The sequence below is a fragment of the Choloepus didactylus genome, chromosome 3 (genome assembly GCF_015220235.1).
Source record: "Choloepus didactylus isolate mChoDid1 chromosome 3, mChoDid1.pri, whole genome shotgun sequence".
Lineage (NCBI taxonomy): Eukaryota > Metazoa > Chordata > Mammalia > Pilosa > Megalonychidae > Choloepus > Choloepus didactylus.
The window spans coordinates 168,037,884-168,109,972 of NC_051309.1; the positions used below are offsets into that span (position 1 = coordinate 168,037,884).

At 39.0% G+C, this 72,089-nt stretch overlaps 1 protein-coding gene across 1 annotated transcript; it reads left to right on the forward strand.

Moving 5' to 3' along the window:
• The first annotated feature begins 501 nt into the window (after positions 1–501).
• LOC119530521 lies at positions 502–45,974 on the forward strand. The gene is made up of 4 exons (XM_037831489.1): positions 502–600; positions 8,155–8,468; positions 45,393–45,562; positions 45,748–45,974. The coding sequence occupies exons 1-4, from the start codon at positions 502–504 to the stop codon at positions 45,849–45,851; spliced, it is 687 nt and encodes a 228-aa protein (XP_037687417.1). The 3' UTR covers positions 45,852–45,974.
• The last annotated feature ends 26,115 nt before the right edge of the window (positions 45,975–72,089 follow it).

Below are 72,089 nucleotides of genomic sequence, written 5' to 3' on the forward strand. Positions count from 1 at the left end.
AAATCTGGGTTTTCATCATTATATGATTAGCTTGTGTTTTCAATCCAATTTCTAGATGGGAGCAGTATTTACAAAGCTGACGACACAATGCGAATTCAATAGGACTTGAAGAATTGAATTCTCCTCAGCAGGTTAAGAGAAGACATTCATGGGACTGGTCCAAGGAAGCTTGAATCAAGGCTGACAGTATGTCTATCTTTTCTAATAAGTAAATCATTTATGGATCTATGCTGAATTTATAGTCTAACTCCTCAGAATTTGATTTCCTCAAAATAGGCAGAAAAAAAAAAGAGCTGTTGGCATTGTTGACAACTAGTCCAACCTAATAGTAAAAATATCCTAGCAAGGGCAACAAAGTTGTCTGTTAGAGTATTTGCTTTGTTTGTGAGAAGAGCTCAGGGAAAGTGAAAATGAAAATGTTTTCTTAGTTGTCTATGAACAATGTGCTTTTAGTTTCACTATGGAAATCAAAAACGAGAAAAACCACATGGGGCAGGTAAGATGGGGTCCCTCAACGGGGGCAGGGCAGCCGCCACAGGACGGGTTTTTGAGCCTGTTTCATCTGATGCATCCATGGAAGAATCTGGCCTAGGGGCAAGGGTGCTCAGACATGCTGTGAACAGGATTTAGGAAATTAAGCAACCAGATGCCTGCAGAAAGAAGGGTTATCTCATCGGGAAGCAAATTCAGAGCCAGAAATGACCAGGAATGAAGCATTTTTGACGCTGGCCTGAAATTAAGAGAAGCTCTGAGACTGCCTCAGTTGAGACAAAACTGGAAGGGAGAGGTGAGATTTGAATGTTTTTCTGTGCCAAATCTGTCTCTGTTATGAGTCCATGGTTGGTTTGTTTCTGTCTTCCTGTAATCTACAATTTGAGATCCCTCACCCTATGAGAGAATTTTTGCCAGTAATTGTGATCAGCAGAAGATTTACAAGATCAGGTGTGCAAAGTAACACAAAGTTGTCAAGCTACTTTCACAAAAATATGTTCTAGAGAGAAGAAATCTTTTAAGCTGCTGTGTGGAGATATTGGCCTGTGATGAAGGTGGACAGCCCTCTGCTTGAGAAAAACTCTGGCCATCTTGTTCTATAAGCTATCTTTGAGAGAAAAAAATCCCCAAGAAAGGGGAAAGCAGGAAGAATGGGAAGTACTATTAGATCAACAAATGGATTCATTGTCTCTCACTCAATGCCCACATTAGCTTTAACATGCGATGTTAAATGTGGTTAAATGAAACATTTAGAAGATTTGGATCTTTGTTTTAAATTGCAAACTACTTGAATTAGTTTATTACGTCAGTGTGATTGAACCTCAGTATTTTCTGAGGAAAATACATGCAGAATATGCTGTTTTACAAAGGCTAAGTTCTTATTGATATTCTGGAATCTTACTTCATCCATGGAGGTCACATGTGTAACCCTTCTTCAAACGTAGATTGCAGTGTATGCTTTACCTTGCATGCTGGAGCAGTGACCCTACTTGGTAAGCAAAGATACGATTTGCAAAATCAGCTAAGTATAAGCCCCAATATTTACTAAATGTTTTGCACAAATAACCACCGTGGCTGTGGGTTACTGAAGAACAGCCTGCCTGCAGGATTATCTAGGACAAGCTCATCCGGAAGGAGACACAGATAAGTCAAAATTCAGAACACCGTGTTTCGTGTTTTATCAACAACACAGAAGAAATTCTATTTACGAAGGTCCAAGAAACCAATTGCTTAATCATGCCTCTTTCTGGGTCAGAAAAGGACCTGCCGTTCTCACATCGAAACTTACAGATTTCACTGAATACGCACTTCATCAAGTAATACTGCATCGCCTCATTATGGATAATGCCCCTCCTCATATATATCCAATACTGTAAACTGCCTCTAGCTCTGATGCAGGAAATGTACATAATTATCTTAGGAAAATTCCTGAAATAATGCTTATTCAAATATGCACCCCCAAATCTGGTTGCTGGGTAATCACACAGAGTCCCATGGCATTCCTCTGCTGAATGCTCATCTCAGAGTGGTTAGTCACTCAATAAACATTTATTGAGCAACTACTATATGCCAGACCTCATTCAATACAATGAACAAACAAGTCCCTGTGGTCATGAAGGTTACATTCCAGTGGAGAGGGAGAGGCAATCAATAAAATATTTTATAATGTTGTTTAGTGACAAGGGCTATGAACAAAAATAAAGAAGGGTTAAGGGAATGAGAGCAACCTGAGTTGGTGCTATATCAGTTATGGTGGTCAGGGCAGCACTCTACGATAGGGTGACATTTACAGGGTCGGGGAAGCGGGGCTGGTTACAAAGCTCATGCCTGGCTCACCATTGCCACCTACAGGCTTCCACAGAATCTGCAGGGTGGGGGATTGAAGCCACCATGTATTTTTGGACTTGGGGCTATCAGAGATTTGACAAGGTTTAGGTAGGTGACAGAATGAGAAGAACATATGTTAAGACAGGAATCCCATATAAGTCAGTCAAAAACACAATAGTGTCCATCTACAGACTACTGCCGTGTCTGGTACCCTACAATGGAGCTCAAGTGATGTCATTCTCGAAGGACTCCCTATTTCAGATTCCATTAAATGCAGATCTCTCAGCCTTTGTTTAAGCTTCTCCATAAAATATTCCCCAAATAATTTCTTAACCATATCTTCTCCTAAACTTGACTGAGATATCATGATCCCATGAAATTTCTAAACATTATAATATTGTAATAATTACTTATAAAATCTGTGTAAGCTCCATGAAAGCAAGGTTTTTTAGCTGCTGTTATCTGAGGCACCTAAAACAGTGCAATCAATAAATACTTAGGAATGAATAAAATGTATGTTACTAAAATATTCATTTAAGCACAATAAAACATTAAAATGCAGTTTGAGGCAGAACACATGACCATTCATCATCTTACAAGATCAGATGAGAAAAAGAAAGCCAAGGTACACCTGCTTCAAAAGCATCTGTCTTATGGTTGTATAACAATGTAGCTTACAAGGGGTGACTGTGATTGTGAAAACCTTGTGGATCGCACTCCCTTTATCCAGTGTATGTATGGATGAATAGAAAAATGAGGGCAAAAAACTAAATGAAAAATAGGGTGGGATGGGGGATGATTTGGGTGTTCTTTTTTACTTTTATCTTTTATTCTTATTCTGTTTCTTTCTGGTGTAAGGAAAATGTTCAAAAATAGATTGGAGTGATGAATGCACAACTAAGATGGTACTGTGAACAGTTGATTGTACATCATGGATGATTGTATGGTATGTGAACATATCCCAATAAAACTGAATTTAATAAAAAAAAAGGCATTACAAAATTCCACACTCATAAAAATAAAAAAATAAAAGCATCTGTCTTAGAAAAATCTGCTCGCAGATGTAGCAAGGTAATGAGGTACCACAAGGCAGGCCAGTTATAAAACTCGTGGAGAGCAGCTGCCAATGAGGAAAGCACAGTGATTCTCCTGTGACTCCATTTGGGTGGCTGTGGGAGAGGAGAGAGACAGTCACTGTGACTTTTTAACTGAAGGAGACCTCACATGTATTTAATATTTAAAAAACAAAAGTGAAACTATGGAACACTTGAAAACAAGCCAAAGTTTGGATGATGACATCCATAAAATAGGCTAGACAAGTCCCAGAATGGTGCAATACTAGGAATAATTTCCAAAAGTTGTTGGTCTTTGCTTCTCCCAGTCTACTCTGTGGAGAGGTCCAAGGAGAGAAGGGTACACAGAGGCCTCTCAGCTACACTCGTTTGCCTGGACCAGGTGTAACTGAACCAAACAACTGTCCCACAGCTAACTGTGATCATAGATGACAGGGGAAATGAGGGAGTTTATAGCGTTGTGCTTTGGAGCTCTGTCAGCGGTTTGCACTAATCTAAGAAAAAGTTTTGGAACATGCAAGACTAGAACTAGTGGATACGGTAAAGCAACCCAAGTTGTCTTCAGCTGCCCCTTTCCTTTGGCTCATCTGTCCTGGTCCCATGCTTTAACCCCCATCACTCAGCTATGCCCAAGTCAGCATCAATTATTGTGGCCACAGCCTACATTCGGAGCACTATTGTAGGTTGTGGGGTTACTCCACTTCTCACCTCCACCCCACCCCAATCCACTCCTCAACTACAATTTGCAACTGAGCCTCACAGGCTGTGCCTGCCACTCTCCATTTACTATAAGGAAACATAACAGCCTACCCAAGCCTGGCTCCAGCACTCTATCCTAGATGGGTGTGTTTACCCAAATTCCAAACTCCAAGATGGGAAAAGAGAAAGATGGTGCCCTCCTTCTCCAAAATCCCTACCTACTTCCTTCTCTTCCAACCACAGGATCTGATAAACTCAGATGCAATAAGGTATGAATGACTGATCTAGCCTAAGTGAAATTTAAACTACAGATAAAACCAGAAACCAAAGAAATTAATGTCTAAAGACAGACTCTTAGGAAATAGCTATTGGGAAAGATTTACAGACCCAAATAATGCAATTTAGGTGACTAACAAGAGCAACTTAAGGATTTAAGAACAATATTTATTTCTATACTAACTACTTAGTATTTCTTCTACATGACTGTTTCTCAAGAATGCTCTTTAGATCACTTGGTTTTCATTTGATTAAAAAATATTATTCCTCCATCCCTTTACAGATCTACTGAATCAGAGTGTCTGTGAGTAGGCCCCAGAAACCTGCATTTTTTTTAACAAGCTCCCCAAAGTGATTACATGCACAGTAAGGTATGAGAAACACAGCCTTACGCAGCACTGAAGAGTAATCACACCTGCTTTATATAAGAAGGACTGATTTCCACTTAGCAGTTTCAAAGCTCAGATAATTCCTCTGTTATATTTTATACTGAAGGCACACTGAGATTACATCTTGTTACAAAAAGAATAAAGAACAATATATATCAGTTCCTTTAAATTAAGTAAGAAATTAGATTTTGGATAATTCAATGTATTGATCTGTACTGCTTTATTTATGAGTATGGCTTCAATGCTGCCAAAAAGAATGAAAACAGACTGGCAGCGGGTCCCAAAGCCTTACCACATTGCAGAAGCCCTTGACCATAACAGGTGCTCAGCACTTGGCAGAAATGGAACAGAAAGGACTGAGGGAAGAACTGACTGAATTAGGAGAGTGGGGAAACAAGGGAAGAGTCATAAATAAGAACTCTGAGAATAGAAAAGATGGAGGGCTGTTAACATAAATGGGAAATTGAGGAGGAGAACATGGATTGGGGGAGAGACAAAATGACAAGTGCAACTTACCACATTTGAAGTCTGAGGCGCAGCGAGACCTCTAAGAGGTGATGGGCTGGAATGCTGGAGGCAGAGCTTTAAGAATGACAACTGATGGTAAGTCAGTGGTGGGGAGAAGAGTTTCCAAGGAAAAAAATATAGTATGAAAAAAAAAGATCCCAAGGATAGAACTTGGGCCTGAACGTAAGAGCTACTAGAACAGACAGAGAAACGAAGAATGGCTCTGTCCCTGCCTCACGCCCCTCTGCCTACAACATGCCAAAGCCTTTCAGATCTCCCAAATGAAATCCCTTGGATATGATTCTACCTGTTTATTTGTGCTTTAGAATGCTTTCAAATAAAAGGGTAATAAACAAGATTATTATGTTATTATAGATATAAACAACTATGCCTGTATACATGTATGAAGCTTTGCTGTTGGATAATATGTCTGATAATACAGAATGCCTGGTACTCACCCGTGTTCTATGGAGCCAGAATAGGGTGAGATTTCTAGTAAACAAATTTGTTGATTTTGTATTTTGTGAAATTAATCTGCTAATTTTATTGAATTTCCTGAGGGTCTCAGAGGAATCTTTTGGATTGCAAATGGGTTTTACTTAGCATATGTCATTATAAATATCTATAAATCTATAATTAAATAGGACTTACTAGAACTAGTAGACGTAATAACAACATAGGGAACTTAGAAATAGGCTTTATTTTAAGGACCTGTAGACAGACTCTCTCTAATCTTTAATGTCATAGCGCCACCTACTGGTAATTTTACCGTTAGCCGAGAACAGACACTGACGCTACTGCATAGATTTTTCTAAGTGAAATATCCTCCCATCGTATCCTTTTGTACGTGTACAATTTCTTGTCTGAATATTAGGTTTCTCTGCTTTTTTTCGATGAAGGGATGGTGAGGTAGGAATTACTCCCAGTGTCAATCAACTTTAAAGTGGGGCCTCAGAGCAGAACCCGGAACTTAGACTTCAAGTGTGCGACACGCGCGACACACGCAACACGCACGGGAGAGTCTTGGGATTCGGTCTGGGTCTGGTGGACTTGTGGATTCATGGTGGGTTTGGGGGCACTTCTGAGTCGTTAGGCTGAGATAGGCCTCATCTCAGCAGGGAGAAAAATGTGAATGTCATAAACTTAGATAACCCAAATCGATTGTTCCTGTGGTCGTGGCCTCAGGGGCTTTGTGCCACCGTTTGATTGCTGCTGTTCCCCTCTGAAAAGCAACACTTTCCCAAAAAGGCAGAGAGGACTTGGTGCCGCTGGTTGTCCCTTTCCAAAGTGTTCCGGAGGCCTAGTTACAAAAGGGATGAGATCTCACCAGATGCCACGGTGTCCAGGTACTTTATGCTGTCTTACCCAGAGTTGTCCCAGCTGTAGGCTATGTGGTTGGACCTCAGTCCTGGCTCTGAGCTACCTCCAGGACCCCTTATGTTCTGGGCATCGTCAGTGGGATGCATTGGAGAGACGGTCAGCCCAGTATTAGGCCCCAGAAAGGAGACTGGACTGAACCTGAAAGGCTCAGTATTTGAATGTTATGAAAGCTTCACACACTTTCTAGATAATTCCTTCTCCCTCTGTATGGTTGAATATAGGAAAGCAACACCACACCCTGCCCTGCCTTGAACTCATGGTACATTAAGGATCGGATAGTTCTATTCTTGCCTGCGTCACTTACTAGCCCTGTGATCCTGCACAATTATTTAACCTCTCTGTGCCTGTTTCCTTGACTGTAAAATGGAGACAAAAACAGTACTTACTTCATAGGTTTGTTTTAGGATTAATCGAGATCAGGTTAATTTTTTTCTTTTTTTGGACTGAGGCAGGATAATGTGGAAACCAAGAGTATGGACACTGAAGCCAGACTGCTTGGGTTTAATTCCCAGCTTTGTAACTTATAGCTGTGTGACCTTGGGAAAGGTACTTACTTCACTGTGCCTCAGTTTCCTTAGCTGGAAAATGGAGGCAATATTATCCACATCATAGGGTTGTTTTATTTAATGTATTAATATTTAATGTATTAATAAATGTAAACATTTAAAATGTCATATAAGAGCTTACTTTTTTTTGTTTTTATAAATAAAGCTCTTAGATGAGTGCCTGGTAAATAGTAAGAGCTCAATGAATGTTAACTGTTGTTTACATAACTGACCACCTAATCCATAATCTTTATTAGTCATCCAGTAAGTAAATAAGTCCTGTTTTTCATTTTCTTCCTCTTACTATAAAATTGTACAGCATTTAACTTAAATTCTTCCCTCACTAAATTCAATCTAGGTAGAGTGCCAGCACCAAGGGACTGAAACAAAGATGAATGCATTACAGGAAACTGAAATACTTAAATAGTAGGTGTACAAAAGGATACTAGCTCCCTTTTCTTTGTTAACTATAAATTAACTAACTTGTAAGTGCTGTCAGCATACTTCTTTTGCATCCCTCTGAGTGCCTAGAATGCAGAGGTTCTCCGTGTCCCCAGCAGGCCTTGCTAGAATGGTATTTATAACTAGAAGGGTTGACCTCTTAGGAGAAAAGAAAGCCAGGTTCTCCAGGGACTTGGCTGGAGAAAAGAGCTCTTCCAGTTACAATCCTCTGGCTCCTTGGGAGAAAACTTGAGATCTCCCACATCTTTATCTTGTTGGATTTTCCCTTCTCAAATTCAGATTATGGAAAGGGAGGTGGATGCAGGGAGACTCCTTAGATTGTTTGGCTCAGTACAATTCCAGAAATCAGTGGAGAGACGGTGAGCCATCAACCCTTCCTTCAACTTCGTGGTGATGGTTGTTTAAATCACTTAAAGGCTGGATAGGAGCTTGGACCTCAGGGCAGGTGAGCCCGCTGGGGCCCAGGTCCCCGGCTCAGGCGCGCAGGCGGGGTCTGATCAGTAGAAGCCCTGCGCGGCGGGGCGGTTCCGGGGTGCCACCACGTATAGGAGCCGCCCACGGAGCGCGCGCGATCGGTCCGGCTCTCGATTGTCAGCGCGCGGCCATGAACCGCGCCCGGGCACTGCGCTTGCTGCGGGGGTCCATTCGGCCCCGGCTGGGGCTCCCCGCAGCGGCCGATCCGGAGGCAGCGCCCCGAAGGTTGTGAAATCGGGTCGGGAGCGGCAGGGGTGGCGGGCCGGGATTCTAAAGCCGCGGGTGCAAGCGCTCAGTGCGCCTCGGCTGCGCCTCCGCCTTCTGGGGAGACCTGGCGGCCTCAGGTAACAGAGCAGCAGCCGGAGCCTCACGCCCACTCCCACCCTGTGTTCCGGCACCGTTGACCCCTGTAGTCCCTTTCTGTCTGGGGTTCCTGCCCTAGGGGAGAGGGACAGGTGTAGGGCCCGAAGTCCGAGCGATGGCACTTGGAGCTCCCAAACTGCTCTTTTCCCCGCCACGCGTGCCAGTTTTGCACCGACCTTTTCCTTCCCTTCCAGAGGTAGAGTTGGCCGGAGGTCTGCTCGTTGCTCTAACTCTTCCCGGAAAAGTAGCTTCTTTCCTCCCTTTCCTTGCTTGGTGACAGCCAGCCCCCACATCCCCCCAACCCCATCCCATCTCCGCCTCGGCCTTGAGTAACTTTTCTAAGCCTTGTTTCTGTGCTTGCTTGTCTCATTTCTTTCCCTCCCCTCGCCCTTCCTACCTTTGGAAATCTCGAAATTTAGTCGGCAAAATTATACCGCAGAAGATTCGCAGTAGAGTGAATTTGTTAAATGGACGATGAGCCCGTTTGGTTGTTGGTGGTTGCGGATTGAGAGGAGTAGGAGCTATTAAAACAATGGCTTTAGTGCTTGAATGGTTTAGGATTTCTTGTGTTTTCGACCTCATAAAAATTTGTTTGATTTATTAAAATCGAAGTAAAAATATATTCTCCCTCTCCTGATATCCTTTTTTTTTTTTTTTTTTTTTGGCACCTTGATATAGAAATCAAGCAAATTAAAGAGGATGGGGGAATCAGAGATTACTTTTATTCACCCTTCACCCCTTGACTGTACATGGTAGTGGTAATATATGGTAATCAGGCCTTGGGATTTTTTTTTTTTTAATTGGGTAAAATAGAATGAACAGAAAATTCGTTTTGAGGAGATATAAACATCCCTGTGTATTGAGGTGTGTTTTGGCACTTTGGCAAGCCTGGTTGCAGTGGCTGCCTATTTCATTTGATGTGAGGGGCATTGACTTTGTCATGAAATACCAAATTATTGTCTGTCATTCAGGCCTGAAGTCCTACCTTTGAAATTTGTTCCTTTTTTTTTTTTAAGCTTTAATGTTCTTTTAGAATCCCCCTAGTGACTCTCAGTTACACTGGCAAGGTAACATCCGAAGATGTTACTGAAGAAGAGTGAACTTGGTTTGGGATTCAAGAAGCATGATTAACATCAGAAGGCCTTTGTTCTGGACCCACTTCTGCTGCTAATTGACTATTTGATCTGGTTATTCAATTTATTTAATCCCTCTTAGAGCCTTGGTTTTCTCATTTCAGAGAAGCTGGGACCAATGATACGCGTTCATTGGCCAATGTTTGATAAATACAGTGGTCAGTTCTTGGCCCTTGTCTTCCTTGACTTATCAGTGATGTTTGAACAAATTTGATCGCTCTCTCCTCCTTTAAATGCCATCTTGAAGTCTAAGGAAGTTTTCCTCCTCCCTCACTGCCCACTCCTTCCCAGACTCCTTGGCTCATTCCTCATCTCTCTAAACTCTAGAAAGAATTTCTAATGTACCATGCCTCAGCTATTGTACCTATCCTCGGACTCACTCGCAGTCTTAGTGCTTTCATCTACTGTATTTAACATCTGTACTTTGATAGACTCCCACATGTATGTCTCCTGTAAAATCCAGATCCAAGTGTCCAGCTGCTTTCTTCACATCTTTTATAACAGGCATCTCAGAGGTAACACGTCCAAATCGGAACTCCTGCTCTTCACCAACAAATCTGCTTCTCTGCCAGTCTTCTCAGTCTTAGTAAATGATACCCTTATCTTTCCATGCTCAGACTGAAACCCTTGCAGTCAAACTTGTCTTCCACCACCACCCTAAACCAAGTCACCTTCTCTCTTACTTGGACTGTAGCAATAGCTTCTTACCTAGTCTCCCTGGCTCTAAACTTGCTCTCCAGGAGTTTATTCTCCACATAGCTTCGAGAATAATCATGCAGGTTAATCATGGCCTGCATTAGCTGAAAACCGTCCAATGGTTTATCTCATTCAGTGTATATCTACACTCCTTACAGTGACCTAAAGGACTATGTGATTTAGTCTCAGCTTCCTCTCTGGCCTCATCTCTTTCTACTCTCCCCCTTGCTCACCGACAGTGTGCTGGCCTCCCAGCTTTTACTCCAGTATACAAAGCACCTTCCTGTCTAGAGACTTTGCACTTACTACTCCCTCTATCTGGAACTCTCTTTCCCAGACAGCCCATGTCTGGCTCCTTCACTTCCTTTGGATCTCTGCTTGCTCAAGTATTTAATCAAAGACACCTTCCCTTGACCACTCTATATCCAGTAGCTCCAGTTTTACCCCATCCCTCTTGTTACTTCCTTGCCCTATTGCCCTGCTTTATTTGTCTCTACAGCACTTGCCAGCTGAAAGATAGTTATTGGGTTTTGCCAGTTTTGATCATTGTTGTTTCTCCAATGCTTAGAACAGTGCCTGGCATGTAAGGTTATCAACACATCTTTATTGAATCTATAAATGGTAATCGTCCTACTTATATCACAGGGCTCAAGTGAATATCGCACTGTGAGGCTGCCTGTGTACTGCAAGGAACTCTAGCTTTATAGTCAGACAAACCTGGTTTTGAATCCTGGTTGCACAGTCACTAGTAGACAGTACACATTTGTTGGCTGGCTGTAATACAATGCCTCAGAGAGTTATTGTGAGCATGATGTGAAAGTGCAAAAATGTGTATAAAGCATTTAGCACTGAGGAGGCTAAAAATGAGTGGTTTTGATGATTTGCATGTGAATGTGTTTTGTAAACTATAAAGCCACATATAGAATTAATATTACTGAAGGCTTATACTGTGCTAAGCATTTCAGAGTGATTGGTTCCAGTGCTTACAGCATACTGCAAATTAGAAGATGATTAATTGGTGGCATCTATACATCATTACTATAGGTTCTAATGGAATTGACACCCCATTATTCCTACATAGTTTTTCTTCATTCTGTGTCCAGGCTATGTCTAAGAAGGAAATGTATGTTCTTATTATCTCAGACTCTCAAAATAAACCTGTGTACAAACTCAGCCCTTTAACTCAGTCCCACTTAACCCAAGTAACTAGCTGGTGAATAGCTATCTGTTGCCATTTCCTCAGCGTGATCCTGCTGGGTGAGTTCTAACTATTTAGTTTATTTTAGTTCAACACACTGTGCTAAGCCCTGGAAATTTAAAGTGGGAATATAACATGTCCAATCCTCAGAGGACTCACAGTCTTCTGCTATATATAGGTTAGGCTAGTTTTAATTATGAACCTGATGGAAGCCAGCTGGAAGCCAGATGGTACCTTGATACTTTTTTCACCTTGAGTTAGTTTTTCCTTGAAACTTCAGGGTATAGGCTGTTGTTTTAGTTTGCTAATGCTGCCGGAATAAAAAACACCAGAAATGGATTGGCTTTTATAAAAGGGGGTTTATTTGGATACACAGTTACAGTGTTAAGGCCATAAAGTGTCCAAGTTAAGGCCATAGCACATCAGCACTCGGGTACCTTCACTGGAGGGTAGCCAATGGCATCAGGAAAACCTCTGTTAGCTGGGAAGGCACGTGTCCGGCATCTGCTCCAAAGTTCTGGTTTCAAAATGGCTTTCCCCCAGGATGTTCCTCTCTAGGCTTCAGCTTCTCAAAAATGTCACTCTTAGTTGCTCTTGGGCCGTTTGTCCTCTCTTAGCTTCTCCGGAGCAAAAGTCTGCTTTCAAAGGCCGTCTCCAAAATGTCTCTGAAGTCCTCTCTCAGTTCCAGTGCGTTCTTCCAAGTGTCCTTTTTGGCTATAGCTCCTCTTCAAAATGTCAGTCTCAACTGCACTGTATTCCTTCTGTTTGTCAGCTCATTTATGTGGCTCCAGTGATTTAATTATGCCCACTCTGAATGGGTGGGGTAACACCTCCATGGAAATTATCCAATCAGAGTCATCACCCACGGTTGGGTGGGGCGCATTTCCATGCAAACAACCTAATCCGAACATTCCAACTTAATCCCCACTAGTATGTCTGCCCCACAAGATTGCATCAAAGAATATGGCTTTTTCTGGGGGACATAATACATTCAAACTGGCACAGCTATATTCTGGAGACTCAGGTTTTTTTATTTTTTAATCCTCCCTCCTTCCCTCTTTCCTCTCCCTTCCTTACCTCCCTCCCTCCATCCTCCCTCCCTCCCTTCTTCCCTTCCTTCCTTCCTTCCTTTTCCCCTCTCTCTTTCTTTCTTTCTTTCTAGCAGTTGTAGGTTTACAGAAAAATCATAGACAGATAACAGAGTTCCCATATTACCTCCCCCAGTTCTCCCTATTATTTACATTTTGCATTAGTGTGGTATCTTTGTTGTAATTGATGAACCAATATTATTATAATTATATTATTAACTATAGTCTATAGTTTACATTAGGACTCACTCTTTGTGTTGTACAATTGTATAGTTTTTTAAAAATTTTTTTTATTCTGGTAACATATAATTTTCCATTTTAACCACTTTCAAATATACAATTCAATGGTATTAATTACATTCATAATGTTGTGCTGCCAATCACCAAAATGTTTTCACCACCCCAAACAGAAACTCTATACCCATTAAGCATTAACTCCCCATTCCCCTGCCCCTAGTAACCTATATTCTAATTTTGGACTCTATGAACTTGCATATTCTTACTGTTTTATCTAAGTTTTCAGTTATTTTTGAAGCCTGTAGGGCACAAAGGGTTGTGAGGTAGAGTGTTGATACCCAGGTCCAATTCTGTATTCTGGTAGGTTGAGGTACAACAATCCTAGCTACAGAATGGCCAGTTAAATGGGGACAACTTCAGAACCTCCCTGGGGTTCCCAAGCAGTGGTGTTTGGGTTGTGATGCAGCAGTGCCTTGGTTGTGATGTACTCCTCGGATTTGCAGCCCGTTGCCCAGAACTCATGCAGGCCCAGAACATGACTTCAAGAAACCAGGGAATGTACTGAGCTTTCCCTCAGTCCCACTCTGGCCCTGCTAGCAGCCCTGCCTCCCCAGCCTTACATCGGACCCTGAGGGAAGAGGAGAGCACACCAACCCTGGTGACGAGATGATCTGATATATGAGGCTCGAATGGGATACAGTTGTCATTAGACCTGGAGAGCAGGAGCACAGGTGTCCTGTCCGTGGGGCGTTACACTCCAAGTTTAGAAGGGACTCTTTCAATGAAGCTGTGGGCTATGGCTTGTCAATGCCTTTATTTCTAACAAATAAAACCACCTTGTAAGCACTCTTAGGAGAGGGATCATGTTTTATTCACCTTTACCTGGCACAGAACCCTGACATACACCATTACAGTTATTTAACAATTGCTCTTATACTTATTCTTCAGGAGTAAATATTGGACTCTCTCTGTCTTTGTTTGCCAAGGCTGCTGTGACAAACACCACACACTGGGTTGGCTCAAACAACAGAAATTTATTGTCTCACAATTTGGGGGGCTATAAGTCCAACATCAAGGTTTTGGCAGGGCTAGCTTTTTCTGGAGTCTGAAGTGTTCGGGCTGTCCTCTGTCACATGGCGATTCTCTCTCTCTCTCTCTACTCCTCTAGTTTTTGCTGACTTCTGGTGCCTGTTTCCATGTCCAGTTTCCTTTACGTATAAAGTCTTCACCCATATGGGTTAAGGCCCACCCTAATTCAGTTTGGCCTCATCTAAATAGGGTCTTTGAAAATCCTATACACGAATGAGTCTGCACCTTAACTAATAACATCTGCAAGGATTCTGTTTACAAATAGTTCACACCAATGGAACCCGCATTAAGACTCCAACATGTCTTTTGTGGGATACAAGATTGAGTTCCCAACAGTCTCTTTATTTATTCATCAGAATTTTGGAATATCTACATAATTGTAATTGTTTTAGTTTAGCACTCACTCATCAATAATTATTTCTTGAGACTGTGCTGGGCCTTGGAAATACAAACAGAGTACAGTCTATTTCTTTGTCCCTAGATACCTTCTCTTGGTCTTTGTTTTTATCTCCAGATTTATGCTAAGTTCAGCAATTTGTTTGCCTTTTAAAAACTCCATTCACTTAGAAAAGAGTGCATGTTTCTATGTTTCTAAATCCCAGAGAAATACTTTAAGATGATTCTCTCTGTTATCTTCCATCTTAGTTTCCTAGGGCTCTCTAACAAATCACCACAAACTGGGTGGCTCGACACAGGAGCAATGTGTTATCTCACAGTTCTGGAAGCTAGAAGTCTGAAATCGAGATCTCGGAAGGGCCATGCTTCCTCTGAAGTCTGTAGGGAAGAGTCTGTTCCTTGCCTCTCTTTCTCGTGGCTTCTGGCAGTGGCTGGCAATCTTGGTGTTCTTTGGCTTGCTGCACTTCAGTCTCTGTCCAGTGACCACATCGTGGCCCTCTGTCTTTCTCTGCCTGTGCCACCACCCCCCTTCTGCTAAGAATGTCAGTCATAGTGGATTAGGGCACACCCTAACCCAGTTTGGCTTCATTTTAACTAATAACATTTTCAAAGACCCTATTTCCAAATCGGGTCACCTCCACAGACCAGGCGTTAGGAGGTGACCATGTCCTTTTGGAGGGCACAGTGTAACCCATAACACCTCTCATCTCTACCGCTTACCTTTTTAAAAGTTCTAAGTAACACAGTATACAAGCACATTTGTTCACTTAATTCTCCAATAACCCTCGAGAGATATTACCACTCTGGTTTAGAAAGGAGGAAATGGAGCCTTGGGGAAGTGATGGAGTGTGTTTAGAGTGAGACAGAGTCAGCCATCTGGAGTTCTGTGCCTTGGACTCCATCCCTCAGAAGGTAGCTTGAGAGAGGACAAAGTGCAGCCTTGGGCACAGGTCACGGAACTCTGCTTCTGCTGCACCTGTCTCCTTGAACCATCCCCTCTTGGCTTTGGGCTGCTTGCCAATCTACACGCTGAAGGGAAGGCAGGCAGGCAGCCAGCCTTGCTCCTTCTGGAAAATTTCCCCTATGTCTTCTATTGGTTAAAATGCCTTTCCTCAAGAAAGCAGATTTTATGGGCCACTCCATTTGTTTCCAGACTCTTGAACACTGACAGATGTGATTTCAGAATCTGAACATGCAAACGTTTAAAAAATACATGACACCAATTAATTCACACTGCAGTTTACGTCTCTGTCTTGGATTGTATTTTACATTGTCTTTGAAGCCTATGGTGGTCATTTGAATTATCCACCAGCCACAATGCTGGCTTTGTCTGATTTTTGTGGCATCCATTTGTTCTTGTCTTCCTTTTCTTCCTTTCCACAATATTCCCACGATTGCTGACACAGCCGCTCGTTGTGCCCTGTTTGAATTTCACACTTGAATCCCTTTTGCTGAACATTTTTACTTGAAATTCCAAAGTGAGATTTTTTTCATCCTTTGCTGAAATCTAATGAAAAGATTCCATTGGGTATGTAGCTTGTAGAATTACTTATTTGGAGATTAATGGACAAAGTTTCGTCGGATGGTACTTACTACTTCTTGTCTCAATGTATTTTCTGTTGACCTTTCTGATTTCAAATGTCCTGGAGAAATATCATGTAGTAGAAATAGTATCCATTTCTAGGACTATTTATCTCAACAATTTCTTCTCCTATGTTTTAATGGTCTTTCCATACATGTATCACATCATGTCTGAGTTTACTCTTTCATGATGTGAAAGCCATGCATCTGTCTTATTGTAGTTACATTATACAGAAAAAAATTGTGTTAATCTTTATCTCAGCAGTTATGGAATTATTCTAATGTTGCATTTATTTTAGTTATTTACGTAAGACTTTGCCATGCTAACATCTCTGACCTAGTGAAAAATGTTTCTGTCTTTGGAAATCTTTACATATCAAATTTATGATTTTAGGAATTTAAAATAAGGGATACTATGGCATTTAGTAAAAAATCAGAAGCTTAATTAATCCTTGGGTATGACATGATAGTTTAGGAAAAATGAGAGATGAAGAAGCCTTAAAGAGAAGGGCTATTTTGAAATGTACTCACCTATTCATTCAGCTATTCCACCAACTTTTACCAAGTATTCAGTGAGTACAGTGCTAGAGAGTAGGGATATACATGTTAAGACAAAGCTCCTACTTTTAAACATATCACTGTTTAGGAGGGGAAAATATCTTATATATTTTTCTTTAAATTCTTACATCTTTTTTTTTATTCCTTGGGAGCCGGCTTTGCAAGAGGTTTTTTTTTTAATGAATTCATTTTTATTGAGATATATTCACATACCATGCAGTCATACAAAGTGTATATTCAGTTGTTTACAGCACCATTATATAGTTGTGCATTCATCACAAAAATTAATTTTTGACATTTTCATTACCACACACACACAAATAATAAGAATAAAAATTAAAGTGAAAAACAACAATTAAAGTAAAAAAGAACACTGCTCCCCCCCCCCCCCCATTTTTCTACTCATTCATCCATACACTGGACAAAGAGGAGTGTGGGCCATATGGCTTTCCCAATCACGTTGTCACCCCTCATAAGCTATATTTTTATACAATCGTCTTCAAGATTCATGGGTTCTGGGTTGTAGTTTGATAGTTTCAGGTATCCACCACCAGCTACCCCAATTCATTAGAACCTAAAAAGGGTTGTCTATATTGTGCGTAAGAGTGCCCACCAGAGTGACCTCTTGGCTCCCCTTGGAATCTCTCTGCCACTGAAGCTTATTTCATTTCCTTTCACATCCCCCTCTTGGTCAACAAGATGTTCTCCATCCCATGATGCTGGGTCTAGATTCCTCCCCGGGAGTCATATTCCACGTGCAAGAGGTTTCAAAGTAAGGTGGTAACTTGAAGAAAACCAGTTATTTTAGAGTAATGGAAGGAGAAAACTGGGGGCTTGGTAAGGGCAGAACTTCTCTGTAGGGCTTTTATTTTGAGGACTTGTACCTCTGACCTCTCTTATTTATATCACATTGAGAGCTCTGAAGGGCAGGATTGATTCTGCCTGATTTTGCTTGATTATGAGCTTGGAATAGCAAAGGAGATTATTTACTTGACAAATTGGAAATATATATCATATGTTTTTACAAATCCTTGCCATTTGAAGGGAATTATTTCTGGAGAGCACTCTGGACTAGGGATGTTTTTCTCTTTTCCTTTTTTCTGTTAACCCTGTAATAATTTACTTGCCCCTCAGTAATCATAATTAAGTATAGGGATTGTCACTGAAATACAGCAATGTTTAGATGTAAAAAGTACAGTAACAAAAAACACAGGAAATTAGATTATGTTGCCAGGGCATCCCCCCAAGTTCCTTAGGTGGATATCCACAACTTCTATGTGGATAAAGGAAATAAGATTTTAAATACTAATATAGTTTTCAATTTTTATTAAAATATTATTAATATCAAATTGTTATTATATATTATAATATAGATATATAATTATGTTTTATTACTAATAATGAATTTATTTTATTAAATTTAAAAAGTAAAATTATACTTTTATAAGTATGATTATACAAAACAATGTTTATGTAACTGACTTACAGTAAAACTTAAAATGTTAGGCATTTTTATTATTAGAAAAAAGTTTGTTGTTTGGTTATTTAGCATCATTTAAGACAGCAGAATGAACTGCTGTAATCATCTTAAGAAAATACAGCTAACTACAGCTTTGTTCACCCTTATTTATGATAGGAAAAAAAAAAAAGGAGAGGTGTAAATGCCCAACACTAAGGAGATTGTTAGATAAAAGACAAAAAATGCAGGCAATGAAATCTTATGCAGCCATTAAAATTATATTTATGAAGACCTTTATTAATGTGGAAAATTGCTTGTACTTTCATAAACAGTATGTGATAAATATCTTAACCTTAACTTTAAAATATTTCAGTTGATTCCAGTGTATTAATTTTCCTTATTTTAATATTTAAGACCAAGAAACTTGGCCTGAGGCATGGAATATCCAAGCAAACAAGAGTACCATTCAAATTATTTAATCTGTTAGAATAAATGAAAATGTTTTAATATAGCTATGTGGAGCAAGTTGCTACAGTGGTGCATCGTGAGAACAAAGGTTCAGGGCACAACAGAAACTTTCAGCATACGATCCCTTTATTGTACAGAATAAAGGGTCCAGAAAAGGCAAATCTCCTTATCCCTTACATAGTATAAAACACCCAAAAGAGTAGGGGAGGAAGTCCCTGAAAACTGGATTGGGTCAGGGTCGACAGAAGGCAGCTCGTCACACCCCACTTTGTGCCAGAGAAGAGAGACGATTCTAGACCGTTTGAGTATCGCTGTTATGCACCTTGGAGGGAGGCAGCCCTGCCGCCGAGAATACCTGTTCTGATGAGCATTTGGGACTGCTTGTTCCCAGGTTCTGGTTCTGAGGTCTGGCAGTGCCTTTTTATTATACTTAACATCTCGCCTAGGTTGTGGAAGGTCACACAATGGAAAAGGAGGGGGCGGGTAGCAGAAGGCCAGACGATGGCCTCTTAGTGTGCGTTCGTGACTTTCCTAGAGAAGGAGGTGGGGTAGGTGTCGTCTGGGCGATGGCCGCTTGACATCTAAGTCCAGCCCTCAGCGTTTCTTCCAGGCCTAGCCTACCCCGCGCAATGTCTTCTACAGTATAAGCCCACCTCCTTCCTATCGTGGACACAAAGTGGGAGATGGGTTGAGCCTGCTGGCACCCCTGCTACAGCACATTGGGAAAGCTTCACTTCTCATACCATTACTCCAAGCAGGATGATCAGACCTGTCTGAAGTAATTATTGAATCCATACTCTCTTGCCTCCTGGAAGACAGCTGAAGAGGTCCCACATAGAATCTGTTTTTATACTTTGCGGCTAGTGAGCTTGCCATTGGATATTAGATCCTTCTGTTCCACCTCCCCTGAGGCAGGAGAAATCATGTTGGCAGGAGGTGTTAGCGATAGCACAGATGCCTCCTTGTTGGGCTAGGAGGAAGCTGAAGGCAATGTGATTATCAGACACTACTTTGGCTGTAGAGTCCAATGGTTTTTGTTGAGCCTGAAGGGCTCGTGCTGTGAACTCAGCAATGCCAATCAAGTTGGCTGACAGAGTGCATGTCCTGTGTTCACTGGTGAACAAATTGGGAGGATGACTGAGCCATTCACCAGTTTCATTGCCTCAAGAGTTGTTGCATCTTGACAGGTTACAGAAGAAGAATGCACAGCCAGTGGTTGTGCTGTTATCCTTGTCACTGGGACTTTCTGGTCTCACTCCATACACGAGACAGGGAAGATCAGCTCCTCACATATCAGCCAGGGCTTGGCAAAGAGGACAGAGAGAGTGAGGGATTAGATGGCAGATCCAGCTGCTGGTCAGGTTCCCTGCCACCATGGTGGTCAGGGTCAACTGGACGAAGGTGTCTTTCTTCCAGTTTGTCGTTGGGTTAAACCTGTAGAAAAACAACAGAAGGGAGCAGTCCTAGCAGGGTGGTCATACAACCACTTCCTGTGGGAGACACTTCTTTCAGGCTATTTGCAATAACGTGTTTTTTCCTTCTAAGGCCACCCCGTCTGTCTGTCCCTTTCCCTGAGCTTTAAACCTTAGCCCTTTCCCTTTGAGAGCCTTACCCATCCCTCCTGGCTGCCTGATAGATGGGAGATGTCAGGACTCCTAGAAGGTATCCCATGACCATTCCCAAGAGGGTTGCTAACTCAACCAGGCACCCACTAACCTCCAGCATGTGTGGAGTGGGCAGGGACCTTGGCCCCACTACTAGACTACTTTTAATTTAGTCAGAGCTGGGTAGAGAAGCCACTCCCAGAGGCCGGACTCCTCAGCTGGGGCTGAAGGGAGAGGCGGGAGATCTGCAAATTCCCCCTCTTCCTCCTCCATCATCTGGAGCTGAGTTACACAGGTGGGGACCCTGAGCGGCACAGGCGCACCTGGCCTGTCCCTGCATCCTAGAGCCTGCTGTGTTATTGGGTTTGTGCCCACCACCCGCCAGCCCAGCTCCCCTGCCAGTCACCACGGAGACCACTCCCTTAGCATGGGAGCCTTCCCCAAGGTGGGAGAGGACAACAAACTCACTCAGTCGCTTCACCCCGTGGAAGCCCAAGGGTCAGGAGCAAAATAAGCTTGTTGTCCCACTCAGGTGGCTTCTTTCTAATAAAATTATCTATGGCCCACATCAAAATAGGAAGTGAATGAGGGGCTAAATCCCTCCAGTGAGAGTGGAATATTCGTGTACCAATACCTAATTATTGTAGTGTAACTACAGCTTCCGCCTCCTGACTCCAAGGCTTAATTGGAATTGGTGGGGTGGGGGTGGGGGTCAGTGGGGGGGGTTAGGTGTCACCCAGGGTTGGTATGCTCACCTGATTCCTTTTAGGACAAACAAAGGTTGGGGCTGTGCCGTGCTTAGCTGTGGCTCAGCCCAGGAGGCAGCCCCAGGCCATAGCTCCTTCCCTGTTCTCTGCTTCCTCTTCAGTTCCAGCTGGCTAAGAGTCTGTTGAAGGGCTGAGTTGGAGGTTTCAGAAACTGCCCCACTCAGCCTGGTTAATCAGCACACTCATTGCCCCTTCATCATAAAGTGGGGACAGCCACGACAGGAGGCCCTCTCCTGTCTTCTGCACATATCTTTCATATCTTTCATATCCCATATCTCCTTCTCCGTGAAAGCTTGCACCTTCATTTTCAACTCTGGTTCCCCATTTTCATTTCTATCAGTCTCCTGAATTGCAACTATCTCCCACTAACTTCAGAATCAGTCTGAGTAAACCAATTAGCCAACTCCTTGGCATTCATGGAGTGAATCCCGTTTGTCTGCACCTCTTCCCCAGAGAGTGGGCACAGCTCTCCCTAGGGCCCCCAGCTGTGGGTAGGCACCTCTAGCCTGGCTTTAGCCCATAAAGCCTTGAGTCCTGTATTGTCCAAGACACTCCTATGCAAAAGGGAGGCAAGAGTGGTAAGAAGAGCAGCCAGAAACTTAACCCACTCTGGATTTCCCTGTGCGTGCTGCTTCCTGTGCCAAAATCTGTGGAGTGAATTACTACAATGGTACATCACAGGAACACAGGTTCAAGGCACCACAGAAACTTTCTGCAAATGATCCCTTTATTTTACAGAATCAAGAGTCCAAAAAGGGCAGTTCTCCTTGATCACTTACATAGTATAAATAGTCCAAAAGAGGGGGAAAAAAAAAGTCCCATCACGGCTCCCAGGGTGGCTGCAAACTACTCTGGGTCAGGGTTGATAGATGGCAGCTCCACACTTTTGTGCTGGAGAAGAGAAAGAAATCTATACTCTTGGAGTATGGCTTTTATCCACCTTGGAGGGAGGGGCCCTGCCACTGAGAATTTCTGTTCAGATAAGCTTTTGCGGCTGCTTGTTCCCATTTCTGGGTTTACGGTCTGGCCAGGGTCTTTCCGCTAGACTTCACATCTCCCCCCAAGTTGTGGAAGGGCACACAATAGAAAAGGAGATGACGGTAAGGAAAGGCCAGAGGATGGCTGTTTAACGTGTGTTTGTGACTTCCTTAGGGAAGGAGGTGGGGAGAGGTAAGGTCTGGGCAATAGTTGCTTAACGGATGTCTGTAACTTCCCTAACAAGCTATACTGGCAACTTCAGTGATATTTAGTCCATGTAAATATCCACCTTTATTTGGGAGAATTAATTAAAGATGTCCCCATAATAACAAAGACTAACTATCTAGCTTGTTCTTTAAATACCCATTTGGCTGCAACTGAGGTTGAATAAATACATTTGTATACACCTACTCCAATGTACCCATTTTGTTTTCTACATTTGTTCCTATAATCTATCAACTAAAGTGAAATCATTGATTTCTCCTGAGAATTAGTGTAGGATTTTCATGACAAATGCTCAGGGTATGTATGGTGATGGTAATTTTATGTTTTAATAAAACTTTGGAATTAAAACTGCTAATAGATAACGAAAGAAAAATGATTACTTTGTTGAGTTATTCTTATTTTATGACTTTGGAGGTGATGAAAGTTCAACTTCTTTTGAGCTTAATGTCAGATCTTTCCATAAGTTGTATTTCCAAATTCAGATGGGATTAGTTCATTTCAGACAACATAAATATCGCTTTTACTTAATATTTAAAGCAGCCTTGCAAAAAATTAAAAGGTTAATTTGTCTGCACTGTTGCCTTTGATTTGGCCAAATACATTTTATAGTGGATAATACATTAATTTTTCTATTTTAAGACATGGACTGTGTTCCTGATTTTGTCTAGACTGTAGGGGCTCCATATGTAATGGACATTCTCCAAAAAAGATTTCTGAAAAATATTTGTCATGTAGATTTTCCTAATTTTCTGTATATAGTTGCATGTTAAATTTTAAGAATGGAGTGATACAAAATATCATGTAATATAAATATATACACATACATATACATATACATACACTTAATAAAATTGTTTGGTTAAAAGTAAACAACTAATACAGTGAACATTTAAAATGGCTTTATTAGCCACCTTGATATGGTTCTGAGGAATGAAAGTGGTTGCCAGTATATGGAAGGATATTTAAAAATGTATAGCCACTGTTGGCCCCTTGGAATTTTGGCGTTGATTTCCAGTCGGAGAATTTGGGGTTGAATTACTGGTCAAATAATTAGAATTGTGCTGATTGTTTGCTCTCTCTGATGCTCACTTTTCTTTGGCTCAGAGCAGATCTTTTTAAGATGGCTCCCTGGAGTCAGTGTGAAATCTTAGGCTAAGGGATCAATAAAAGCTATGCGACCCATACTATACCCAAATCCCAGACTCTGGCCTCATTACCAGAGTGCCGTAATTTACTGGGCTAACGAGAACATCTTTGGCAGTTGGGTACCAAGGTAGCTTCAAGTGGCATTACTCAATACCCGTTTTAAAGTGTTAGAAATGTATGTCTGCTTCTCAAGAAGGATCACTCTCTAAGAATATGTTATTACTTAAGGTCAACATGAAGAGCTTTGAGCAACTAATAGTCTGGATTGTAGTTAGTATGTACTATTTAGTTTTATAATTGACATTTCAGAGCACATCATGGAATTGGTGGGGGCTGTTTCTGAAAGTATCGTCATTATCCACTAGGAGGAGCTACAGCCCCTTTTAAAAAATATACTGCCCAGACAAAGTGAGGCCAAATGTTATAATACACTTAAAAAAAGAAATGTGTTGTCAAACTCATGAAAACTTATGAACCCCGGGTATTGGTGGTAAATTGGGAATATGTATATTCGCTTACATTTTGGAATCATTAAATGTCAATTATCTTCAAGGGTTTATTTTGCTCTTGCTATGAGCCAAATACAGTGTCCAAGACATCAATCTGTCTTACATGAGTGGGTGGAAATAGAAACAGTTTAGGGGAGCGAGTTTCAGAGGGGTGAGGATGGTTAGGAGGAGAGCGAGACTGAGCTTTATGGAACCTCTGAGAGAAGGTGGGATGATGGAGGCAAAGGAAGAGATATAAAATGTTGGGGGAGAGGGGCAAGCCGCTGAAGAGGTAGGAGAAGAACCTGGATAATGCAATATTACCAAAATCCAGGAAGGAGGGAGCTTTAAGAAAGAGTTTGTAGGGTTGGGGGGAGGAGGGAAGGAAGATGGGAATGGGTTCAGATGTATCTAGATAGGTTGAGGAGAATGAAAACTGAAAAAAAAAAAAAAGATTTCAAACTAGGTTAGAAAGAAGACTAGAGAATGTGAATTCTAATTACATATACTTAGTAAATGTTCTTTGACCAGTTAATAGGAGTGGTTTAGTGGAGTATTCAAAGCCCTTTGCAGATATTGTCTTGCCATTAACCACACAGACAAGTCCATATAGAGATGACACAGTAGACGATACTAGATAAGGATTAGGAAGAGCAGGATTTTCATTCTGTCACTTAAATGCTGCATGGCCCTCAACAAATCATTTAGCTTTTCTGCACTCCAATTTCTTCATCTGTAAATGAGATGGTTGGAATAGGGTCAAGAATTCCTACCTGGTGTCAAAATATCTCCTTCAGGGAATCTTAGATGTCCTGAAATTATAAACAAAAAATGCTTTTTTCCCTTGGGAAGAGAATCCATAGTTTTTATCAGATTCCCCAAAGAGATAATGCACCTTAAAAAGTTAAGAACTACTAGATTAGATTAAAGTCCTGCCAATTTCAGAATTCTGGAGTCTTAATCTCTGTACTATTCTCTGTGAGAGTTCTTCTGTAACATTCCGTTTGGCCTGTCTCAGCAAATCACTGGTGTTTCAATTTGCTAAAGCTGCCAAAATGCGATATACCAGAAATGGGTTGGCTTTTACAATAGGGATTTATTAGTTTACAAATTTACAGTTCTAAGACCATGAAAATGTCCAGATTAAGGCATCAATGGGACAATACCCTCTCTGAAGAAAGTGAGTTCTGAAGACGGGCTGCTGGCATCCAGGACACCTGTGTCACTTGGGAACGTACCTGGCCAGCAGCTGCTGGTTGTTTTCTCCTGGGTTCCATTGCGTTCAGCTTCTGCCCACAGTGTCTTCCTCTGTCAGCTGCTGTGGGTGTGTCCTTGTTGCTCAGCTTCTCTGAGCTCTCTTGGCCTTTTCTGTCTTTTGTCCTTTCATAAAGGATTCCAGTAAAAGGATTAAGACCCACCTTGATGGGGTGGGTCACGTCTCAATTGAAACAACCTAACCAAAAGTTCCCACAGGAAGGCTTCAAAAGAACATGGCCTTTTCTGGGGTATATAATGGCTTCAAACCACCAGAGACAAAATTAAATGATCGTAATTGTATGTCACACAATAGGATACGCTACTTGCTTAGGAACATATCACACAAATGTCAGTAAGGTTTCATAAGGTGGTTCTTAATCCCTTTACTGGAGTCCTTTAACAGAGATGAAGCCCAGAGAACTCAGAAAAGCCCCAGAGAAGCTCAGAGATGAAATTAAGAGAAGCTCATAGAGAAAATCCGTGGAGAAGCTAAGAGAGGACCCACAGAAGCTCAGAGAGGAAGCCACTGGAACCAGGAGCTGAGAGCAAGGAAACCCAGAGGGAGGGACAAGTAGATGCTGGCCATGTGCCTTCCCATGTGGCAGAATGTCCTGGATGCCAGCAGTCTGTCTTCAGAATCCAAGTATTGTCCTGTTGATGCCTTGAGTTGGACATTTTTACAGCCTTAGAACTGTAATTTGTAAGTTAATTAATCCCCATTATAAAAGCTAACCCATTTCTAGTATATTGCATTCCAGCAGCTTTAGCAAACCAAAACAGACTGATTTTTGGATTTTGGTGTAACTCTTAGGACTGAGCTCTAGTACTCCCTTTCTGAGCTGTGTTACTTTATTCTATAAAATCTAGCATGGCAACCCTGACATACAATTGGTTAACCATTTATAGTTGTAAGCCACTTATGTGTGTGGTATTCATAAAAATATATGGTTTCACTGAAGGCAGTGTGTAGAATGACTTTGGTTTCTGCCAAAGCACATGGTAGGTTAAACTGAAATTGTACTTCTTAACAAAACATGAAATTATTTAGAAGAATCCATTGTTTGCATTTCTCATTGTACCATCATTTTTGTCCAGCTGACAGGCTTTGCTACAGTTGGTACATTTTATATCACAAGACGAAGGGAAATGAAATTAATGAGTTCTTTTACTAACCCTTTAATTGGAAGAACTTAATATTTAAGACAAGCACTGTGCTTTTAATTGTAGCTGTTTCCTTAGTACCACTGACCTGGCTCTCTGTGAAATATAAGAGGTTGTAAAATCGCACTTGTAAAATGCAAGCATGGTTTTGCAGGTCACTGGCTACTTGTAATGTTGGTAATGTTTTGTTTCAGGAAACAAAACCTCAATTAACTCATCTGAGTGTAAACAGAACAGATCTGCTCCTTAGTTTTATCTTCCCAGAGCCCTCAGCCTCCCTCACATTGGCCTGCTAAATGTACCCTTTGTACATTTAGGATTTGTGAAAACTGGTTTGGACATGACCTTTCAGAGCTGTCCTGTTTTTATGGAGATAGTGCATTTTTAGTTCGTCTTTATCCTCCTCTAAAAAAAGGATTCTTATTTTTACACTACCTGAAAAGTACTGCTATGGGTGAATTCACTGTCGTGACTATCCCACTGATTTATTTTAAATATGGTGTTGCGTAAGCATGTGGCAGACTTCTGCTTTAATGATCACAATATGGTGACAAAGATGTTAGTTTTATCCAGAAGAATTACACTGTAGACCTTCTTTTGCCTTATGAAATGAAAAATACCCCTACAAAGATTTCAATTTGTTTATTGAAAACAAATTTGGAAATATTAATACTTTGGGAATAGGGAATAAGCAGGGAAAATTAAAATTTGACCTTTAATAGCCTAAATCCTGCCTTGTTGTAATAGTAAATGAAAGCAATGTAAAATGTACTTGTCATAATATATAACACATTTTAAAATTCTGTATTGGTAATTTAATGATGGAGCCATTTCTAGCTTTAACATTTGCTGGTGAAAATGCTTATTTGGCTTTGGGTGCTGCTGTGTGCTGTGGACAGACTTTCGGTAACAGGGAGTGTCCTTGGCAGCTTTAGGCCTCTGTAAGGTGCCCCTTTTTTGAATGACCATATCTAAACAACTTTAGCTGGTGGTTCACAAATTTTCAGGTGCTTTGGCCTGTTTCCCATGACTCGATCAAGGAGTCCCTTTGTATTTGGGTGGGGTGGGGGTGGAGGGAAGTGGAGATCACCGTACAGCAAGGTCCTCTCCAAAGCTTGGTGCTTGGCCTGGGAAAATATGCCTGCAATAAGATGCTTGAACACATAACCAAGATGCCAAACTCTACACTCCCATCATATGGACCCCCTCCCCCCCAAAAAAAACACCTGAAATATTTCAAGGAAATGTATTGGTAACTTCTATTCTTGAGGTTTGAGAGGAGCATGATTCTTTATGATTCTTTACTTGAGGTAAACTGCTACAGGGCCTTCCAAATATGGTAAATTAATTTGCAATAGCAAGCAGAAATTCTGTATATACTTACAACAATTGCATGCGATAGATACTGTCAGTATGCTGCTTTAAAGATGAAGAAACATAGGTACAGAGAAGCCAGGCAATTTGCCTGGCGTCCAGAGCCCACAGTTTTAACCACTAGGCTTTACTCAGTCTAGTTATAATACTTGCCTTAGAGAGGTGTTTTGAAAATTAAGTGAAAAACTGTCTGAAAAAAAAATGCCTAAAACAGAATAACTTTTTAATATATATGGACTTCTTTATTCCAATTACGATGTTTATTGGATTCTACTTGTATATTATATTTTTATTGTTTTAATGTGAATAAAAAGTAAGCTCTCTATGAAGAATGATTTTTTTAGAACTGTATGTCAGTGTTTAAAATATTTTTGCAAAATATTTATAGAAGGAGACTTTGTGCAGGGATTAGCTATCACAGATATGGAGAATGGGAGGAAATGTCCAAGAATTAATGCATACCTTGGGTTAGGTTTTTTCTCCTTTATTCTTTCCTTCTTCCTCCCTTTATCCCTTCCTATCTTCTGAATGCAGATGGATACATGTGGCTTCAAAGTGTTGATCATTTTAAAAAGTCGTCCTCCCAGAGTACCCAGGCAGTGGCACAACTCTTAGGAGTATCAAAATGCTTATATTAAGAGCCACAACAATTTTTACCTCCCTGACCACACGATACGCCCAGAGTAAAGGATGCAGAAATCCTCTGACAAGTATAGCTGCTACAGTGGTTTCTTGGTGTGTCTAAACCAGGGGCAGAACAAAACAAGGAATCAAGCTTTAGCTCTTGGGAGTTAATGGTCATTAGTTATAAGAGGTTGGAGGGGGCTTCATGTACTTTGGAGGTTTCAATATGTTGTTTTTGTACTTCAGTTGATTTTTATAGAGGACCTATAAGGTTGCAGGTGTGCTGTAGCCTGGGGATATACAGAAGAATAAAATCCTGTCCCAGCCTTCCAGGAGCTGACAGTGTAGGGAGAGATAGAGATCTGTTGTAATTCACTGCAAATTCCTCAAGGGTAGGTATTGCACTTCTTATCTCTGAATGCCTAGTGTCTAACATAATAACAGTGGTCCTGATAAAACCAACTAACTGTAGTGATCTAGACTAAACAGTGAGAATAGTTTTTGGTGTACCCAAGGGCTTGTCTTGTAGAAAGCCTGAGGGTCCTCCCCACCACCACCACTTTAACACAACCTAACACAAATTACCTATTTCTTCTCTGCTTAAGCACAAATTTTACAAAGTCCAGTAGAAATCGTATCTCCTGCCTCACACGGGGCACTTATTTCCCCAGCTAGATGACATGTCTAGAGACACTGTCTTCCCCTCTCTGAGCCCCTGGTTCTTCTCATAGGCACTTGAACCTCACTGATGCTCAATAAATGTTTTGTCTAATGAAGGGATGGTGGGGGAGTCATGGAGATAGGACATAGAGGGAGGCTGTGGAAATGCAGAAAGGAGGGGATAGGACTGAGCTGAGGGCAGGCTAGTTGTGTTTTTCAGAGCCACAGCTTACTTCATTTTAGTTACAAGACCTTCAAAATAATAGTGAGCTGATAAGTAAAATGACACTCGAAACAAGTGGACATGTTTTTTCTAGAAAGTAGACTTTTTAAATGTAGAAAGAAAAAAAGGAAGAAAGGGAAGAAAGGAAGAAAGGGAAGAGAAAAAGAAGAAATCACTAGGAAAGTGGTCTGTCTTCACCTGAGGTTCACTGGGGAATTGTCATTTCCCCTGAGGATCTGTGAACATACATCTTCATTCACACATATGTGGTGTTCAAACATATGCTACTTTCATGCTTGGGAAAACCGCAATCCAAGTAATTTATTTGTAATTTACTTAAAGAAGTTCATGGTTGCTAGCATACTAGGGCATCTGGCAGAAGCAAATGCAAATCCAGGATTTTCCCTCAAAAGAGGTTACTCTACAAATAAATCTTCCCCAAACCTAATAGGAATTTGCATTCCAAACTTTCAAAACACATATAAATGTCTAAGGAATTAAGAAACTGGAAATATTTGATACAGAATAGAATAAGCTTGTTAAAATGTTTTTTAAAAAATAGGGATGAAATAGAAACCCAAGCAAAGAGCAAGAAGCATTCAAAAAAGGACCGGACAGATTTGAATAAAGCCAAATAAACTCCTATTAATTATAAATATATGATCATTGAATCAAAAACTCAATGTAAAATGGATAGCACAATACTGTGTGATGGTAGCACAATATTGTAAGTACACTAAAAATGATGACTGTGAATACAGTTGAAAGAGAAATGTTAGGGGTATGTATGATACCAGAAGGAAAGATAGAAGATAAAAACTGGGACTGTATAACTTAGTGAAACCTAGAGTGGTCAACGAGTGTGATTAAATGTACAAATATAAGAATGTTTTTCCATGAGGGAGCAGCACGAAGGAATGAAGTTGTGAGGTATGCAACAAAGTGAATAGGCTGTGAGGACAGTAGGTTGAGTGAAATAAGCCAGAAATGAAAAAGACAAACATTGTAATGCCTCACTAATACGGACTAATAATAATGTGTAAACTCTGAGAATTGAATCTGGGAGCATGGGTTATAAGGGGAAGCTTATGTAAAGGTTCCTAGACTGCAAGCTCTTACAGCAGTCACATCCTGTTCTAGTTTGCTAATGCTGCCAGAATGCAAAACACCAGAGATGGATTGGCTTTTATCAAAAGGGATTTATTTGGCTACACAGTTACAGTCTTAAGGCCATAAAGTGTCCAAGGTAACACATCAGTAATCGGGTGCCTTCACTGGAGGATGGCCAATGGCATCCGGAAAACCTCTGTTAGCTGGGAAGGCACATGGCTGGCATCTGCTCCAAAGTTCTGGTTTCAAAATGGCTTTCTCCTGGGACGTTCCTCTCTAGGCTGCAGTTCCTCAAAAATGTCACTCTTAGTTGCACTTGGGATATTGGTCCTCTCTCAGCTTCTCTGGAGCAAGAGTCTGCTTTCAACGGCCATCTGCAAAATGTCTCTCATCTGCAGCTCCTGTGCTTTCTTCAAGTATCTCTCTTGGCTGTAGCTCCTCTTCAAAACATCACTCACAGCTGCACTGAGTTCCTTCTGTTATATCAGCTCATTAATATGGCTCCACTGATCAAGTCCCATCCTGAATGGGTGGGGCCATGCCTACATGGGAATATCTCATCAGAGTCATCACCCACAGCTGGGTGGGGCACATTCCAAGCAAATCTAATCAGCACCAAAATGTCTGCCCCACAAGACTACATCAAAGATAATGGTGTTTGGGGGGCACAATACATTCAAACTGGCACACACACATCTATTCATGAGTTGTAACAGTGATTTCTAAACTTTGAGATTCTGAGCTGTTTGTGTATGATCTGGTCGGTCCCTGGAGCTTCAGATGTCTGTGTGGTGCCTGGAACTCAGATCCAGAGTTCGGCAGCTGTGTCAGCATCGCCCCATGAATCAACTGTTAAAGAGGCTGAAAAGGAGATCAGACTTTGGAGATATGAATGAAATGGACTTGGTTGAGATTGGGGTAGATCAGACTAAAGGGTAGAGAATAATATTAACCATATTTTAAAACTTTGGCTTCTGTGTGGGACCAAAGGAAGAAATGGTTCTATCATACAAAATCTATTATTTTTGGTAGCACACTATATAATTTAACTTGCATCATCAGTTTACTCAGATACCATAATTACATGGAACCTTGACTAGGGAGTGACTTTGTTGGTTTGTACAGGTTCGCATGAAGCCCCAATACAACCCAAAGTAATTTGGGCAGCAAATAAAAAGTATTTGCCAAGCTCTCTTGAAGGACTGTGGAAAAATGAGGAAATATTAAACTACCCCAGCTGGGGAATTCCTGATAATCTTGCAAGCACTGGGGACCACCAGCTTGGTAGGTAGAGCCCTCAGTCTTGGGGCTTGCCCTTATGAAGCTTGTTACTGCAAAGGAGAGGCTAAGCCTACTCATACTTGTGCCTAAGGGTCACCTCCAGAGGGCTTCTTTTGTTGCTTAGATGTGGCTTCTCTCTCTAAGCCAACTTGGCAGGTAAACTCACTGCCCTCCCCCTTCATGGGACATGACTCCCAGGGGTGTAGATCTCCCTAACAACGTGGGACATGATTCCCGGGGATAAGCCTGGACCAGCATTGTGGTATTGAGAAATCCTTCTTGACCAAAAGGGGAAAGAGAAATGAAACAAAGTTTCAGTGGCTGAGAGATTTCAAATGGAGTCGAGAGGTCATTCTGGAGGCAACTCTTATGCATTATACAGCTATCCCTTTTGGGTTTTTAGTTTATTAGAATAGTTAGAAGGAAATATCTAAAACTGTTGAACTACAATCCAGTATCCTTGATTCTTGCAGGCAATCATATGACTATATAGCTTATGTGGTGTGACCATATGATTGTGAAAACCCTGTGGCTCACACTCCCTTTACCCAGAGTATGGACAGATGAGTGGAGAGGTGGGGACAGAAAGTGAATGAATAATATGGAGGATGAGGGTATGGGATGTTTTGGGTGTTCTTTTTACTTTTATTTTTATTCTTGTTTCAATTTTTGGGAGTAACAAAAATCTTCAAAAATTGATTGTGGTGATGAATGCACAACTATATAATGATCCTGTGAATAATTGTTTTACATTTTGGATGATTGTATGATATGTGAATATATTTCAATTTAAAAGACTTAAAAAAAGTAAATGGGGGGAGGAGGGGTATGGGATCTTTTGAGTGTTCTCTTTTACTTTTATTTTCATTCTTATTTTCATTTTTATTTTTTGGAGTAATAAAGATGTTCAAAAATTGATTGTGGTGTTGAATGCACAGCTATATGATGAAACTGTGAACAGCTGTACACTTTGGATGACTGTATGGTATACAAATATATTTCAATTAAATCACATTTAAAAACTCTATGTATGGATTAAATAGCAGATTAGATACAATTGATGGAAGATTAATGAATTGGAAAATAAATCTAAGAAAATTACCCAGAATGTAGCTCAGGGTAAAGAGACGGGAAATGAAAGGGAAGTTAGAGATATGTAGATAGAATGAGGTTTAATATCTATCCAATTTGAGTTCCAGAAAGAGAGAAGAGAAAGATTGGGGGAGAAGCAACATACGAAGAGAATGGCTAAGAATTTGCCAGGGTTGAGGAAACATATATTTACAGAGTCAAGACACAGAATAAATCCAAAGCACAGCAAACAAAAAGAAATCCACACCATGTATATCACAGTGTAACTGTCTAAACCAAAAACTAAGATCATAAGATTATCCAGAGGGAAAAGACATAACGTAGAAAAGATCAACAATTCGTCTGACAGCAGACCTCTCAACAGTAAAATTGTTGATACCTGTGAAGTGAAATTACTGTCACTCTAGAATTGTATTCCCAGATAAACCAACATTATAGAACGAGGATAAAGCTGACAGATTACTTGATAAACTGTTCTAGGGGAAATGCTGATTTAAAAAAAAATGCAATGGAAGTGTTTGAGAAAGTGTTTTTACCTACATCCTTTTATGCCTGGAATAACTTGAATCATATATGAACAAAATGATAGATTGGCAATTTTGACTGCTTTAATCTGACCCAGATCAAAAACAATAACAGTGGTGTCCTGTACCCCAAAAAGCAGGACCAATAAGCAGGGTCCTGGACTTCAGTGCCAATGTCATTCTGACTAGGTGCTGCATCTCATTCATGCTATAAGTTTGTGGGCAGGGCATGTTTATCACCTAAACTCCATCATCTCTGTTGTACTTACCAGCATGCAGTTGATTTTCTTTGGCTATTACAAAATTTTGTTTGGCTATTTAGATATCAATTTACTAACTTTAAAACATTAAAACGTAACAAAATAAATTGCTTTCCTATTTGAGGGGCAATATATATAGCATATCATCTAGTGCAAAGGCACAAAGTGAATTTCAAATTGGATTCTGTGTAACCATGTTGTTCTGTTGAAAAACAGTTTTTGTTTAACTAGATTATTCAGAGATGGCCATATGAAGTTAGTTTTTAAACCAATATGCATGTTTGATGTAATAACTTCTGCACTCACCCCCAGGCTTCATTTTCAATACCTTGGGATACTCTAGAATCATAAGGTAATTAGAAAAGTCTTTACAGTTTGTAGACTATTTTGCATGTTTGGAGACTATTTGGCCTGTGTTTATTTTTTAAATAGTCATTTTCATAAAATTAGATGGATTAACTCTTTTCTCATCAAATTCCCAACGCTTTGTGTGCTTCCATTTAATTCCTTAGGGGCTTGAGGTTCTTTGTTGCAAAATACTCTCAAGTCACATCAGGCTTCTCAAGGGTGGTAAAGCCATTTTCCCTACATATGGAGAGATTTTGATGAAAATTGTGTTACGTAGAGAGAAAGGAAGATCCATGTTGTAAGCTTCTTGAATCTTTCTCTTTACCCAATAAGACCCAGCCCAGTGCACAAGTTTGTTCCTGATGAAGTTGTGTTCTTTAGTTTGTCTGTGCTTTCCTGTGGGAGTCTGCTTCTAAAGCCAGTTCCCCTGATGTTCCTCAAATCCAGAAATAGCTCTTCCTCTAGCAGACACTTCCTTCACTCCCTTTTCCAGTGAATTTCTCTAGGCCCTAGCTCCAGTGAAATTGATCTTTTTTCCACCTCTCTTCACTTCTTTCCCATAGTACACTTTTAAATCTTGGTTTTGCTAATAGTTTGAGCCAATTGTAATCTATGTATACTTTTGAAAGGGCTTCTAGTATTTATCATTATTTCTTACTATTTGTGTGACCTTAGAATGTTACATAATCTCTGCTCCTCTGCTTCCTTATCTACCTCTCCAGTAGGTCATTGCGATGATTAAATGAGAGAATTCAGGGGAACACTTAGCACAGTATCTGTAAGGCTCCAACAAATATAGTTATTGTTACTAGGGAGACGATGAGTATTATGAAAGAGAAAGTACAATGGGTTCAGGAAGTTTATAGCTGGTGGGCACTAACCTGTCCTGAAGGGGAAAGGGAAAGTCCCTCAGAAGAAGAGACGTTTAAATTAAGCTGAGCTCTTTAGGATGGATACAATTCATCCTCGAGGGGGAGAAAAAAGAAAAAAAAACAAGGCTTCAGGTAGAAGTAACTGCACTGCACAATCCAGGGCCCTGAGGCAAGCCTGCTGGTAGGATACTGGAACTTGAGAAAGCCTGAGAGGTCCAGAGTGGTGGGATGGAGAGATCAAAGTGGAAGGAGGGTGAGAGGCGAGCCTGGAAAAGGAGGCCAATTTATGCTCATTCCTACCAAGAGTATAATTATTTTTGTTTAACCACACCGTTACCAGCATTAGGCATCTTTATTTTCTTAGGATTTTAAATGTTTTAGGTAAAAAAAAGTCTGGTTTTCTAATTTCTGGGTTTATATCTCATTTTTATTTTGTTGTTGTTTTTTAAGGCAGCACAGTTTGCATTTTTCTCTACAAAAGTAATACAGATTCATTTTTAAAAACATGGTTAATCAAAAACAGAAAAGAAAATGCAGTAGTAAGCTTCCTACATATAGATAGCTACAGTCAACATTTTGGTATATATCCTTTCAGCCATCTATATATGGATATATACATATATTTCATATATAATCCATTGTTATATGTGTGTAATAAAGAGTATGATTCCATTTTTTATGTTTGTTAGCAGCTTTCAAGCCATACCACTCCCCCTTCCTCTCCTGCCCCACATCTGGGAAAGCTGATAAGAAAGCCCCATTACTTCCTCCTTGGGTGCCAATGGGAAATTCAAAACAAGCAAGCTCCAGCTACATGAGAGAATCCTCACCACAGCTCCACTCCTTAATCACAAAACAAGCCAAACCACTCTCCTTTCCTTGCTCTCTCAAGCCATTTTTGGATCTGCTTAGAGCCTGCTCTGCTCTACCACAAAAGCCTTATAATGTGAGTGTGCCAGTTTGGATGTATTATGTACCCCAAAATGACATTATCTTTAATGCAGTCTTGCGGGGGCAGATGTATTAGTGTTGATGATGTTGGACTCCTTTGATTGAATGTTTCCCTGGAGATGTGACTCAGTCAACTGTGGGCAAGACTTTTGATTGGATAATTTCCATGGAGGTGTTACTCCACCCATTCAGGGTGGATCTGAATTAGATCACTGGAGCCATATAAAAGAGCTGACAAACAGAAGGAACTCAGAGCAGCTGTGAGTGACATTTTGGAGAGCAACTGAGAGACACATTTTGGAGATGGCTGTTGAAAGCAGACTTTTGCTGACATTTTGGAGAATGTCATTTTGAAACACAACCTGGGAGCAAGCAGATTCCAGCCACGTGCCTTCCCAGCTAACAGAGGTTTTCTGGATGCCATCGGCCATCCTTCAGTGGAGGTACCTATTGTTGATGCCATAAGCTTGGACACTTTTATGGCCTTCAGACTGTAACCTGGTAACCAAATAAACCCCCTTTATAAAAGCCTATCCATTTCTGGTGTTCTGCAAACGGCAGCATTAGCAAACCGTAACAGTGAGTACTAAACCTTTTCATACTCCCTCAGTGTTTGTGTGGTATCATCAGCCTGGGCATCTGTTTTAGTTTGCTAAGCTGCTCAAAGCAGATACCTTGAAATACGTTGGCTTTAACTATGGAAATTTATTAGCTTACAAGCTTATGGTTTTGAAGCTGTGAAAATATCCAAATCAAGACTTCATCAAGATGATGCTTTCTTCCTGAAGACCACCTACCAGTGATCCTTGGCTCCTCTGCCACATGCAAGGCACATGGTGGCATCTGCTGGTCTCTCCTTTCTCTTCCAGGTTTCGTGGCTGTCAGCTTCTTGCTTCTGTGGGTTTCATTCTCTTTGTCTGAATTTCATTTTCTGATAAAGAACTCTTGTAAGAGATTTAAGACCCACCTTATGAGTGGGGTCACACCTTATCTTAAGTAATCTCATCAAAAGATCCTATGGAAAATAAATCCACCCCTTTAGGAATGGATTAACTTTAAGAACATGATTTTCTGGTGTTAAAACACCACAGCATCTGAACCAAATTTTGGGCAGGAAGTTCATCATGATTGCATAGCATGACCAAACAATATGGATTTTAACATACATATCTCAAACATGGATGTGATTATAGTTTGCATAATGCTTAATAATGTTTTTTATTTAATGATCTATTTTGAACAATAATATCATTAAATAATTTTCACATCATTTTTAATGGCAGGTTATTATATCTGTATACTGTATAAATGATCTAAACAACTTATTATTGAACACATATGTTCATTCCGTTTTTTTATATTTTAAGTAATCTGAAGTGAATAGCCTCATACCTTTGTGTATATTCTTCATTGTGCCTTTAAGATAAATTCTACTGGTTTTAAGTATTAATGAATCGCATGTATATTCACCTCACTAACTGCAATTATTGGGGATCCCAAATATAACAGACTTAAAACTTGCAGTCAGAGTGATCTCAATATAGTAAAGGATCCAGAGGAATATTTGCAAGCTAAAAACTTTGAATGAGTTTTGTTTTAAAACAAACAGCTTTAAAACCAATAAATGTAACCTTTTCATTTATGTAGAAGATTACAGGGGTGGGAGGCTTACCACAAGGTGGCACTAATACATTTCTATTTGTGACATGTTAAGGAACAGTTTGTTCTCTGTTGATAAATGTTTTGGTGAGTTTTAACTGAAAAAATATTTTGGTTTCATTTGACATGTTAAAAATTAGATTATATTTTTTAAAATCCATAAGAAAAGATTTTCATTTAAGAACTCAAATATTACATTATGAAACAAATGTTTCATAAGCAAGTAATTTGCTTCTTTGAAAATAAAAAATCACATTACTGAATATAGTGTGTATATATACATGTGCAAATTTATGGACACACAAGGGTAAAATAACCAATTGACGGAATTGGATTTATTTTCTGACCCTGTGTCTAACTGAAATTTCAGCTATATATTTCCTTAAATTGGGGCTCATCAGCCATCCATGGCTGCCCTCCCCTGTACCATTAAAATCTTGAGAGTGGGGAACTTTTAAAATTTTTTCAAATTTTTATTTTAACAGCAGTCTTAGGTTTACAGAAAAATCATGCATAAAGTAGAGTTCCCATATACAACATAAAATTTCCCATTTTAGTTACTTTCAAGTATACAATTCACTGGTGTCAATTACATTCACAATGTTGTGCTGCCCTCACAACCATCCTTTACCAAGACTCCATCCCCCTAAATAGAAACGCTATACCAACTAAGCATTGACCCCCCCTTTCCCACCCCGACCCCAACCCCTAGTAAACTGTATTCCAAATTCTGACTTTATGAATTTGCATATTCTAATTATTTCATATAAATGACATCATATAATATTTGTCCCTTTTTATCTGCTTTCTTTTACTCAATGTGATGTCTTTAAGGTTCATTCATGTAGCATGTTTCAGAATGTCATTTTTTTTCAGCCCTAAAAAGGAATATTTATATATAAATATATATATTCCACATTTTGTTTATCCATTGATCTGTTGAAGGACGTTTGGATTGTTTCCATCTCTTGGCAATTGTGAATAATGCTGCTATGAGCATTGGTGTGCAAATACTTGTTCATGTTACTGCTTTCAGATCTTCTGGGTATATACTGAGAAGTGAAATCGCTGGATCATAGGGTAACTCAGTATCTAGTTTTCTAAGTAACTGCCAAACTGTCCTCCAGAGTGGCTGTACCATTATATAGTCCCACCAGAAATGCATAAGAATGCCAATTTCTCCACATCCTCTCTAGCATTTGTAGTTTCCTGTTTGTTTAATGGCAGCCATTCTTATTGGTGTGAGATGATATCTCATTGTGGCCTTGATTTGCATCTCCCTAGTGGTTAGTGCAGATGAACATTTTTTCATATTTTTTTAGTCATTTGTATTTCCTCTTCAGAGAAATGTCTTTTCATGTCTTTTGCCCATTCTATAATTGGGTTGTTTGTACTATTGTCATTGAGTTGTAGGATTTCTTTATATGTGCAAAATGTATATGTATATGTGTGTGTGTATATATATATATATATATATCTTATCAGATGCATAGTTTCCAAATATTTTCTCCCATTGAGTTGGTTGCCTCTTTACCTTATTGACAAATTCTGTTGAGGTACAGAAGCTTTTAAGTTTGAGGAGTTCCCATTTATCTATTTTCTTTCTTTCATTGCTTGTGCTTTGGGTTTATTTGGATTATTTGGAGTTCATTGGGCATCTTTGATTTGCGTATCTATGTCATTTAGCAGGATTGGGAAGTTTTCCCCAACAATTTCTTTGAATATTCTTTCTGGTCCTTTACCTTTCTCTTCCCGTTCTGGAACACCAATGATTCTTAAGTTTGTGCACTTCATGTTGTCCATCATTTCCCTGCAATCCATTTCAAATTTTTCAACTTTTTTCACCATTTGTTCTTTTGTGCTTTCACTCTCCATCATACTATCTTCAAGTTCACTAATTCTTTCCTCTGCTTCTTCAAATCTGGTGTATGTGTCTCAAGTATCTTTTTTATTTGATCAACAGTATCTTTTATTTCCATAAGATCCACTATTTTTTAATTTACTCTTGCAAATTCTTCTTTATGCTCTTCTAGGTTCTTCTTCATATCTTTTATATCCTGAGCCATGATAATGATGTTTGTGAGTACTTCTTTGATTAATTGCTCCAAGTTCTGTGTCTCCTCTGGTTTTTTAATTTGGGTTACCCATATCTTCTGGTTTCTTCATATGCTTTATAATTTTCTGTTGTTTTTGGTCTCTCGGCATTTGCTTATCTTGATAGAGTTCTTTTAGGATGTGCAGACTTATTTGTCCATTTATCTGTAATTTGACAGAACTACAGCTTGGTGGTGTGCACTTTCCCTGACCTACCAGCAGATGGCACTCCTGAGCCACCTCTTACCCTCAAGCCAGTTCTCCCCAACTTCATCTATGCACTGTGTGGGGGTCCAAACCATGTGGATGTCCAATCAGTGCACCAATTTTCTATGTGCACTGGGGCCTGTCAGCCTTGTGGGTGGGAGGCATGCCCTGTGCAGTTTGGTGGGGAATCTGCTCCAGGACACAGTGGTCCCAGCCATTCCGGGCCTGTGGATGGAGTACCCTGGGGCTGCAGACGTGAGTGTCTCGTCTTCCAGCTCAGATTCTCCACAGTCCCTCTCTGCTTTGGGCCCATGAGTCCCTGGGTTTGGGGGAGGGCTCCTGAAATCCGTGCAGCACCCCTGCCTCTAGGCTGTGCACACTGTGGGCTTCCATGGTGGAAGTTTAGGCACTGTCATAAGCCCACTGAATCCCAAATTCCCCTCAAGGAAGCTCTCAGCCATGGCACTGTGAAGGGGTGTCTCCCAGCCAGCTGCAAAGATGGCTGCTTGGGGTATGGAAACTAACCCCTTCTGCAATTGTCTGCTTGGTCCAAGACCAGTCCCTTTCACAGGGGCCCTTGGCTGTGGGTTTTCAAAGGATTATCACCCATGCCATGAACTGAGGAGGGTGTCCGGGGCATGGAAGGGTATTCCCCATCACCCTCAACTGTGGTTCCAGTTGCCTGTTCCCCGGCAGCTTTCCAGGCCAAACTCTCACCCATCTCCAAATGTAGCCTCTCAGTTTCTCCAAGTACACAGTTACTATTGACTTAGAAGTCCCTGCCCAGCCAGTGGAACACTGAAGCTGCTGTTCTGGAGCATTTTCTGTCCTTTATCTAGTGTTTTTCATGGAGGACAATTTTGCTGTGTTTCTCCTAATCTGCCATCTTGGATCCCCTCTCCTTGTCTTATTTCCAATCTTAGAGAAATGTATCCAGTCTGTCACCATTAAATGTGATGCTTAGCTGTAGGATATTTGACCCTTTCTGTTCCTAGGTTGCTGAGAAATGTTTATCATGAATGGATATTGGATTTTGTGAAATCTTTTTCTGTGTTCATAGGATGGTTCTCTGGTTTTTCCTTTCTATTCTGTTCATATGGTGATTTACATTAATCAATTTCAAATGTTAAATTAATCTTGCATACCTGGGATAAATCCCACTTAGACATGTTATAGTATCTTTCTTATACATTGCTTGATTACATTTGCTAAAAATTTTGTTTAAAATGTTTGCTTGTATATACATGATTTATATTGGTCTGTCATTTTATTGGAATATCTTTAAGTTTTGGTAATAGGATAATGTTTGCATCATAGAATTATTGGGAAGTATTTCTTCTTCTTTGATCTTTGGAAAGAGTTTGTATAGAATTGGTAGTATTTCTTCCTTAAATATTTCATAGAATTTACAGTGTAGCCATATGGGCCTAAGATGTCTAGCTACAAATTTAATTTCTTTAATAGACACAGGACTGTTTACATTATCTATTTCTTCTTGAGTGAGCTTTGGTAGTTTCTGTCTTTTAAGGAATTTGTCTGTTTCATCCAGGCTGTTAAATTTATTGGCATTATTTGGCATAATAGCCCTTAATTATCCTCTTAGCATCTGTATGATCTTAGTTATGTTACCTCTCTCATTCCTGAAATTGGTAATTTGTATTTTCTCCTTTTCCTGATTAGTCTAGATAGAAGTTTTGTAATTTTATTTATTTTCTCAGAGAATCAGCTTTTTGTTTCATTTATTTTCTGTATTGTTTTACTGCTTTTTGCTTTATTGTTTTCTACTCAAATCTCTATTGTTTCCTTTCTTCTCCCTTCTTTGGGTTTCATTTGTTCTTCTTTTTCTAGTTTCCTAAGAAAGCTTGTATTTAAACTCAAGCCAAGTCTCCCCCTTTTCATGAAATCTTCCCTGACAACTGTAGTTCATTTTGCTGTTGCAAAGTCCTTAGAACCCATCTGAATCATCGACTAATATCTTCCTTATCTAGGGCTGTTTAAAAATGAGGTTTTATGCATAACTGAATTTTCCAAATGAAATTATCTTTGTCCTTTTTTCTGATAATAAAATTATATGTATGAATGTTTTTCATGGAACTCTTTCTAAAAGCACTTACATACTTCCCTGCCTTTTAAGGAGAGAAATCTGAACATGATTGTGCCGGTTTGAATGTATTATGTCCCCCAGAAAAAGCCATATTCTTTGATGCAGTCTTGTGGAGCAGATGTTTTAGTGCTGATTGGATTGGAATCCTTTAGGTGTTTCCATGGAAATGCGACCCACCCAACTGTAGGTGATAATTCTGATGAGATAATTTCCATGGGGGCATGGCCCCACCCATTCAGGGTGGGCCTTGATCATTGGAGCCATATAAATGAGCTGACAGGCAGAGGGAACTCAGTGCAACTGAGAGTGACATTTTGAAGAGGAGCTATAGCCAAGAGAGACACTTTGAAGAAAGCACAGGAGCTGCAGATGAGAGACATTTTGAAGATGGCTGTTGAAAGCAGACTCTTGCTCCAGAGAAGCTGAGAGAGGGCTAATACCCCAAGTGCAACTAAGAGTGACATTTTTGAGGAACTGCAGCCTAGAGAGGAACGTCCTGGGAGAAAGCCATTTTGAAACCAGAACTTTGGAGCAGATGCCAGCCATGTACCTTCCCAGCTAACAGAGGTTTTTCGGACACCATTGGCCATCCTCCAGTGAAGGTACCCAATTGTTGATGACTTACCTTGGATACTTTATGGCCTTCAGACTGTAACTGTGTAACCAAATAAACCCCCTTTTATAAAAGCCAATCCATCTCTGGTGTTTTGCATTCCAGCAGCATTAGCAAACTAGAACAATGATCAAAGGCAAAAATAATAAATACCACTTGACCAGCACATCACAGTATGCAAAGCATTTTCACATCTATTATTTTGTCTCATTTTTAAAAAGGGTCCTATGATGTATAAAGATCAGATGTTATTATTATTATCATCATAATCATTATCATGATTATTATTCCTGTTTTACAGAGGGAAAAATCAAGAGATTAGGTGATTTGCCCAGGCGGTAATTTCAGGATTCAAACCCAGGTCTTTTGATTCTGAACCTTTGTTCTTCCCACTACATTTTGTTTTAAAACTATTATGTTTTTGAGAGACCACTGAGGATTGTAGTACTCTGTTCCTATACTAAATATTCCCAATTACTTTCCCTTTAAATGTTTTTGTCTCCTTTTTGTAGTTTTCTATATTTTCTTCACTGCTATAAATTCTTGCTACCACATTCTCGAATAGTCTTCTATCACTAATCTGTAGTAGTAGAGAAGCCTGTTAAATGGGAGGCCACAGTTCTGAGTCAGGTGAGGCCAGCTTAGTCTGATGACTTCTTGGTTCCAGCACAAGGGATTTCTAACTCTGAAGCAGAGGGTTGAAGTGCCAGAAATCTGACCTCTGAGATTTTATCATCTAAGTCTTATCTTCTCAGTTAGATCATAAACTCTTCAAGGGCATGTACTTTGTATTCTTCCAGATTTATCAGAATAGCATTGCTGAGCACAGAGTAGCAATAAGGAGTATAAAATCTAGAAATAGATTGTAGGGAATCCTGACTGCCACTTCCTAGCTTTGTGAGGTGGGGCAAGTAACTTACCTATGTGTCTCAATTCACTCATCTGCAGAATAAGGACACTGACAATATCCTTATTGACTCTTATTGTGTTATTGTGGGGGGGTGAGTACAGCAATAAACACTTAGAATAGTGGAAAGATATATAATAAGCTTTCAACAATATGTTTGCTTTTAGTGTTTTGTACTTAGATATTCATCAAATATTTGTAGACTGACAAAAGTGAGATTGCATTAACACTAGAATAGAATCATGCCTTGATTTCCTCTGACCATGTGTAACACACCTCAATTATGGGGATAGAGTCCTGAGTCTTGTTGAGTTGCTTGAGTATAAAATAAGGATAGTAATACCTACCTGTAGGGTTGGTGTAAAGATTAAAATATACAGGCTGCTGATGGCAAGAGCTGAGTCCAGTGCCTGACACATAGTAAACACACTGAATAAATGGTACCCAGTAGAAAGAGAGATAATGGTGGTGGTAGTGATAATAAAGCAGCAGTGGCAGTGATGGTCGTGGAAGTAATAATTGTAATAATGGTACTAACACAGGCAGCCACATTTTTTCATTTCGTTTTTCTATGCTCTGGGACATATAAGCAATTGAAAGTAGATTGGGGGAATGTGAAGAAAGGACATAAATATTCACTTGGCATTAGGGGAGACTTGATAGTTGAAGGAATGGAATTGAAAAGATTGCTTGGAGTGTGCAGAGAATAGCAGGAGAACATCCAGGATCTTGGGAAGGGAAGGACAAAAGAAAGAAGTAGAGGCTGTTGGAGAGAGTGCAGCTTCAATTCTTGCCCATCAAAGTTAGAGGTCGTGGGAGGAAGAAGAAGAGTTCTAATACGGGAAGCTGTGATTAGGGGATGCCAAATAGTGAACATGGTGAAGGAAGATGACTTGAGAGCTGTCCTGAGCTGCCTGCCCCAGCCTGCATTACATGCTGTTTCTCATCTTTCCATCTTGCTCTGGCTTCGTCTTTCTTCTTTTACTTCTTTAGCATTTACAAAATTAACTTCTTTATATATATGCACACATAAAAGATTTTTCATAAGTGAATAAATATAATCATATCCTGACTGCTTTCCTTTCCTTGATGCAGCTTTTTTTTTTTTTTTCCTTTTAATATTCTGCTTGGTTCCTCTTTCCTGACTGCTCCTCCCTCCTCTGCTATCTCAGCACCACTTCTGGCCACGTAATTATGTGACCAAAACAGTTTTTCTTTCTCTTGACCATGCCACTGGCCTTTCTCCTCACAAGCCCCTACTATCGCCCTGATTACATTGAAACTAATCTTGCATCTGTGTGGACTGCAGAGAAATAACTCCAACCACAGGTTTAAAAAAGGGAAAAAAAGACAACTTGCCACTGATGGATGCCCATTGGTACTTTCCTAACTGCTCTTACCCTGACTCTAAAACTCGACCAACCCCTGCCTTCCTCTGAGTTGGGTTCTAAGCTCTCTCCCCTACCATCCTAGCTATGCATAAAGTCATCCTTGCCTGTTTCACACTGTCTGGTGCAGTTTTTTCTTTTACCTATGTCACCAACCTAATATATATTCTTTCATACTTTGTGTGAATCATCAGACAATCATGTGTGGACATAAGTGCACGTACAAATATTCATATGTTGGTGCATGATAAAGCATTCTGATATCTGATAACCTAAGTCCTTCCTCACTCCCCTCCCCCCTTTAAACTTAAACAGTTTTTTTTTGTTTTTTGTTTTTTTTTTTGCATTTTCTGGTATTTATTCCTCTGCATGAATCTTGAGATTATTTTTATCCAAATGAGATTATTCTAATTGGACTTTTTTTAATGTAGAACTAATTTGTTAGAATTGACATTTTAATTATAATACCTTTCTATCTAAGAAGGTGGTTTGTTTTTCCATTTTTATGGATCTTGTTTTATTGTCCTTTAATACATTTTAGAAACAGCCAAAATAACTGCTTTAGCTCCCACTGAGATTTTTAAAGTTATTTTATGATCTATCAAAACTAGATGTTCTTTTCTCCCAGAATATGGAAGAATCTTTTTATTATTCAAAACTGTCTGTTTAGCTTTGAATGTTTACAAAATGACTACTTCAGCACAGAACTAGGGTTACAGGCTATATCTGTAAAGACTCAGTATTCCGTTATTTTTAATTTATATTCTTTAGCTATATTCTGTTTTTTAGTGTATGAAAGATCATCTTTATAAATTAAAGGCTCTGAAAGCTAAGGCCCAAATCCCACCAACTTTGGCTTAGACGAGTCTTCTCACTGCAAGCAGTAAGAGGAAGGCAGAAGAATCAAGCTGGTGGCCAGCCGGAGTAGGTCCTGGAGTCAGTCTGAGGGTCACTAGGGACCAGAGGAATCTGACTGGGTGGGAACCTGGCAGTGTATAGCCCTCTCTAGCCATCACTGCTCCTGTTCCCTGACTAACTGCAGTCTCATTCTCCCTGATTTCTTATCCTTTGATACCATGCTCCAGATGGCTGGGATTCTCATCACTCTCACATCAAGAGGAGCTAGAGGCCACTTCCAAACCTTTTGAAAAACAGTATCTGAATCCCACTACTAAATATGCATCCGTCCTTCCCAATATGATTTCATTCTCTTGGCTCCCAAGCATTATCTGCATTTTTTGCTTATCACGCATCGGTAAGTCTTCATGTGATTTATAAAGGTATAATACTAAGTAGTGAAATGGAATATATAAAATGTGCAGTTATGAGAGCAAATCATGGATCATTGTTATTCATCAAGCGTATTTTTGGTATAATGTAGTTTCTTCAGGTTTTCTTCCTCACTGTTCTGAACCATAGTTTTCTCTGTTTTTTACCTAGGCACAATACAGGATTTCCCGTGGTGGAATGCTTTCCTGATGGACAGTCCATCACATCTAAGCCCCCTGGTGCTGGGAACTGGTCTCCCTTGGTACAGTGACTGAACAGTGATTGTACGGAATTAATCATCCTCAGCATTTCCTGATTGTGACTTCTCTCACGTTGCTATGACTGAAATACCGGGTCAGTGACTTACGTTGCATTCACACACTTACTCAATCACAATATTCAGGGGTTTTTAACACATAGAATTGTAATTGTTTCCAACTCCTAAGCAAAATGTGGAAATAACTTGACAATTCTCTGATGAGATATTCAGAATATTAGAAGATAGTTGGAATAAAGTAAAGTGATAAAGAGATTTTTGTTAGGTTTGCTCTTCATTCATATTTAAAAAATTAAAAATTTTTAAAAATTAAAAATTATCCTAAGGCATAATTCTCCTTTAGCTGTGGATCTGTGAACTTAGAACAAGTTATGTGCTTCTAATATACAAAGGAGGGGCATTCACAGGATAAACATTCCCATTGCCATAAGGAGAAATGGTAAGGAAAACAGGGTTCACAGGACCCAAACAGTTCCTAAAACCTGCAGGACAAACTCCATTACATTTCAAAGTCTGAGAGTCATTAACAGAATGACGTTGCATCCTTGGGTCTTGAGAGAGCGGGAGTCTAACCCTTCCTAAGGGCCTTTGTGGCAGCCCTTTCCTCTCCAAATGCTGGGGTGAGTTCTCCATCGTATCCACACATTGGGGAGACCACCTTTTCGGCCCTACCCTCCTCAAACATCAGGGCAGCACCCAGATTCCCTTCCATCTCCAGGGCACATGCTCAACCACTTCAGAACAGTGGGGTGGCAGCCAGGCTCTCCCCAATTCCCTCGGAATGTGCTCCACCCTCTTTGGGGCTTGGGGTGGCAGAACATTTCCTGAGCATCGAGGTGGAAGGCTCACCCTTGACCTCCAGGGCAAACTCACCCTTTCTGTGCATGTGGGCTGCTCCGCTCTCCCAGCCAGAGAACTCTTGACTCCAGATCTCAACCTCCATGACTCTGTCTTTGAAGAAATTTTTCCTTCGATTTGTTCCTTGTCTGTCTCCTCCAGTCCAGACCGGCAATGGCTCTGTCTATAAAGATCTCGCAAAAACTCTGTTGACTTTGCATGAAGCACACAGGGGTCAAAGCCATCAGACAATAGGACTTTCCACAAATCCTTTCTGCTTATCTCCTTTTCCAATCTTGGCTTGTACTGAAATGGCGGCTGGGTTCCATGTTTGGTTACATCCTCACATTGGGCTATAGCTTCTGGGATTCCACCCTCTGGAAGCCCGTAATTTTCCAAGCCATCACCTTCTGGTTTCTTTGAACCCAAGAGTTCAGTTCTAAGTTTACTCTCTCCGCTCGCATTGTACTATAAGCTGCAAGGAGAAGCCAGGATACGTCCTCCACACATAGTCTGGAGATCTCCTCAGCTAAGTATTCCAGGTTGTCACTTTCAAATTCTTCCTTCCATCTGACAACAGGACTCAATTTTGCCAAATTCTCTGCCACTTTAAAACAAGGATTGCCTCTCTTCCAGTTCGCAACAACACATTCATCATTTCTCCTCAAGTCCTCATCAAAAGTATCTTTAGAGTCCATATTTCCACAAACAGTCTCTTCAAAGCAGTCTAGGTCTTTTCTGTCAAGAGTCTCACAGTTCTTCCAGAATCTTCCCCTTATCCATTTAAAAAGCTGTTCCAACATGTTTGGTATTTGCAAACTCAGCAGCAAAAGCACCCCACTCTCGGTACCAAAATCTGTTCTAGTTTGCTAATGCTTCTGGAATGCAAAACACCAGAGATGGATTGGCTTTTATAAAAGGGGGTTTATTTGGTTACGCAGTTACAGTCTTAAGGCCATAAAGTGTCCAAGGTAACACATCAGCAATCAGGTACCTTCACTGGAGGATGGCCAATGGTGTCTGGAAAACCTCTGTTAGCTGGGAAGGCACGTGGCTGGCGTCTGCTCCAAAGTTCTGGTGTCAGAATGGCTTTCTCCCAGTACGTTCCTCTCTAGGCTGCAGTTCCTCAAAAATGTCACTCTTAGTTGCACTTGGGGTATTTGTCCTCTCTTAGCTTCTCCAGAGCAAGAGTCTGCTTTCAATGGCCATCTTCAAACTGTCTCTCATCTACAGCTCCTGTGCATTCTTCAAAGTGTCTCTCTTGGCTGTAGCTCCTCTTCAAATTGTCACTCACAGCTGCACTGAGTTCCTTCTGTTTGTCAGCTCATTTATATGGCTCCAGTGATCAAGGCCCACCTTGAATAGGTGGGGCCATGCCTCCATGGAAATTATCTCATCAGAGTTATCACCTGCAGCTGGGTGGGGCGCATGTCCATGCAAACAACCTAATCCAAACATTCCAACTTAATCCCCGCTACTATGTCTGCCCCACAAGATTACATCAAAGAATATGGCTTTTTTGGGGGGTATAATACATTCAAACCAGCACAGGCACTATTTTCCTTGAAAATTATACTTCAAAACATTTTTCAAAACATATGAAAAGAAAAAATCTTAATTTTGCCTCCATGATTCAAATAAAATTAACTGATGTTGTCTGTGTTTGATTTTGGTTGTTTTCTTTCAGTGATTCAGAATTTTTGTTCCAAGCGGCTTTCTACTTTTGTCATAAGCAGTGCATAAGTGGTACCTCAGGTAGCATTCATAGTGATTCAAATTAAAAATCATCTCTATTCAACTAAATAGCAAGATGATGTCCATTTATTACCATGGTCGTTTCCCTCTTTTTATGTCTCTGTATTACTGATTTTAATATATAGTTTAAATAAAATATTCAATACAATATAAAATATGATTACTGTTGTACTTTAAACATTATCTGGAGTATCCAAGATTTAGCTATAGCTTCTTCTCTAAGAATAGTCCCAAGGAACACTAAACTAGGCACCTTCTTTATAATTACTGTTGTTGCCATTACACACTGCAAATGGTCCTTTAAATTTATAATTTTAATTTATGATGCTTAAAAATGCACTGGTCATACTATAATATAAAATAGCTTCAATGAGTGTAGTTATTCTTTTTCCACTTCCCTCTTTAAAAAATAATAATAAACTCCCAGTGAACTTTTACCCTGTAAATGACCTGATACGACATGCTTGAACTTACAATGAACTTTCACATGAACTATCAGTTATCCTCTGAGAAATATAACAGATGGAAAATAGGCAGATTTTTCAAATATTTTAAGATGCAGTTCTTTGTCATGTTCAACAGGAACAACAAGGCTGGCTATCTCTTCCCAGTGTTTATTTTGCTGACTTTATTGTACTGCGGACTGTTTAGTTACATTATATGCCTGAACCAAAAGGTTCAGTTATATTTTTGATGGGCATCTTGATTTTAAATATGCACTTGTACATATTTTCAGGAGGAAACTAATGGGGTCATAAAATAAAACAAATTCTAAGAGAACTTTATTGAACTTATTGAAATAATATGGTTTCATGTCATCTAGTACTAGGGGCTTTTAAAGATTTTTTTCAGGTTTTGGAGTATGAATCAACTTTAATGTCTTTTACTTGGAATAGTTTGCAGCTGGGAATACAGTTTAAAATGTACATGATTAAGTCACTTATAAAGGAAAGAGGAGAATTAATTGAGCACCAACTATTGTATTGCTTATGCTGTGGTGTGAGATAGGCTCTTTAGAGGTATTAATCCTGAAAACTGTCTTCCAAGGTAGCTAGCATGCTAATTTTAGGGAAGACAATGAAAGGCTGAGAAACTTGCCCTGAGGTGAGCTAAACTAGGATTCAAACCTTGGTCTGCCAGACTCTCAAATCCTCCCTCTTTTACAGTTTCATGCTCTTAGAAATATAATGTTTAGATTTTTTCAAATGGATGCTAAAGATAAAAATGTGATAAATTATAATGCTTTTGTAAACTTTTGAGAAGTTAAAAAGTTTATTTCTTTCATGCATTCCACAATATCCTTAAAGAAATTAGACTAAAAAATTATTTCAGAAAGCTTTCAGTGATATGAAGATAGCAACTAAGATTTTTGCTTCTCTTGCAGATTTTCCTGTTTGTAAAAATCTTTGCATCTATTACATTTAATAAATAATGCAGCCATGTACTTTATTTACCCACCAATATGCCTCTTCATGCTAAGATTCAAATCTTAACAACCACTTTATTCTCAAGACATAATTTATCATCCTAAATAGTATTTTAGTTAATTCAGAGAAAGATTTTACTTAATGGACACGGAGATGTGAAAAATGGCAGTTGATGCATTTATAAAATCAGAATGTGAACTGTATTAACCTATGATTAGCCCAACTTTTCTGTCATTTAACTTAGTAATGACAGTATCATTGGGGAGGCAGATAAAGATCTTTCCACTAAACAAGAATTTGCTCAGAAGCTTAAGAGGCCCGTTGTGATCTTGTCAGTGATGTAATTTAAATGGACAGCAAGATAAAATAAATTAAGTGACTAATTAAAAGTGATTTTCTGTTATTTCTCATTTAAAAATTTTAATGAGATCAATGTTTTGACAGCTTTTAACTGAATGTAATGAAGACATTTGTAGTTAAAATAAGTGATGCCATTTTTCTCTCCATTGTTTAGGTATTGAAGGAGGAGCAGTGAAGTTTCAAGGAGTGAAGGGATCTCTTCCTTCTTTTTATGAGGTCTTTTTTCTTCTGTTATTTTGTTACTTGTTTAGAAGTTCAGTGAGGAGGCACACAAATTCCATGCAATATATATACGGAGATTTAATTAGGAGTAAAATGTTACTTTCCAGTAGAAAGAATGCAGAAACCCTGGTGGGGGATAAGCCCACAAACCATTTTTTTTTTTTATTAATATTGATTAAAATTGATTGGGTATATGGAAATTCCAAAACTCATAATTACTTATACTTACTATATGGCAAGTCCTTCAATTTGATGTAATCATTATTTGTCTTAAACTATAGATGTGTGTTATAAACCACAAATATGAATTATCATAGAAAAGGACTTTAGGGTGATTTTGAAGTATTAATACAGAGACATATATCTGTATGATATTAAAAATAATGTTACTATTTTAGACTTGATCTGGAGGTAATAGAAAACAAATGAAGGTGTAAGTGCTTTTTTAACAGTATAATGCAAATTTTTCTTTTATTCCATTGTTTTAATGTGGACTACAAAGTGATGCTGTTTCTAATAGTAAAATTTCAGTTAAAGGAAAAAAAAAAAGCAAACAATTAACATTAAGTTGGTTTTTTAAATTGACTTTCCACTAATAACCTACAAGTTTAGTAGTTAGGACTTTTTTGGTTGCAAGTGACAGGAACTTAAACTAGCATAAATATAAAAGGAGGCTATCCTATGTAAACATAAATATACATACTTAGGTCATATTGTATACCATTTTGCATCTTTTAAAAATTAACATTAGGAGCATTTCTTCACAATTAAATACTCTAATATTATTTCAAAAGTTATTACTAACATTCCTTAATCTGCATGTATCTTAGTGTATTTAACCATTCTACTGTTGTTTGACATTTAGATCATTTTCCAACCGAGTATTTCCCAATTCTCTGAAAAAGAAACAGCAGCTTCTTTGGAAGCTTAAAAAGTATTGAAGCTTAAAGCCACAAAAATATTTCTTTAAATTCAAAAATAAAGGTCAAAAATAGTTATAACTAATTATCTTATGTTTTTGAAGATAGTTAAGATGTTTAATAATTTATTAAAGTCAGTGTCGACTCAACAACAATTTTTAAAAACACTTTTCTTATAATGATTTTTAAATCTCAGTTTACTCTTGATCTTTTGGTCTTTTGTTTGTTTTTTGGTTTTTATCACTTTAAAATTGGGAACATCCTTTCACAGTTGGGCCTGTTTACACATATAATTTTAACCAATACCCACCAAGTCTGTGCTAAAGTTTGCAGCTGCACTTTTAGAACCTTGAGTTGCTTGAAACTCTGTGTGATGGTCCTATTCTTTGTTAAAAAATAAAGCCATATGCTAGGATTAAAACAATTTTTAATTTCTTTTATGTACTTTTATGTATTTTTCTAATTTTCTATGAGATTACATTTCTATTAAATCCCCTTTCCCAAATTTATTTGTGAAGTTTCTACTTTACCTGTATGAAAATCATGGTTTGGTTTAAGAAAAGGTAACTTTAGTTATTGATGTTTTTAGAATAAAGTGGCTTTTGATCTATAATTATAGAGCACTTTATTTTTATCATAGATTAATCCCTTAGTTTAAATTTGTAACCTGTTACATTAGGTAAGTGCTTCTCACCTTGGTGGTTTCAGAGCAACTGCTGTCTGCATGACAGGAGGGCCAAGCAGCCGAAAGGGAAGGGGAACAGCTGAATGAAAAGGTTCACATATGGAAAAAAAAATGGGTGTTCCAGTCTAACTGAATGTAAAGTATGCTGGCAATCAAATTATTTGACAAGAATCATTATTATGGTCACTTAGCGTTTTCTCCCAAACTATATATAGATTCACTGAGCGCATCTATATTAAGTGACAGGTATTGTTGCCAAAAACAAATGAGTCCTGCACCAACAATTTTACAGTTTATTATGAAAAGACACCTAGAAACCAGTGAACATTAGAAAAGTTTTATAGTTTCTAAATTCTGCTGGGAAACCTATGTTTTTTTCTCTTAACTTAGAGATTGTGTTCAGAAAGCCTATCACTACTGAATCAAAAGTAACAGACCCTTCGATAGGTCGTTTGGGACATACAACCTTTGGTGTCTTCAGTTTGTCCCAGAAACTTCTAAGTTCTCTCTCTCTCTTTCTCCCTCCCTCCCTCTCTCTATCTCTCTGTCTCTGTCTTTTTACAAAATATCCAGTTAAAATAGTCATAAAATCTCTGTACCAAATTTAATTATTTAAGGACTTTTATAAACTTTCTGAGGCTTAAACGAAATCATTTACATTTATTCTCAACAGTAAGGTTCCCACCAAGCCTTCACTATTTTGTCAAGTATTTAAATCATGTTATTGAGTTAATCAAGAAAATCTGAATCTAAAAATTCAAGTTCTGTGAATAAAAGTAAGTGTTGGTGATAGTATGACAAATTAATGCTAATTTCTTCATATAGGGAAAGACTCATACCAAGTAATTTCATTCTTTATCCATAATTATGATCATAAAACACCTAAAAATATAAAAATTATAAAGAGGAAAATGAATAAAAATAGCCTGTTATCTTATTCAATATAGAATCAAATAATTTTTTTTTAAATTAAGGATAACCACAATTTGAATTTTGAAGACTACCTACGTATTCATTCATTCTTTCTTTCCTTCAACTAACATTATTAAACCCCTCACCATGTGGCAGCAACGTCTGGCTTTGGGTATACAGTGGTGAGCAGGACAGACGAGATACCGCTCCTTGTGGAGTTTAATGGATAGACTTTGTAGTAATATTTGTGCAAATAAAGAATTGCAGAGTACTTTGAAGAAAAATTAAAGGGTGTTACAAACAAGAATATTAGGGGAACATAATTTAAATTGAGCAGTTAAGGTAGACTTTACTAGTGATATTTAGCAGAGAAACCTGAAAGATGAGTAAGAGTTATTTTCTAAGGCACTTAAAATAAAATGCAATAAAGCAATGGAAACATAGTTATGTGTCACAGTATCTGGCACAATTTGAGTCAGTAAATATTGTCAACTAAATAAATCAGAAAATAAAGCAAACATTAAAATAGAAAGCATGAATCAAGATTTCAGAAGTGAAATCAAAATCATAGTTGTACAAATAAACATAAATGCTTTAAACTGCTCCATTAAATGATAAAGTCTCTCAGAATGGATTAAAATCAAAGTCCAACTAAGTATTGTGACACACGTGAAAACAAAACAGTGCCAGGAAAGTCAGAAAACCAGAATGGTAAGGAAAAGAAGAAAGGAGAGAGGAGGCAGAAGAGGAGAAAGAGGAGGATGAGGTGGAGAAGGGAAAAAAATAGGGGAGATGATATTAATAGTAAAGTAAGATTCAAGTGACATAAAATATACATCATTCACAACGAAGATAATGTAGTCATTAACTTTCATGTGCTAAATAGCATAGCATTAAGATATACATCAGAAAGTATTAGATACCCAAAGAGAAATGTAAAGAAATACAATTCCTATGAAAGAATTTAACAAATCTTAATGTATATAAGTTGTTTTTTAAAAAGGTATAATGTATAAGACTAATATAGTAGTCCAATTATATGTTGAGTTAATTGTTAAAGATAGAAGACATACTCAAAGACTATTTTAATCCATTTCCAAAAATTGAAATTTTACAAACCACATTCCTTGACCATGTATAATACAGAAGATTAATAGTAAAACTTTAAGGAATTAAAAAAAAAATCTCCAGCCACTTCCTTAGATATATAAAAAGTACTTGTACATGTATCTATTGGATCAAAGAGGAAATCTTCAGTTTTAAATTGTTTAGAAACTAAGGACATTGAGGCTATTACATATCAAATATTCTGTTGTGGAGTCAAAGCCATATTTGAGAGTAAATTGATAGCCTTAAATGCCCTAGATTGCCATGGTCCTTTAACTGTAATTTTTACTGAGCTCCAAAATGTGTGAACTCTTTCAGGATCTAAAACTAAGGGAATGTCAGAATTGATCTACCATAATTTCATGAATATTTTTTAATCACACATATTTTGCTGCAGAATTCATTGTTTGAAGAAGCTGGCTAGGAAGATTATAGTGCAGTTAATCTTCAAATTTTAGGATCTGAAGAAACATATGGGGCACAAGCTAAAGTGAATATAAATGGAGTAAGTAGACTGGATTTCTTATTCCTGTGTAAATGAACAGTTGGAATATTGTTCTTACTCACACCAGGTTAAGGTTTAATGGGTCATGGGTTTTGGATTGTTTGTATAATCCTGTGTGTATTTTAAAAAAGAATCTACAGTTCTACAGTAAGCTTTCTACACAATTTGAATTTTCTCTTTGCCTATAGCAAAACTCACTCCAATTTCATTCCCTTCCTTTCTTTCTTCATCTTGAATATTTGAATTATGTTCTAGCTCTTGGGTATCACATATATCATTTTCTTGAAAGGTTTGAAGTAGTTATGAATGTTTAAATGTTTCAACCTCTAACTAATCTTTAATAAATTTGTTCTTTAGCAGCAAAAATAAAAGTAATATTTCATCTACTCTTGTTGGCAGTTTTCCAGCTATTCACTAGAAAAGGAATCAGCGATTCAGAATTTAAGTGTTCTGCTTACTTAAAAAAATTCGATATACAAAGCATGTCAAAATCTATTAAAATCAGTTTCATAATCTAACAGTTCAAGGCATTTTGAGATTTTTTTTAAATGTGAGCAGCTGAATTAAGCAAAATGAAGTACAATCAATGTCTTATTAAATAATAGATAATTAATTTGATCTTGTCCATGTAGGTTTTTAGTCTAACTACATTCTCATTTCTACCAACATTATTACATGCTTCTGATATTTATAATTTTCTGTTCACACTTTTAAACCTTTCAAATCATTTTTTAGGACTGTTAAGTCCAGTTCTTATGTCCATGAATGTTTGACCACCTTATTTATCTTGCATTATTTGTAGATATTCTGATTTCTTTCATTTACAAATTTTCATTCATATATGGGAAAAAATATGAGACATAACAACAGCAGTAATAATATCAAGCAGTTAACATGTGCCAGGCACTGCTTTAAGTGCTTTAATTGTGTTAAATCATTTAATCTTTACAACAACCCTTTTAGGTGGGTTCTGTTGTTATTCTCATTTTACAAATGAGGAAACTGAGGTGCAGAGTGGTTGAGTAATTTGTCTGAGGTCAGAAAGATAATGAGGGGCAAGACCAGATTTTGAACCCCCTGCATTCTAGTTTGAGAATCTGTACTTTTAAACACTAAGAGTAAGAGTTTCATTTTAGTATAATGAATCAATTAAAAATGTCTAAAACCTTTGTAACTGAATTATTATTATTTGATTATTAACTGAATAATATAAAAAATCATTTACTCAATTTTAGAAGAGTAAAATAATATTTTATTTATGGTCCTATATATATTAAAGTAAAAATAACTCAAATGTCTGTGTCCTCATCTTCTTTGGAACTCCTTTTAGCTAGAAATTTTCTCTTCTTGAATAAAATGGTGATATCAATAAGCTTATAATTAACTATTTTATTTTGATAATACTTGTTGAAGAGTAGATTATTGGTTTCATAATTTTTGCAGTCTATTATTCATTTTATTTTATAAAGGCCACAAATGTCAAGAACTTCTTGCATTTTATTTTGTATACTAGTGTGCAGTAAAGCCAGGATATAAACTTAGGGGCTATTTAGAATTATATGGGAAAAGTCAGATGCTTGATCAAACAGTAACAGGAACCAGGTGTCAAAGTTTATTATTTTACTATGCATAGAAATGTATGCTCTATTAGTTGCCAGGCATTTAATTGCCATATTTTAATTCACTGAATTAGAATTAGTAAATGTGAAACTTAAAATGAAAGTTTACTCTGAAAGTCAATTTATAGTCTGTTGCTTATGTGCTGTATATTAAATGATCCTTGAAAACAGTACCTGTGTTTATTTTTCCTGATGTGACCATGAACTTCAGTGTACTCACTTAATTAAGTTTTCAAATGGATTCATTAAGATGGTTTTGGGCAGAAAGACTGACAGTAAACAGGGAAAGGTAGAAGTTTACCTTATTAGTTTTATTAAAATCGTTATAGCTTACATTTGTATTTTTAAAAAATGTATCACATCTGGTACCATGTTTTCATCAGAATAGCTTTATGAGGTGAGGAGGAAGCTGATATGATCCGCATTTACTGAAAAGAAAATTGAATTATGAAGAAATGAACTGAATGAAGGACAAATAGACATTTCAAATGAGGCAAAAGCAGTCCTGAGACCTTACGTTCCTTTCTAGTGACCTTCCAAATGACCACACATTCCAAAGAAGGAGATTGTTGACTTCTTAAAAGTTTCAAATAAGACGTTAAATTTACATCTTTTATCATAATTTCGTTGCAAGCTACAGGAACTGATTCATTCTACAATAACTATCCACTGACTGTAAATCAGAAGTTGAAGCTATCCCACAGGAGAAATTGATCTATCTCAATTATATACTGTGGTGTAAGCCCTAAAATTAAGATTGAATATTATGTGTTGTCTTAACATCTGGCGAAATTGGGAAAGCTTAAATGGCCTAATCGCAAGTCCCCCTCCCCACCCTGCTGCTCCTTATTGAATAGACCAAGTGCAGTTCCTGCTTATCCTGAATAGCAGTTTTCAGTTCCCTGCCAGCCCAAGAATTATTCAGAGGAACCAATCACATTTTCCCACGGGAAGCAGGATGCACCACATCTTGTTACCACAGCCCGCAGTCATTCTCTCTGTTCACGAGTGTAACAACCTCCGTGTGGCCCGGCCTGGGTTGTGGTCTCCTCCAACCCTGGGCCTTGAGCACATGTGACTGAGTCTGTCCATCCTGTCTGTCCATGTCAGGTGTCTTGTGTTCGGCCATCCCCATAACCCTACACAGGGATTCCTTCCTCACCAACGGAGTGAACAGGTGGCAATTAAAACAGATGCATGTAATGTAACATCAACAGTCACAGGAAGCAAAGAAATGGCTATTAATTAAAGAGATGAAAAATGGAGAAAACAAAGGATTTTCATGAAAACAATTTTAGCAATTTTTCCAAGCTATCATTATCATGGGTCAAATTGTATCCCTAAATCAGTTGTTTCTCATTGGCTTATGGGTCACCAAGCAGGTTATCATCTATTTTTAATAAGATGTTTTTTTGTGTGGGCATGTATGACATAAGGAGAAAAACTTATAAGAATAACCTTCTGTTGGGTCAGAGCACTGGCAACTGAAAATGGCTAAGGTTTTCTCCACTAAGCCAAAAACAGAACAGAGAGTCCCCTTCAGGGCTAGTCCACAGCAAACCTCCGGCTCGCCAAACATCCTGATCGATGGCTTGGCAATTTATTTTGGCAATTGATTTTGAAGATAGCAGCGATGATGATTATGACGGCGCTAACCTTACTACAGACTGACAGATCAAAATTAGATTAACAGAGACACCCTTCAGTGGAGCTGCGCAGTGGCTTGAGTTGTGTACCCCAGAACACTTGTTCTTAATCTTAATCCATTCCTGTGGGTGTGAACGCATTGTAAATAGGACCTTCTGATGAGGTCACTTCAAGTAAGGAGTAACCCAACTGAATCAGGTAGTAGTAGTGTTACTGGAAGCTTTATAGAGAAGGCCATAGGGAGAGACCAAGGAAAAGCAAATCACTGGAAGTCAATGGAATCTGGAGGAGAAAAGAGAAGACATTACCATGTGTATTGTCATGTGACAGAAAAGCCAAAGACCAAGGATCACTGGCAGCTAGCCCCAGAATGCCACAGTCTTCAGGGAGAAAGCATAACCTTGCTGATGCCTCATTTTTTTTTAAATGAAAATTTTATTGTATGTATATGCACATGTATGCAGATATGCTAATAACAACAATATTCTGGTGGTAGAAAGTAGATAAATCTTTGTTCTGGTTTGTATATATTATGTCCCCCAGAAAGAGCCATATTCTTTAATGCAATCTTGTGGGGGCAGATTTATTAATCTTTCTGATTAGGGTGTGTCCTCTTTTTTGTTTTTTTAGAATTCAGTTTTGTTGGGGTATATTCACATACCATGCAGTCATCAATTGTGTGTAGTCGACTGTTTGCAGTGCCATCGTGTGGTTGTGCATTCATCACCCCAGTCAATTTCTGAACATTTTCCTTACACCAGAAAGAATACAAATAGGAATAAAAATAAAAGTAAAAAAAAAGAACATCCAAATCATTCCATGCCCCCCCATCCCACACTATTTTTCATTTAGTTTTAGTCCCCATTTTTCTACTCATCCATCCATGCGTTGGATGGGGGAGTGTGAGTCATGGGGTTTTCATAGTCACGCTGTCACCCCAGGTGAGCTTCATAGTTGTACAGTCGTCTTCAAGAGTTGGGGCTACTGGGTTGCGGTGTGGCGGTTTCTGGTGTTTGCTTCTAGCTCTTCCAGTGCACTGGAACCTAAAAGGGAGTGACTGTAAGGTGCATGGGAGTGCCCTCCAGAGTGACTGAAATCTCTCAGCCACTGAAGCTTTATTTTGTTTCATTTCTCTTCCCCCTTTTGGTCAAGAGAATTTTCTCAGTCCCATGATACTGGGTCTAGTGATGCCTTGATGTTTTGACTTCTCATAGCCTCAAATCCATGAGCCAATAAATTTCCATTTTTTAAGCTAAAAAAAAAAATAGCCTTCTTATAGTAATCATGCAAACCAGAGATATTTATATGGTCCAGAAAAAAAAGTTCCTTTGTTATATGCTTATAAAGATTTGTGCCTGATTTTGAGGCACTCATTAATTTCTAATTTTTGTTAATATGGTCCTATAGAAGTACTCCTTTGCCTTTCAGTACATCATAAAAAGAAGCAGGCAGTGAAAATATTTTCAAGAGAAATTGCACCATCAGGGAGTGGTACAATTTCTTACAGCACTAAAAATTCCTTACTTAGTTATCAGTGTCATCAGTTATAATATTCGTTAGCTAGCCCTTTTGAACTTGGCAACGTGTGCTGAGCCACATCTCCACACCCCTTCTGCCTTTGAAGGGTCAGTCTGTATTCACAACCCTTCTGCCTCTGAATGTATTAATACCTTTAAATCTTTGCTGAATATATATCCTTTCTTGTAATATTTATTTCACATTTATAATTTTTTAAAATCCTGACATTAACTATGGCAGTATATATTGTTTATTATGTCTATGCAGGATAGTGGATTTATGGACTGTGGCAATCCCAGTGTCACCTGATAAAGTTCCTTTTGGTTTGTTCTGCCCCTACCACCACCCCCTTCCCATGTTCCATTCCCCGAGAGTAAGATCCCATTTCCCTGGAACAGTCTCTTCATTCCTAGTGCCATCTGAGTGGATCTCATGGTGTCCTGAGCCAAGCTGTCCCCAAGCACATAGTGCCCTTTCCTGCAGTGTTCTTGTTTCCCCCTCACTACTGAAATGGACCTGCTCGTGATCTGATCACTTAGGGACCAGGCCTACCAAGGCTTCGATTTAGCAAATCTGATGAACTCATTCATTCAATGGGTCATCACATGTGATGGCCTTTGAGTTCCCACATTGTACATGTGGAGAAATTGAGACTTTGAGAGGTGACAAAGGTAAAGTGGGAGAGGACAGCTTCCCTCCGCTACTAGGTGGAGAAGTAAAATTTTTTGGAAGTGTTAGCATCATAGGGAAAAGTTCTGTCCTATTTCCACTACTTCCTTCTCCCTTTACTAAGATTAGAAATGGGGGAAGAAATTGAATTTGGGCTATGCAAGACTTATATTTTAAAATTAAAACAAGAAGCAAGTTATGGAAAGAACAGTGGCATAGTCCCTATAAAACTAATGAAGCCTAAACTTGCAGGGCCCCTCATTTGTATGGAACCCTTCCAAGGCCTTAGTGTTGTGCTCACAGTGTCAGATACTTTTGTAAGTTTTCCAGGAGTAAGATATTTTATCTGCACTTTGTTAAGATCACTATTGCTTTCCACCTTTTGTCAAACATCTGCGTTTGTATTCATGTGCCTCCGGTCTATTCTGTGTATGCTGTTGCCAGCCTTCATGACGTAGGGTGTGCTCCCACAGGAATTCTACCCCACTCACACCAGTTCACCCACATGGAGGGTGGGGCCAGAGGTTGAGTTGCCATATGAATGATCGTTAACTTCCAGCACTAGAATTATGTGGGTAGTGGAGGAGAAATGAGGTTTGGAATGTATGGAGCCAGAAGCCAGTCTGTGGAAAACTTTTCTAATCATTAGGCCTGTAAAATTCATGAGGCACACAAGCAGAGATCTCAATTCTCATCACCACCTAGTCAAAATTAGACATTCTCTCTCAGAAATATAATCAACAAGGAAGCATATTTAATTATAATAGCACCACAAAGTGAAATTAATTTTTATACATTTCTAAATGATTATCGATAGATATTCTTCTATCAAGAAGTAAATTGTAGCAAATGTTCAGACCAAACCCAAAGCAGTTACATTAAGAGACAGAGATAAATTTCAAAGTGAATCCAATTAATGAAGAGTATTGAATCCTATGGACACATTGGGAAAAGATTTAAATTCCTTCCTGATTTGACGGCAAATCTTAATGTCAATAAAAATAGCACAAAACTCATGATACCCCATTACAATGAATCGTCAATGAGCAATTGGCTAAGAACTATATTTAAGATGAACCAGCACAAGAAAATCAAAATGCCCTGAAATCTTATCACACACACAGGAAAGAAACTCAATAGTTTTCCTAATGTTACTAAAAATTTGCATGACATAAATGAGTGAAGCCAAAGAGTTTTTTTCAAAACTATCAATAAATAATTTTAGAGAACTGTGCTGAAGAAATAACTAAATTATTTAAAAATCTCTTTATAGAAAGTTATATTAAAAAGTATTTGCATTTGAAGAGATGGTCAGAATATGCAGTCCAGAAATGTAGGAAAAGATATTGGAGATGTATCTTAGGCAGTAAATTAATAAATTATTGTGCTTTCTAGATTCTGTGATGATAGTGGCATCCAGCTTTATAAAATGCATAATTTGTTGTACTTGTTTCTCATTGACTTTCATACCTGAGTTTGTAATTTTAAATTTATATTCTTTTTCTTAACAATTTGTATTAGCTTCCCAAATTTGTATTAGCTTCCGTCCCCTCAAAATGAAACTGAATATTTCTGGTTGTTCCTGAACCTGTTAACTTGATGATTTTTCATGTTGAAGAAGTTACAAAACTTTTTAAGCCCCAGTTTCTTTCTCTCTGAAATGAGGATAATAATGAGTAATGCTTCCCCAAGTACCCTATAGGATAATAGGGTTAGAAAAAGAAAGAGGAAGCAGAGGGATGGTGTGCCAGTTTGGATGTATTATGTCCCCCAAAACGCCATTATCTTTGATGCGATCTTGTGGGGCAGATGTATTAGTGTTGATTAGGTTGGAACCTATTGGTTCAGTGTTTCCCTGGAGATGAGACTCAATCAACTGTGGGCGAGACCTTTCATTGGATTATTTCCATGGAGGTATTGCCCCACCCATTCAAGGTAGGTCTTTATTGGCTCACTGGAGTACTTTAAAAAGAGCAACTAAGAGTGACATTTTAGAGGAGCTGCAGCTTAAAGAGACATTTTTGAAGAACATAACCTGGAGCAAGCAGATGCTTAGAGAGGGACATCCTGGGAGAAAGCCATTTTGAAACTAGAACTCCAGAGCAGGTGCCAGCCATGTGCCTTCCCAGCTAAGAGAAGTTTTCCGTACACTAATGGCCATCTTTCAGTGAAGGTACCTGATTGTTGATGCCTTACCTTGGATACTTTGTGGCTTTCAGACTGTAATTTTGTAACCAAATAAACCCCCTTTATAAAAGCCAACCCATTTCTGGTGTTTTGCAAAATAGCAGCGTTAGCAAACCAGAACAGGCAGGGAGACAGAAAAAGAGAGAGAGGGACGGTGAGATGGAAAGAGAAAAAACATGAAAATTTTTAAGTTGTGAAGCAATATACTTGAGCAAAACACTAAATATCTCAAAGAAATATTTATTTCTATAGTATATGCCTTACTTCCATCTCTTCTTAAACAGACAGCAACTGCCCATGGTTTTACTTTTTTATAGATGATTTAGGATTACCATTTTGAACATATGAACTTTATACAGTCATTCTGCCTTTAATGCACAGTAATCTGCAAGTATGAGAAAAATAAGGTCCTCAATTTAAGTTGCTGCTATTTTTTAGTTTATGCTGCAGTTGAAGACAGTTCCTCACTGACAGTGAATTTGGGAAGGAGTTAAAGGATTCTGGGTACTCAGTATTATTGAAAGCTTAGGATAGTCAGTATTATCCAAATCTTATTAAATTTCCTCATTCTGAGCCAATTTTTTCTTTTAACTATTTCTGTCAATGGAACATACACAGCACATAGTCTGCATGGACAGTTTGAAAAATTTTTACATTACTGCATAATGTGTTACCAGCTTTCTGGCTTTCAATATCTGTGTCTTTGCTGCTTAAAGACCAACACTTTTGGTAATCCAATTCCATATTTTAGGTTGCAGAACCACATTTCCATGTGCCAGTTCTATCTGGGTTAATGTTTTTGTTCACAAACAGTACTGATTTAGCTAGTTTAAGCAGAAAAGGATTTATTAAAAGTTATTGGCTGTTCATAGAATCTTGAGAGCCAAAGAACCAGTTTTGGATGTTAGTTTGGAAACAAAACAAAACAAAATAAAAACAGTAGTTCTAGGGAGCTCCTGCTGCAGCAGGCAGGTGGGTTACTGCATGACAGAGAGCCCACCCTAATTGTCCTAGTGGGACCACATGACTTCCCCATTGTGCTTCCCAGAAGATAAAAATTCCCTCCATGCATCTGCAACTTCTCATTGCTCATTTCTTATCTAAGTATCCTGGGCACATGCTTCTTCTTTGCAAGAACTTAGACCAGATGCCTGTACTCTGGCTGCAAGAACACTGGGAAGTATTTTTATCCAGCCCCTGTAATGCAGAAAGGCAAGCAGCAAAGGAGTTAAAATGAGTGTAATGTAAGCCAACCTACAGAATCTGCCCAGCATCCTTCTTCCTTCTGCAAATTAATTGTGGGACTTTGGACAAGGTACTTAACTTCTCTAACTAATCCAGTTTCCTAATACTTAACATGAGGAATTTAGATGCTCTGAATTCCAAGAGTCCTTACACTGTTCCAATTCTGTGTTGATATGCATTATAATTCTGGATTCTAGTGATGGAATGCTTACATGAACCAAAATAAGTTGATGGAATTACTGGCTCTTGCATCATAACTGTGGGAAGAGCAGGGATGAAGCTGGATTTAGTGGTGTCTTGCTCAGTGGGCCTCTCACTGTCTCCCCTCTTTGCTTCTCTCTGTGTCTTGCCTATGGAGAAGCTAAGGAAGCAGGCACAGATAGCTTCAAGGCTCAAATCTGAACAACTCTGAGGTCATAGGGGAACGGAGCTCCTTTTGCAGAATCAGTGTCGAAGGACCAGAAGGACACTAACTGGTCAGGCTTGCTTTGTGTGCCCACTCTTGTGGCCAGAGGGTGAGTCTTTAACCAGAGAAAGGGTATCGCAAAGGCATAGCCTGTACCTTGAGCCAGTCAGCCACCCCAATATATGACCAATGCAGATCCTAAGATCTAGTGTGCAAAATATGTGACGTGGGATTTATTCATTTGCTTTCAGGCTTTTATTTGTATCTCAATGTTGTGCGTGACTTAATGGAAGATACAAACACCATATATAACAGTGCTTGTTGTTCAGTAAGCTTAAAATTTAATTTTAGAGATAAAAGCTAGTATGGAGTCCCAAATGTAAACAAGCTATATAATGGTTTTAAGGGAAAATCTGAAGTACTAAAGCAGATGAATGTGGAACTGGATCTCAGAGGGATTAATTGGCTTAAGTTTTTCCAGGCATTTTGTTCCAAATCATATTCCCAAGCTCAATGACCTTTTTTCTTGATTTTTTTTTTTCTCAAATGGTAACTATCAGTGTTGGTTTATAGGCAACTTTTCTTTTGAAAAGTTCCATCATTGCATAGAAATGTATTTTGCCTTTAGCAATAAATATGACAGTAAGCCTATGGTTTTATACTTTATGAACATAGATTGTGTAACAGGAAAAAAATCTGCTATTTTCTCCTTGAAATCAAGGAATAGGTAGCTCATACTAAATTTATCTGGACTGCAAATAGCATTTTACATATTAAATTATATTGTGTTGTTGATAACTGGATTGTTGAAAACCTGGAAAACTTTAAGCCTATCAATATTTCAGCCTTTGGTTTATCATACAAATGAATTTCTTGGTTTTATAATCTAAAGCACATGCATATTAAGTGGAGAAACCTAATTACATTTAATCCTGGCAGTAATCTGGATATTTCAGTAATGTTACATTATGCCTGCATTTACTTGCTAAACTGTTACATGAGTTTTAAAAATTGTTTTAGTTTTGTTCACCTTTGCTTCTCTGCTGATTATTAATACCCATACAGTTTAATTAGATTTTAAATTTATAAGTTAGATCAAGGCTCTGGAGGGCATTCTGTTCCCTTTTCCTTTTGGAAAGTCCCTGTAGATGTGGTTAATGGTTTATTCTTATTATGTTTAATTATTTCTTTCTGGTAATTTCTATTGCAATAGGCAATATCCAATTTATATACTACAGGAATGGTAGCGGTTCACACCTGGCTTTTAAAAGTAAGATACATCCATTCCAGTAAGTGAAATATATCCATTTTTCATGACCACCAAAACTATTTATTCCAGCATTTATGTCCCCTTTCTGTTGAAGGCTAAATAGTTCTTAAAACTAAATGAAGACAGAAGTGCGCTGACTTCTCTAGGGCGTGAGCGGGGCATACGTTGTTCTGGTAACGGTTGTAGGTGTCGTCGGAAAGTTCCTCGCTCCGCGGAGAACCCGCCTGTAGCTTAGCGAGAGTATGGTGGATGCCAGGGAGTGTGGAAGTCCCAAGTGACACCCAGGCTTCTCATGACATTCTGCAACACACAGGAGGGTCTTGGCACTGGGAATGGAAGGGTGAACCAACCCTGGAATGAGGGGTGGTCCTCTCAGGAAGGCAGTGTGAGGCAGAGGAGGACGCCTTGGCCCCTGACTGCTGTGACCTTAGAGTGCATTGCAGTGGAGAACACAGTGACTACTGGTACAGTTTGGCACCACTGCCTTGATTCAAACTAAGGCAAGAGCAGTTTTAGACACCCTTGCTTTGCACCATCAGTGCAAATGCTCCAATCAAAAGTATGCCTGAGAGGAGGTGGGGCAAGATGGCAGACTGGTGAGCTGTATGTTTTAGTTACTCCTCGAGGAAAGTAGGTAGAAAGCCAGGAACTGCGTGGACTGGACACCACAGAGCAATCTGACTTTGGGCATACATCATACAACACTCATGAAAATGTCGGACTGCTGAGATCAGCGAAATCTGTAAGTTTTTGCGGCCAGGGGACCCGCGCCCCTCCCTGCCAGGCTCAGTCCCGTGGGAGGAGGGGCTGTCAGCTCCGGGAAGGAGAAGGGAGAACTGCAGTGGCTGCTCTTATAGGAAACTCATTCTACTGATCCAGACTCCAACCATAGATAGACAGAGACCAGACACCAGAGAATCTGTGAGCAGCCAGCCCAGCAAAGAGGAGACAGGCAAAGAAAAAAAAAAAACAACACGAAAAACTCCAAAATAAAAGCAGAGGATTTTTAGAGTTCTGGTGAACACAGAAAGGGGAAGGGCGGAGCTCAGGCCCTAAGGCGCATATGCAAATCCCAAAGAAAAGCCGATCTCTCTGCCCTGTGGACCTTTCCTTAATGGCCCTGGTTGCTTTGTCTCTTAGCATTTCAATAACCCATTAGATCTCTGAGGAGGACCCTTTTTTTTTTTTTTTTTTTTTAATCCTTTTTTCTTTTTCTAAAACAATTACTCTAAGAAACCCAATACAGAAAGCTTCAAAGACTTTCAATTTGGGCACATCAAGTCAAGAGCAGAACTAAGAGAGCTCTGAGACAAAAGGCAATAATTTAGTGGCTGAGAAAATTCACTAAACACCACAACTTCCCAAGAAAACGGGGGTGTCCGCTCACAGCCACCATCCTGGTGGACAGGAAACACTCCTGCCCATCTCCAGCCCCATAGCCCAGAGCTGCCCCGGACAACCCAGTGTGACGGAAGGGCTTCAAATAACAGGCACACACCACAAAACTGGGTGTGGACATTAGCCTTCCCTGCAACCTCAGCTGATTGTCCCAGAGTTGGGAAGGTGGAGCAGTGTGAATTAACAAAGCCCCATTCAGCCATCATTTGAGCAGACTGGGAGCCTCCCTACACAGCCCAGCAGCCCAGAACTGCCCTGAGGGGACGGCACTCACCTGTGACATAGCACAGTCATCCCTCAACAGAGGACCCGGGTGCACAGCCTGGAAGAGGGGCCCACTTGCAAGTCTCAGGAGCCATACGCCAATACCAAGGACTTGTGGGTCAGTGGCAGAGACAAACTGTGGCAGGACTGAACTGAAGGATTAGACTATTGCACCAGCTTTAAAACTCTAGGATCACCAGGGAGATTTGATTGTTAGGGCCACCCCCCCTCCCCGACTGCCCAGAAACACGCCCCACATACAGGGCAGGCAACACCAACTACACACGCAAGCTTGGTACACCAATTGGGCCCCACAAGACTCACTCCCCCACTCACCAAAAAGGCTAAGCAGGGGAGAACTGGCTTGTGGAGAACAGGTGGCTCGTGGACGCCACCTGCTGGTTAGTTAAAGTGTACTCCACGAAACTGTAGATCTGATAAATTAGAGATAAGGACTTCAATAGGTCTACAAACCCTAAAAGAACCCTATCAAGTTCAGCAAATGCCACGAGGCCAAAAACAACAGAAAATTATAAAGCATATGAAAAAACCAGACGATATGGATAACCCAAGCCCAAGCACCCAAATCAAAAGACCAGAAGAGACACAGCACCTAGAGCAGCTACTCAAAGAACTAAATATGAACAATGAGACCATAGTACGGGATATGAAGGAAATCAAGAAGACTCTAGAAGAGCATAAAGAAGACATTGCAAGACTAAATAAAAAAATGGATGATCTTATGGAAATTAAAGAAACTGTTGACCAAATTAAAAAGATTCTGGACACTCATAGTACAAGACTAGAGGAAGTTGAACAACGAATCAGTGACCTGGAAGATGACAGAATGGAAAATGAAAGCATAAAAGAAAGAATGGGGAAAAAAATTGAAAAAATTGAAATGGACCTCAGGGATATGATAGATAATATGAAACGTCCAAATATAAGACTCATTGGTGTCCCAGAAGGGGAAGAAAAGGGTAAAGGTCTAGGAAGAGTATGCAAAGAAATTGTTGGGGAAAACTTCCCAAATCTTCTAAACAACATAAATACACAAATCATAAATGCTCAGCGAACTCCAAATAGAATAAATCCAAATAAACCCACTCCAAGACATATACTGATCACACTGTCAAACACAGAAGAGAAGGAGCAAGTTCTGAAAGCAGCAAGAGAAAAGCAATTCACCACATACAAAGGAAACAGCATAAGACTAAGTAGTGACTACTCAGCAGCCACCATGGAGGCAAGAAGGCAGTGGCACGATATATTTAAAATTCTGAGTGAGAAAAATTTCCAGCCAAGAATACTTTATCCAGCAAAGCTCTCCTTCAAATTTGAGGGAGAGCTTAAATTTTTCACAGACAAACAAATGCTGAGAGAATTTGCTAACAAGAGACCTGCCCTACTGGAGATACTAAAGGGAGGCCTACAGACAGAGAAACAAAGACAGGACAGAGAGACGTGGAGAAAGGTTCAGTACTAAAGAGATTCGGTATGGGTACAATAAAGGATATTAATAGAGAGAGGGGAAAAATATGGCAAACATAAACCAAAGGATAAGATGGCTGATTCAAGAAATGCCTTCACGGTTATAACGTTGAATGTAAATGGATTAAACACCCCAATTAAAAGATATAGATTCGCAGAATGGATCAAAAAAAATGAACCATCAATATATTGCATACAAGAGACTCATCTTAGACATAGGGACACAAAGAAACTGAAAGTGAAAGGATGGAAAAAAATATTTCATGCAAGCTACAGCCAAAAGAAAGCAGGTGTAGCAATATTAATCTCAGATAAAATAGACTTCAAATGCAGGGATGTTTTGAGAGACAAAGAAGGACACTACGTACTAATAAAAGGGGCAATTCAGCAAGAAGAAATAACAATCGTAAATGTCTACGCACCCAACCAAGGTGCCACAAAATACATGAGAGAAACACTGGCAAAACTAAAGGAAGCAATTGATGTTTCCACAATAATTGTGGGAGACTTCAACACATCACTCTCTCCTATAGATAGATCAACCAGACAGAAGACCAATAAGGAAACTGAAAACCTAAACAATCTGATAAATGAATTAGATTTAACAGACATCTACAGGACATTACATCCCAAATCACCAGGATACACATACTTTTCTAGTGCTCACGGAACTTTCTCCAGAATAGATCATATGCTGGGACATAAAACAAGCCTCAATAAATTTAAAAAGATTGAAATTATTCAAAGCACATTCTCTGACCACAATGGAATACAATTAGAAGTCAATAACCATCAGAGACTTAGAAAATTCACAAATACCTGGAGGTTAAACAACACACTCCTAAACAATCAGTGGGTTAAAGAAGAAATAGCAAGAGAAATTGCTAAATATATAGAGATGAACGAAAATGAGAACACAACATACCAAAACCTATGGGATGCAGCAAAAGCAGTGCTAAGGGGGAAATTTATAGCACTAAACGCATATATTAAAAAGGAAGAAAGAGCCAAAATCAAAGAACTAATGGATCAACTGAAGAAGCTAGAAAATGAACAGCAAACCAATCCTAAACCAAGTAGAAGAAAAGAAATAACAAGGATTAAAGCAGAAATAAATGACATAGAGAACAAAAAAACAATAGAGAGGATAAATATCACCAAAAGTTGGTTCTTTGAGAAGATCAACAAGATTGACAAGCCCCTAGCTAGACTGACAAAATCAAAAAGAGAGAAGACCCATATAAACAAAATAATGAATGAAAAAGGTGACATAACTGCAGATCCTGAAGAAATTAAAAAAATTATAAGAGGATATTATGAACAACTGTATGGCAATAAACTGGACAATGTAGAAGAAATGGACAATTTCCTGGAAACATATGAACAACCTAGACTGACCAGAGAAGAAATAGAAGAACTCAACCAACCCATCACAAGCAAAGAGATCCAATCAGTCATCAAAAATCTTCCCACAAATAAATGCCCAGGGCCAGATGGCTTCACAGGGGAATTCTACCAAACTTTCCAGAAAGAACTGACACCAATCTTACTCAAACTCTTTCAAAACATTGAAGAAAATGGAACACTACCTAACTCATTTTATGAAGCTAACATCAATCTAATACCAAAACCAGGCAAAGATGCTACAAAAAAGGAAAACTACCAGCCAATCTCCCTAATGAATATAGATGCAAAAATCCTCAACAAAATACTTGCAATTCGAATCCAAAGACACATTAAAAAAATCATACACCATGACCAAGTGGGGTTCATTCCAGGCATGCAAGGATGGTTCAACATAAGAAAAACAATCAATGTATTACAACACATTAAAAACTCGAAGGGGAAAAATCAATTGATCATCTCAATAGATGCTGAAAAAGCATTTGACAAAATCCAACATCCCTTTTTGATAAAAACACTTCAAAAGGTAGGAATTGAAGGAAACTTCCTCAACATGATAAAGAGCATATATGAAAAACCCACAGCCAGCATAGTACTCAATGGAGAGAGACTGAAAGCCTTCCCTCTAAGATCAGGAACAAGACAAGGATGCCCGCTGTCACCACTGTTATTCAACATTGTGCTGGAAGTGCTAGCCAGGGCAATCCGGCAAGACAAAGAAATAAAAGGCATCCAAATTGGAAAAGAAGAAGTAAAACTGTCATTGTTTGCAGACGATATGATCTTATATCTAGAAAACCCTGAGAAATCGACGATACAGCTACTAGAGCTAATAAACAAATTTAGCAAAGTAGCGGGATACAAGATTAATGCACGTAAGTCAGTAATGTTTCTATATGCTAGAAATGAAATAACTGAAGAGACACTCAAGAAAAAGATACCATTTTCAATAGCAACTAAAAAAATCAAGTACCTAGGAATCAACTTAACCAAAGATGTAAAAGACCTATACAAAGAAAACTACATAACTCTACTAAAAGAAATAGAAGGGGACCTTAAAAGATGGAAAAATATTCCATGTTCATGGATAGGAAGGCTAAATGTCATTAAGATGTCAATTCTACCCAAACTCATCTACAGATTCAATGCAATCCCAATCAAAATTCCATCAACCTACTTTGCAGACTTGGAAAAGCTACTTATCAAATTTATTTGGAAAGGGAAGATGCCTCGAATTGCTAAAGACACTCTATAAAAGAAAAACCAAGTGGGAGGACTCACACTCCCTGACTTTGAAGCTTATTATAAAGCCACAGTTGTCAAAACAGCATGGTACTGGCACAAAGATAGACATATAGATCAATGGAATCGAATTGAGAATTCAGAGATAGACCCTCAGATCTATGGCCGACTGATCTTTGATAAGGCCCCCAAAGTCACCGAACTGAGCCATAATGGTCTTTTCAACAAATGGGGCTGGGAGAGTTGGATATCCATATCCAAAAGAATGAAAGAGGACCCCTACCTCACCCCCTACACAAAAATTAACTCAAAATGGACCAAAGATCTCAATATAAAAGAAAGTACCATAAAACTCCTAGAAGATAATGTAGGAAAACATCTTCAAGACCTTGTATTAGGAGGCCACTTCCTAGACTTTACACCCAAAGCACAAGCAACAAAAGAGAAAATAGATAAATGGGAACTCCTCAAGCTTAGAAGTTTCTGCACCTCAAAGGAATTTCTCAAAAAGGTAAAGAGGCAGCCAACTCAATGGGAAAAAATTTTTGGAAACCATGTATCTGACAAAAGACTGATATCTTGCATATACAAAGAAATCCTACAACTCAATGACAATAGTACAGACAGCCCAATTATAAAATGGGCAAAAGATATGAAAAGACAGTTCTCTGAAGAGGAAATACAAATGGCCAAGAAACACATGAAAAAATGTTCAGCTTCACTAGCTATTAGAGAGATGCAAATTAAGACCACAATGAGATACCATCTAACACCGGTTAGAATGGCTGCCATTAAACAAACAGGAAACTACAAATGCTGGAGGGGATGTGGAGAAATTGGAACTCTTATTCATTGTTGGTGGGACTGTATAATGGTTCAGCCACTCTGGAAGTCAGTCTGGCAGTTCCTTAGAAAACTAGATATAGAGCTACCATTCGATCCAGCGATTGCACTTCTCGGTATATACCCGGAAGATCGGAAAGCAGTGACACGAACAGATATCTGCACGCCAATGTTCATAGCAGCATTATTCACAATTGCCAAGAGATGGAAACAACCCAAATGTCCTTCAACAGATGAGTGGATAAATAAAATGTGGTATATACACACGATGGAATACTACGCGGCAGTAAGAAGGAACGATCT

What these genes read in the sequence shown, in the direction of transcription:
- LOC119530521 (XM_037831489.1), top strand. Translation starts at nt 502, where the DNA reads ATGGGGTCCCTCAACGGGGGCAGGGCAGCCGCCACAGGACGGGTTTTT. An exon ending in GGGAGACCTGGCGGCCTCAG is followed by an intron (nt 8,469 to 45,392) that starts GTAACAGAGCAG and finishes ACCATGCTCCAG; the next exon opens with ATGGCTGGGATTCTCATCAC. An exon ending in TTTTTGCTTATCACGCATCG is followed by an intron (nt 45,563 to 45,747) that starts GTAAGTCTTCAT and finishes TTTTTTACCTAG; the next exon opens with GCACAATACAGGATTTCCCG.